Source organism: Ursus americanus, chromosome X (genome assembly GCF_024610735.1).
Source record: "Ursus americanus isolate L20-20 chromosome X, mUrsAme1.1.p, whole genome shotgun sequence".
Taxonomy (NCBI): Eukaryota; Metazoa; Chordata; class Mammalia; order Carnivora; family Ursidae; genus Ursus; species Ursus americanus.
The window spans coordinates 8,612,705-8,684,793 of NC_142164.1; positions in this window are offsets into that span (position 1 = coordinate 8,612,705).

The window sequence follows — 72,089 nt, forward strand, 5'->3', positions numbered from 1 at the left end:
GCAAAGGAGGGTCAGAGTGTCCTTCTTGCACTGGCTGTTTCTCAAGTAACTTTAATTTAAAATAATGAACATGCCAAAGTGAGTACATGCTGCTCCCCCTCAAAAGCATTGATTGTTTTAAAAGACCCCCCAAAATGAGGCCATGTGTCTCTGCCAAGGTGGATTATTCACTTGATGCCCCTCATTTAGGCTGGCTACATGTTTCAGCCTCTGAAGAGAGTCTTCCCAAGGATGTCAACTCAGCTAGTTGGAGGGCAGTTATGCATTTCTGCAATCCCAGGATCATCCACATTTGTCTTTGGAGAGGAAACCTGATGCGAGATACAGTTGGTAGTGTAGCCCTGCATTCATTCTCCATTCTTCCTACAAGCAACCTAGTTAGTCATAGCTTGGGAATCTAGGGGATATGAAAATAAAAAGGATGTGAATAACATTACCTATTCCCTAATGCCTTCCTCTATTTGGCCACCAGTGCTACTGTTATGAGGGTCCACAGACTGAAAAGGACCTGGTGGCAAAGGAAGGTATGTAAAACCTTTTTCTGCAGGTTGAGCCCACCCCAAAGAGAAAGGTGAGTTGCATATCAGACCTCTTTCAGACATCTTAAAAAACAAACTTGGTGTCAATTCTAATACTTCTCTGAGTGTGCATTATTTCTCTCCTATCTAATACTCATTGGAATATATTGCTGCTTGTTATATTCTTCCATGTAATTCTAGAATAAGTCCCTGCCACTTCATTTGACAGTTTCACCACTATGTTTTTTTCCTGTTTCACCAGTAATAGTTAGCTCTTTTGATGTTTTGTATGAGGAAAAAAAATGTACCATAAAACGATATCTATTAGAGGTAAGCTTCATAGAGCATGGATTTTTTTTTTTATCTATCCTGGTCACTGATATATCCACAGTATGTGGCCCTTAATACTTTGAATGAATAAATGAGAGAATAAGTGAAGGAATGAATGAGAAGTTATATGCTTAAAATATGAAAAAAATGACAAGTCATATAGAAATTACTGTTACTTTAACAACAAATTAGTTTCTCAAGCAAATCTTAGTGTTATCCACCAAGATCAATCATGGCACTTGGTGTAAGTTCTTCACAAATTAGCAGTAGCTCCTCATATCCTAAAGATTCTTCTTTCAGGAAATTGATCATGACTATGATTTCAATAGCTCACAGCAGAAATTCCAGTTTGCCACTTTTCTTCGCAGTGCCATATAACGGGATCTTTAGCCAGTGCATTTTAAAGTTTGAATACATCAGTATTCTCTTTTATTAAGCAAAGGGCGCTGCTTCAGGAATTCTCTGGTGGATCCACTCATTGTAGTCAGGGATGGCTATTCCACTGGGAGGTATTTTCTTATGTAAAAGTAGCCAACCATCTTTCTCATTAGTGTGAATTTTTACCTCTCTCACATTATTGAACAAACAGTACACCTTTTAACGTTTGGTACATATTGGTCATATTTCTTACCTAAAAGTCAAATTACATTTGATTGTGAATTCCTCAGATAAACAATGCTGCAACTACATAATGAAAAGAATTAAAACTGGAAAAGGTCTCAATGTATTACAGTGTTTCTCCTACTTCTTGGAACCTTTAACACATGGCTCACTTCTTTTGTTAAGTATTTTACTGCCAGTTTTAACAAAATGTCCTTCCTCCTTGTACATTTGAATTAAGAGTAAAATGACAAGCACCATGAAGAATGTATTGGAAATTGCTTTCATTCCATCATCTGATAAAGCCAAATCTACTTCTTGCCTTACACTCTATTACAGACACTAAAATATATACACTTTGAAAATTCTAACATGTCTCTATTACCATTCAAATTCTGTAGCTTATAACAACATATATAGAACTCAGTGCCCTATTCTTTAAGAACTAATGCTCACTAGAGGAGTAATAAATATTAAATTAAATATGTAACATGTAATTTAATATAAACCATATATATGAGTTGTGTACATAATTTCATAATTTGCTCCATTGCTATGGTCTCTTTCAATTTGCTCTTTCTTTTATTCCTCCATAATTCTTCAATATATATGATGGGGCTCAGGGCAGGCTGCCCCAAAATGTGTCACTTTGGCATGTGGATTATTTCAAGCTGAAGACTATCAAGGCCCAGAAGATTCAGGAAGAGCTTTTACCTCCCCCTTAACTGCCTCTAAGAATTTAGAGAGAGGGGGGCGCCTGGGTGGCGCAGTCGTTAAGCGTCTGCCTTCGGCTCAGGGCATGATCCCGGCGTTATGGGATCAAGCCCCACATCAGGCTCCTCCGCTAGGAGCCTGCTTCTTCCTCTCCCACTCCCCCTGCTTGTGTTCCCTCTCTCGCTGGCTGTCTCTATCTCTGTCAAATAAATAAATAAAATCTTAAAAAAAAAAGAATTTAGATAGAGGGCCTGGTCCAGGAAGACAGCTATATAAGTACAGAGAGTCCGGGCTAGGTGTGGTAAGCTGGAGGGAGCTCCACAGGGCCTGAAGATCGGATTCCTCTCTGTGTCCCATTGTCTGCATGGCTGACAAACATTTGTTTACCAAACATTTGCTTTCCCTATCTTCCTGTGAACAGTCTTCCTTCCCTTTGAAGCCCCAGACCCCCTACCCCTGTCTGCTTAGCTTAGGCTGGTATATAAGCCTCAATTGCCAGCCATTGAACCTCTTGTGTTTATATGAAGTTCCTATATGTATGAAATTAAATTTTTTCACCTGATAATCTGTCTTATGTCAATTTAATTATTACACCAGCCAAAGATCTAGAAAGGAAGAAGGGAAAAGTTTTCCCCCCTACATATATAATCTTTTCTACATTATCAACAATAATCTGTGTATACTTTCACCTTTGTATGCATTTGGCATATTCTTCACTCTTATCTCTGTCCTCAGGAAAATGATTTCAGGGATGGTGTGAATGTTGGAATAGAGATATTATTACCACTTGTAAAAAATAATTTCCCTTTCTCCAGTGGGACTTTCTCTAAGTATGAATAGTAAACAAAACCTCCCATTATTTGTTTTAAAATTCCATGTTGCTACTATTATACTTTTAAAAAATTATTATCTCCCCACTCCCTAAGAAAAACATACACAAAAATGCTCATTGCAGCAGTGTTTATAAATGGTTAAAAAATGGGACAAACATAAGTGTCCCGTTACAGAATCCCAAAGATAATGTTACATCTGTGCTATGGAATACACTGTAGCGATTAAAATGAAATTATGACTGTTACATAGTTGCCTGAAAAAAATATATATTAGGTAAGGTATAAAAAGCCGAATGCAAATTTATATCTGTACTATGATTACAGGTATGTCAAAACAATATATGTATATACATGGGAACTAGAAAGGAGCAAGAACAGTGATAACAGATAAGCTGTTTGAGGTGTGGAATAGGAATTTTTGTTTTAAAAACGTTTTTGCTGTTACTGTTGTGAAAGTGTTTTATTTTTTAATGTATTTTGAAGTTTCCATATAACCATGTTTCCGCTAACCAACTGCTGATGATAATAGACTGTAATTAATGCATTGTTTTATCCTATTTAGCCTTTGGCGTTGAACTCGGGCAGCATTCATGGGCTGTTAGGTTTTATGACTCAATAATGACAGAACAGTTTTTTAAAGTCTAAGTGACCTCCAAATAGCTAAAAGATATGTTTAGATTCTCTGCTATTAAAGAATAAATAATGCGGCCTATTCTTTCATCAGGGGAATTTATTTGGGTAACTGAAACATGTAAAAGAGAATTATCTACATGTCATTCATTGTTTTATATCCATGGATGGAATGGAAGCTAAACACCTTACGTGAGCTTGACAAAATAAGCATAAGATTAATTGAAATATGTATTACTTTTGTCAGAAATTCTAACTGGATTCAGCTTAGTCAGGTTTAATTCAATATAACTTAATGTTTTTGACTTTCTGTCCTCTGACATTGGCATTATTCTAAATCTAGCTCATAGACAAGTAATATCAATTGTTCAACGCTGTAGCTCCATGAGCAAGGACACAGAACTTTATGAATTAGTTTATTAGTATGCTTTTTCGAAATCACATAGAAAATAACATGCCACTGTGTGTGGTAGGCAGAATAACGGCCTTAGAAGGATGTCCACATCCTAATCCAAGAAACCTGTACCTATGTTACAATGGCACAAGGGACTTTGCCGATGTGATTAAGTTAAGGATCCTGATGTGGGGAGACTCTCCTGGATTATTTGAGTAGGATGAATATACACAAAAGTCCTTATAAAAGGAAGGCAAGAAGGTCTTAGAAGGAGATGTAAGGATATAAACATTGGTCAGAGGAGAGAGATTTGAAGATGCTGTGCTGCTGCCTTTGAAGATGGAAGAAGGGACCATGACAAAAGGAATGTAGATGACTTCTAGAAGGTGAATAAGGCAAGGAAATAGATTCTTCCCTAGCGGCTCCAGAAAGAATGCAGCCCTGCCCACAGGTTGATCTTAGCCCAGTGAGACCCATTTCCGGCTTCTGACCTCCAGAAAAGGAAGAGAATACATTTGTGGGTTTGAAGCCACTGAATTTGTGATCATTTGTTATGGCGGCAATAGAAATCTAATAACATGTGTTTCATAGTGTGTTCCTGAAGAGCTCATGCAGATCTAAGGTTTTTTTAAAAAAATGTTTAATTTGAGTCTACTTGACACACAAATGTTACATTAGTTTCAGGTGTACAACATAGTGATTCAACTTCTCTGTACCTTTCGCTGTGCCCCCACAAGTGTAGCTGCCGTCTGTCACTGTGCGTCGCTATTACGGCACCATCGACTGTATTCCCTGTGCTGTACCTCTCACCCCTGTGACTTATTTCTTCCATGACTGGAAGCCTGCATCTCCTGCTGCCTTTTGCCCATTTTGCCCATCCTCCCCCCCCCCCCGCCCCCCCGCAACCATCAGCTTGTTCTCTGTATTTATAGGTCTTGCAAATCTAAGTTTTGAAGCTCGTAAGATACCTACTTTTTTAAACACGGTGAGGAAATTCACTATCTTAAGGAAGCTCAAGGAATGAATCCAACTTTAAAGCAAAGACACCTTTTCCATTGTGAAAATCCACCCAATGCTGCTATGATTTGTATGCTTTCATTGTTCTTTGCCGTATTTTTCTAACACAGAAAATGTTAGAAAATACCCCCAGATAAAGCAACAAATGTTGCCTCGTCGAGTAGAAAAGTGTGAGATTCAGGACTTGTAAGCTTAGAATGTGGGTCGAAGGTTTCAGAACTTCAGGGGTCATTGGAATGTTGGTAGTGGTGGCTGTTGAGTGTTTCTTACGTTTCTCCTTCATAAGGAAACCTTATCCCCTGTGTACCACAGGACTTGCCTAGGTTTGCCTCCAGATCTTGAAGCTTGCCTCCGGCAGTGAATTTCCTAAGAACCGGGCAAATCACAGAATGAAATGGGGGCTCAGGTGTGAATCAATGCAGTTTAGGAACTCACTCCCTCACCGAACAAGAGGACCCGACCCCGGGTGGGAGCCCAAGTGCGGATAAGAAAGCACAGGCAGCTCTTTCTAGCAGAGTGGAAGTTTTTTCAGTGTAGCCCGGGGACATTTTCAACCGTGACCTCGCCCATTACTCTAAAGAAACAAAATAAAAATTTTTCCGTAGCTCTAGGCTGCTACCCCACAGTGTAGCAAAGGTCAGAGTTTGCTACTACTCTGACTAATTTTCATGAGAATAATCTCTGCTCATTGTATAGGAAGCTGTCTACAGTTTGGCTATTGCTGCACCTTGAAAGAAAATGCGTAAGACTCTTGGAGCATTCAGCAAGGACTTTTTGTAGATTCCATCTTATGAAAAAGTACCCAGCATGTGGAGTCAAAATAGGAATTAGGAAAAGTGTGAAATGAACCAAACCAAAGTGAAAAATGTTGGACTATGTAGCTATTTCAGTAGTTCTGTTTTCTCCCCCTGCAGTTCATTAATTGGTTTGTGAAACCCTTATCTGCCACTCCTCCTGAGCTCAAATTGCTCATTTACCCAACACTTTATTTTCTAGTATCTCAAAGGATACACAGCGTATCTCATGATTCTTCATAACTTCCTTGGAGTTAATTGGCAAGTGAGGAATTCTGGGCTGTTTGAGGACTGTGTTCTGGATGCCCGGCTGGGGATCTAGAGTAGGACAAGGATTGATGGACACTGACCTCGTGTTGATTTGAGTGTATAGAGCTTGTTAAGCAATTGGGGAGCATGACTTAGAGGTGGCATTATACACAGAAAGATTCGTCTGCTGCTCTATCACAGATTCAGCCTCTATAATAGAGTCCACCTGTTCATTTCTTCCCATAAATGAAGATTTGTTGACCCATTGTTTGCTGCTAGTAGAATATATCTCACACTAATTATGGTTATGGTCTTACATTCTTTCTTATTTTTAGGTTAATATTTTCTTACTTTAGTTTTTATGTCAAGTTTATTGCATTATTATCTACATAGAATAAAATGTGCGTGAGTTTCGCCAAACACATATGGACGTGTAAGCATGGTCATAATCAAGATATAAAATATTTCCATGACCCCAAAAGGTTTTATCCTGCCCCTTTGAAATCAGTTATTCCTCCCCAACAATGTTTGAGGCTTACCAATCTGCTTTTTGTCGTCATAGATTAAACTTTTCCAAAATGCCGTATAAATGAAATCAGACAGTATGGGCTACTTGTGTCTAATTTCTTTTGTTCATCTTTAAGATATATCCATGTTATGTGTGAACTGATGGTTCACTTCCCTTTTATTGCTTAGTCATAGTCCATTGTATGGTTGGACCACAGTTTGTCCATTGCCGGTTGAAGGATATTTGGGATCTTTCCAGATTGTGCCTATTGTGAATAATATTGCTATGAACATTCATGCACAGGTTTTCGTGTAGATGTGTTTTAATTTCTCTTGGGTACATGCTTGGGAGTGGAATCATTAGTCACATGGTAAGTGTATGTTTAACTTTGTAAGGAACTGCCAAATTGTTTTCCAAAGTGGATGTACCATTTTGCAATGCCACCAGCAATCACAGCAATTCCAAGTTGTTCCATATTCTCACCAATACTTGCTCTTATCACTTTTGTTGATTTTAGCCATTTTAGTGTAAATGTACTGGTGTCTTTTATGGATTTAATTGGCATTCCCTTTTGACAATGTTGTTGAATATTGTTTCATGTTCTCTTTGGCCATTTGTATATCTTTTCTGTGAAGAGTGTACAAATTTTTGTGTGGCTTTTAATTTAGTTGTTTACCTTCTTATTATTCTGTTGTAGATGTAATTTATATATTCTAGATAATAATCTTTAGTAGATATATAGGTATCGTAAATACTTTTTCCCAGTCCTTTTCATTTGCTTAATGATGAGGAATAACTGATTCACTTAGGTATTTGTCAGCTACAAACATGTCTAAGTGAAGTGATCAATGATGCTTTTCAACTTGGCTATGTGACAAAATACTCAAAAAGTTTAAGACTTTTTTTTTAAGATGTTATTTATTTATCTGACAGAGAGAGAGAAGGAACACAAGCAGGAGGAATGGGAGAAAGAGAAACAGGCTCCCCACTGAGCAGGGAGTCTGATGCAGGGCTCTATCCCAAGACCCTGGGATCATGACCTGAGCTGAAGACAGACACTTAACTGACTGAGCCACCCAGGCGCCCCAAGTTTAAGACTTTTAAATTTTAGAACAATTAATTCTAATCGCGTGACATTTTCAGGGACTCATGAAAATAGAAGCACAAAGGTAATATTAATATTCTATTTTTTTACATTTTATTTTATTTATTATTTTTTTAATGTTTTTTTATTATATTATGTTAGTCACCATACAGTACATCCCCGGTTTCTGATGTAAAGTTCGATGATTCATTAGTTGCGTATAACACCCAGTGCACCATGCAATACGTAATATTCTTGACTTGACATAATGAACAAAATCTTCCTTGTTAAAATTCTCCTTGCAAGAATATAGAATCAAGAATCTATACGTTGAGTACCCTCCTCATGTAATTATTTATTATACTGTTTGTTTAGATTTTTTAAATTAAAAAGTTATGTTGATTTTGTATTTTAAGTATAGAAGAATTTTTGTGTTCAGGGAGTCAGAATTCTACACATTCACACAATTCAAAAATACAGATTATCAAAGAGCTATTTCAGTTACTTAACATTTGAAATATTACATTTTGTTAATAATGGGTTTTTTAACATGTGGTTTATGGATACATATATAAGGAAGGAAGTATTGCACATTAAATACATTTCTACCAATAAATCCATGCAGGTCTAAGAAAAAAATAACTCATAACAGACAGCAACTACAGGACCTATGGAACTCATGGAAAGGATCAGTCAGTCAGACAAAATAATAAAAAATAGCCTCATTAAGACGCATCATGTTAAAAATTTAGTTATAAAGGTGAATTTAAAAAAATATTAAAAAGACAATCACTGACTACAAATGTCAGGCTGCCCTCAGACTTTTCCTCTGTAATACTAAGTACAGGAAAACAACTGTTTGATAGATACATACTTTTTTAAAGATTTTTATCTATTTTAGAGAGAGAGACAGTGGGAGCCCGGGCTGGGGAAAGGACAGAGGGAGAGGGAGAAAGGGAATCTCAAGGTGAATTTAATAAATTTCAGGAGTTTAATTTATAAATTAAATTTAATAAATCTCAGAAAGCAATCAGATAAATTCAGAATGTAGGAGATTATACAAAATAAATGGCCTGATTTCTTTAAATGTCAATACCATGAAAAAGTCAATATTGTAGATGAAATGAGACTAACAACCAAATGCAATGAGGAAAGCTTGGCAGAATTCTGGTTTGGAAAAAACATAAAAGATACTTAGGGTACAGTAGTGAAATTTTTAAAAGGAATTATATGTTAGAAGAGATTCAGAAATTGTTAATTTTCCTAGGATGGTGATAGTTTTGTGTTATGTTGAAAAATGTTTTTAATTTTGGAAGAGGCATGCTGAAGTTTTAGGGCTGAAGAGTCGTGATTCTTGGGACTTAATTCCAAATGGTTCAAGAAAAAAAATACACATACACACAAGCATGTACTCATATATATACATATCTAGATAAATGTGGCAAAAATGTTACCAAGGGTCAGACATGTATGGTGAGTTATGGGACTCATTATTCCAGCACTGGCTGCCTAGTTAACAATGTGGGCTTTGCTGTGAAATCCACTGCTTGTTTTGTAATACTCCAGCATCATGACATTCTGGAATGATAAGTTTAAAAGAATTCAGTGTTATTTTGAAGGGAAAAAAGCAACTAAGTTGTATAGCACTTGATTGAAGAGTAGGGTGAACATCACTGGGTAAGGAAAGCAAAGGACTGGAGAGTTAAAACCAGGGTCTAGAATGTCACAAACATGGCTTCCATCACCCATACCCCTTTGGTTATAAAAGTGAGCCAAGTTTATGTTTTTATTTTTATTTCATGTTGATTTTGTTTTTGTTAACATTCATCTGCTTTCCTTATTCGTTTTTAATTCCAGGAAATGGACACCTGAATATCTCATAGCCATTGTACTTATATTCTAAAGGATATGGACCTGTTCCCAAACTGGCAATGGTTAGTACAACTCTCCCTGGTCTGCTAGACAGTGCACACAGTTAATAGAGCCTGTTCCTTGTTTATTGCACAGAAGGGCTATCCATCACCCAAAGCACATCCAAACATACAACTGGAACTTGAAAAAAGAGATGTTTGGCTAACTGCATCTTATACCTATAATTTCCATGCAAGTGAAATACCCTGTTTCCTGGATGGGTATGAATTTATTTTACTACTACTAAAGTGACTGATATATGGATGACTTTTAAGGAGTATGTTTTAGTGCCTGTCTATAAAATATATCTTCTGAAAATACAAATTTATTATCACAGGCCCTGATCTCCATTCTGTTATAGCTAAAAGTAGAACCTGCTATTCTCCAATTTTGATGTTCCTTTTAAAGTATATTCAACCTCAATCAAGTTTCACTTTCCAGTTTGAAAATTTCTGTACAGTCTTCTTTTTTCTTATGTTCTTTATAATTAAAAGTCACTCGTGTATGTGTATGTGTGTGCGTGTCCGCACGTGTGAATGTTTGAGTGAGTTGGGGGAAAGAGAGAAAAGGAAAGAGCAAGGGAGGAGTGCACAGAGAATTTTTATGTTTGATTGGCATTCATTGAGACACAGTTTATCAAAGACGTTGGGAGACCCAGGTTAGTTTGTCTGGTCATTCATTTGTTCACCCTTTTGTTTATTTATTAAACATTCATTGCATTCATTAAATATTTCTTGAGTATCCATTCTGCGGAAGGCCCACCTTGGGGACACAGAAATGAATAAGACAAGCTTCCTCATTTTAAGTTTTTCCTAATCTAGTAGAGAAGATAGCAAAGTCCAGAGATTTCCATGGGGTGCTGAGGTAGAAGAGAGTTATGGTGCCTAATCCATCCTTGGAGGCCAGAAGGTTGAGTTGTATATGGCCATTTTCTTTTCTTTTCTTTTCTTTTAAGATTTTATTTATTTATTTGACAGAGAGAGAGAGAGCCAGTGAGAGAGGGAACAAGCAGGGGGAGTGGGAGAGGAAGAAGCAGACTCCCAGTGGAGCAGGGAGCCCGATGCGGGGCTCGACCCGAGGACCCTGGGATTGTGAACTGAGCCGAAGGCGATGCTTAAGGACTGAGCCACCCAGACGCCCCTATATGGCCATTTTCTGAATCTCACTCAGGCTTTCAGCAAGTCACTTCCCTTCCTGGGGTCTCAGTTCCTGTATATCTACAATGGGGGAAATGTTTTAATCTTGGGGGACTGTGATGAAAATTTAGAGATAACAAGTGCAAGTAATCTCAAATTTCTAAAGGCCCAGACAGGTGGAGAATTTTTTTGCTATCATCATGGTTGCATCCTTGTGAACAGAAAGGTTAGGGGGAAAGTTCCAAGTAGTATCAACCACTCCCCTAACGTGACTTGAAACCAAAGAATTAGGGTCAAAAGTAGAATATCTGGATGGATAAGTTACAAATAATGTGCTTCCTACAGGATGGGTTTCAGAGCAGCCTGCCCCAAAATGTGCCTCTTTGGCCTGCAGGTTATTTTGAGTTGAAGACAATAAAAAAGTCCCAATGACTCAAGAAGACCTTTTTACCTCCCGTTTAACTACCTAAAAGAATTTAGATGGAGAGCCTGTTCCAAGAAGAGAGCCATTACCAAAGATAATTTCATTTTACATCAGAAAGTCTTCTCCATTTAGCCAGGCAAACATTCGTTTACCAAATATTTGTTCTTCCTATCTTCCTGTGAATTGACTTCCTCCCCTCTGAAGTCCCATATCAATAGCTTCTCAGCTTAGTACTATACATGTACACCTCAAATGCCTGACTGTCAGAGGATCTCATATCTTTAGGCCCTATGAAAATTAAGTATGTTTTTTCCTGTAAATTTCTTTCATTACAGGGGATGTCTAGCCAAGAACTTTCAAATTAGAGGGAAATTTATTTTTTCACCTCCAGTTTTGTGAGCTAGCCAAGAGATACTGAGACACCATACTCACTCTGGAGCCTGCAGACGAGATCCTAGAGAACTGACAGAAGACCGCAGAAGGTAAGAATTCTTATCAAAGTCAGCTCTCCTGGATCTCTTTGTATGCCTAGTAGAGAGAGGAAGGTAAAAATTTTTCGTCGCTTCCTTTTCTAAATTTAGATTAGCAGGAGAAAGTATTTGTGGAATTACTTCATTGGGTATATTGACTTTGGTAAAGATTTGTTAATGAGCACTCTTGTTTTCTATTGATCTTCTTACTCCCAGAGATGGACATTGTTTTCTTTTTCTGTCTTTTGTGTTTGCCATAAGAAGGAAAACCATGAGGTTTTCCTTTTGTCTTGTTCTGTGTTCTGAGAGCTTGACTTTGTGAACAGTAAGAATATTCTCTCTACCTCTATCATCCAGAAAGGGCGTATACCCGAGCACCTCTGGTGGCCGGTCAAATAGACTGGGATTCTGATACATGATGTCACAAGCAGCGTCCTTTTTGCCCACTTATGCCAGCTCTTAGGGCAGTTTTCATACGGGGACTTTGTCATCTCAACCTTTGTTGTCTTGTTAGTGCTGGAAAAGTTCCATTCTAATAGTGCCTGTCTGGTGTCATGGATTGGCAGGTTCATGACAGGAAGTGTCTCATATTCCCGTAAGAAATGGGAGACATCATTTCATGACACAGTTCTTACCACCTGTGTCAATGAAGGCCTTTACTTTCTGAAGCTAACTGTGGAGTAAACTTTCTGGATCTTGTGACGGCTGCATTTTTTGCACTCTTCTGTGGGATGCTTCTTGTGTCCCTGGGTAAGCCATAAAAAGGCTTATTGTTTGAGGGGCTGTTGAGAAGGAACAGATCTGACTCATCACTGGCCAGATGATGGATCCTTTGAATTGGAAAAGCTTCTATGTTTAAAAAAAAAAAGTTTGAGAGCTCTCATCCTAAACAATCGTCTTATTGATACCTATAGAAAGATCAAATTAAAACGTAGATACAAGGGGCGCCTGGGCGGCACAGCAGTTAAGCGTCTGCCTTCAGCTCAGGGCGTGATCCCGGCGTTGTGGGATCGAGCCCCACATCAGGCTCCTCTGCTGGGAGCCTGCTTCTTCCTCTCCCACTCCCCCTGCTTGTGTTCCCTCTCTCGCTGGCTGTCTCTATATCTGTCAAATAAATAAATAAAATCTTTAAAAACAAAAACCAAAAAAAAGGTAGATACAAAAAAAAAAAGGTGGATACAAGGAAGTATAATGGCTAGCCTTAGGGACTCCCTTAATAAAATGAAAGAACAGAAATTAAACTTAGAACAAAAGTAAAGTTTACATCCAACATAAATTCCCTTTCTTCAAATCTGGCCCCTACTCCTCAGCAGATTCCCTTAACTCCCAAAACTCCTCCACCTTCCCCAGAAAATCCCTTAAACACCCTGCTGCCTATTTTAACTTCCCTTTTCCTACAAGATTTACAGAGATCACTCACATCTAATCTCTAGGCCTGGGATATACAGATTACTTGTGTAAATGCTAAAAGCCAGGAAATAAATTTAGCAGAAGCACCTGGGATGGACAGTAAGTCTCATTTTGCTGGGCTCTATAATCAGACTTTGCCAGCTTTAGGTCTTCCTATGCTATGTCCTTTGCAAATATATCCTAGACCTCCACCTAAAGAATTCATGTCCCCTGGACAGCAGAAGATAGAAATCTTTTGATTTCCATCTTAGTTGGAAGTTTTCTCCCTGATATAATAAAAGGCAAATTCAAAATAGTGTGGTTGAACGGGCAAATTGATCTCTAAACATAATAATGGAACAAACAGGCTCCCTAATTCTTTGAAGATAGGTTGCAGGAATACAGATGAAAAAGTCTTAAAATCAACAATTCTTTCTTTTTTTGGTTTTGTTTTAATTCCAGTAGAGTTAACATAGTTATATTAGTTTCAGGTGTACAATTAAAATAATTCTTAATTTACAACTTGACTCTTTAGAAAAACAAAAGCATAACTCTGAAAGCAACTCAAAACCCACTCAGACCCTTTCCTATTTGCTTTCAGATATTTGCAGATAATGTAAAACATAAGGATATTGGAGACAAAATTGTCTTATACTTAAGAAAAAGAAGGAAAACTTTAAATAGTAATTACCCTAAACTTTTGATAATAGACAAATATACCCCAAAACTCTGAGGAAAAAAACTTACATTCTCTTTCTGTCTCTTGAACCTGTAAATTATCATGTCTTTGAAATGAAAAGACAGCCCACGGTCTTCTGAGACTGAAGGGAGAAAAAGATAAAGAGGCCTTAAAAAAAAAAAAAACACAGTGGCACCTGGATGGCTCAGTTGGTTAAGCATCCGAATCTTCATCTGCTCAGGCCATGATCTCAAGGTCGTGAGATGGAGCTCCCTGTCAGGCTCAGAGCTCAGGAGGGAGTCTGCTCCAAATTCTCTCTCTCCCTCTGCCCGCCCCCCAATGCTGCACTCTCACGGGCTTTCTCTCTCTCTAAAATAAAAGAATAAATCTTAAAAAAAAAAAAAATAGAAACTACTAAAAGGGATTTCTTGCCCAAACTCTAGACCACAAAGTTTTAAGAATACTTCCAGGGACAAACACAAACCTTAAGTCTTCTGCACAAATAGTAAAATGCTTCAGTTAATCTGAACAGATAAACTTAACTTCTTCCAGCTGTTATTTATTAACCAGTGAGTTTTATGTTATTTTAAAACAGCAGCTCTAAGAACGGGTTTTTATGTATGTCTATGCATGTCTGTTATAGATATGGTATTGCCAAAATTAATTTGTAAAAGAGCTCCATTTAATTGACTTAACAGAAAGCATTCACAAATTATTTCTAAATCTCAGAAATAGAAACTAAACCAAATGTTTTTCAAGTTCATATAATCTAGAGTAATTTTTGGTAAATAAAAGTTTAAGACTGTTGGTTTGATTAGAACAAGAATGTCTTTAGGATTATCAGCATCAAATATAAAATTTTTATTCTACATGGGTTTACTAATCAAACAAGTTTATGAAATCTCCATTACAAAATTTGTCAGCCAGAAAAATAACTTGGAGTGATGACTGACATTGTCAATGTCTAATGAAGTTTTTTGTAGGTTATCTAAACATGATTGTTAAGAACACACAAATTGAATAGATATAAATGAGAGAAGAGTTTTTAGGTGAACTTTTTAGCAATGATTGTTTTATGGTGCATTTACTTAAAAATAGTTACCCAAATCTCCCTGGTGACTTCCACTGTTGAGTTTTATTAACTTAAATCAAATGATGGAATTGCGTTTATGTCTAGATCATTTCTAAATAAGATAAAATACTAAAAACTTAATTGCTGAGAATTCTAAGCTTACCTACTTTTGACCTCTTTTTTACAAAGGAATTAAAGATATTTGGGTTTATTAGTAAACACGCCTTATGCCACATTTTAAAAAATGGGCTATGAGAAAATTAATGTTTCTAGAAATTATGAAATGTATTCATAAAATTTGCCAATCTATAGAATACTGGCCCAACAGTTCACAATTCCTTACTTCTTGTTTTCACTAGAAATTAAAGTTTCCAAGCATTAAAAATTCATTTTTTAAAGATTTTATTTTTAAGTAATCTCTACTCCCAATGTGGAGCTCGAACTCACAATCTCAAGATCAAGAGTCATATGCTCCACTGACTGAGCCATCTAGATGTCCCTTTAAAGGCTAAAAATTCTGGGGCGCCTGGGTGGCTCAGTCGTTAAGCGTCTGCCTTCGGCTCAGGGCGTGATCCTGGCGTTCTGGGATCGAGCCCCACATCAGACTCCTCCGCTAGGAGCCTGCTTCTTCCTCTCCCACTTCCCCTGCTTGTGTTCTCTCTCTCACTGGCTGTTTCTCTCTCTGTCAAATAAATAAATAAAATCTTTAAAAATAAATAAATAAAAAATAAAGGTTAAAAATTCTAATTAATATATCTAAAGCTACTAGAAATAATAAGAGGAACAACTCTGTACATAAGGTAAGTGGGATATATGTTTTTGGTAAGAAAAATTGTGAGGAATAAGATACATTTTTGTTGAGGGAAAAGAAAGTAATTTTCTAAAGTAAAGCTGATTATTTCTGAATAGGAAAGAAAACAAGGGATAAATTAGAATAGACATAAGAAGTTATAGAAGGTTTTTGAAAAAGGAATCTTGGGAAAGAAATTTTATGTGTGATTAAGCTGGATGAGATTGAATGAATTTGTTGTAAGGGTTTTAAAAATCAGCTTTAATATCAATAGTGTACTTATGTAAAACTGGTACTTAATTTTCTTTCATCTGCTAAAAGGACAAAGTTGTTTGGACTATTGGTCTGCCTCTGATAAGAGATTATGAAAGGTTTTCCTTTACCTTTTATAGCAATCTGCCTAGAAAACAAAGATTCTGTATTTTGCCAAAATAATTTCCTGTGTTTATCAGTTCTTTGAATACTAAAGTAAACCTAGTCCTCTCAATATTAAAAGAGCTAAGTTTTGCTTAGAATTATGTGGTCTTCTATATTGCCTGTGACGTCTGTGTCACTTTGGTTAAATAAATAACTAAGTATTGTTTTACAGTGACCTATGAACCTATTTAACCAAGTGTTTTAAAAACTTTTTGGTATTTTTGACAAACTTCCCCCAAATCAAATTCAGCATCTTTTTTACCTCAAACTAACTTTGGGAATTATCAGAGGGTCCCTAGGACGTCTCAAAGAATTCTTCTCTGTCCTTATAAAAAGACCTTACACTAGTTAGACTTATTGTCATATTAAATTACATGGGAAGCATTGTCAAATAAGTGGTGATAAACCCTCCTAGATTATTTGGTATGGGTGAATGTTACTAATAGTGTTCTAAAAATTCTATAAAATTCCTAAAATTCTGATATGTCCTGGTATATTGTTATTAGTCATAATTCTAGTTATTTTCTTAAAATGCATGTCACAGAAATAACCAAATTTCCTTGTCAATTGCATTTGTAATGAACTCTCATCAGATCTTTAATCATGGCCATTTTAAGATTTTGTCATTTAAGATAGTTACTGTTTTACTCAAATGCTTTTACAAAAGCTTCCTGCAAATGTGTTTTGCTTTCAGAGAAATTCATGTAAAGGAATCTGACAAGTAATTTCTGATAACTTTTAGATCATACCATTGAAATGAGTAAGAATTTACAGAACCCTAAAGGAGAAACTGATGCCTCCATAAAACTTCTAACAGAGGATCAAGAACAACCAGGATTAATTACATGGAACTGAGGAGGATAAGTTTATTTTTTTATATAGATTTTATTTATTTGACAGAGAGAGAGAGAGCAAGAGGGAGAGCGAAAGAGCGCATACAAGCAGGCAGAGCGGAGTGGCAGGGAGAGGGAGACGCAGACTCCCTGCTGAGCAGGGAGCCCCAGATGGGGCTCAAACCCAGGACCCTGGGATCATGACCTGAGCTGAAGGTATATGCTTAACCAACTGAGCCACCCAGGTGCCCTAATAATTTTAATTTTATGACTTTTTATTTTAAACATTGTTGAGCTTTTTAATGTTTTGCTTTACAGATTTAAGGAAAACTTTTTTCTCTTTTCTCTTAAGCTACCTATGACTTAAAGCAAAGATAAAACAGTTATCTTTTTCTCTCTACCTGATCCCTCCAGAATTTGGAAACTCTCAATGAGTATTTTTATATTTTCATAGCAATACAGTTAGTTGCATAAATTCAGTAAGAATCTCTTCTGTAACAGGGCACAACTGGAAACATCGGGTATATTATGAAAACTTTGACTGGAATATCATATTTGAGAGAGGCATGCATAGATTTAGATATGCCAGACAGTTTTAAGGACCTAAAGCTGACTTTATAAATAAAGTCGTAATAAATAAATAATAAATAAATAATAATGAATAAATAAAGTCCCTTGGAAATATTGGCCCAATACCTTGCTTACAGAGTTCCCAGCAGCCTTACCAAGTGATTAAGGAAGCATGCCTTAGAATTATGTGGTCTTCTATATTTGCCTAAGGAAGGCATTAAGGCATGCCCAGAAACTGTAGGACATTTTGGGGAACTTGAGGAGAGAGGAATGTACCCAAACCTATAGATATTACAGGCAAAGTCTTATGGCAAGTCATTGGCTAGGCTTCTTAGCCTTAGGAAGCTGTTAAAAGTTCAATCTAAAACTTCTTCTGAAAAGTTTCAGCAAAGCAGATTTAAAGAAACCTATATGGCCAGCCACTGTTCTTGCTAAAAACTTGTAAAACGAGCCAAAACCAAGAGTCAGACATTTAATTGACCGAGCCACCCAGGAGCCCCATCAATTGCTGTTCTTGCTGTAATTATATAAACAATCAAGCCGAGTTTATAAAACTAGACTTATTTTGCAAACAAATTAGTCTTACTGTGGTTATCATTGATAAGAAATGTGGATGATTGTAGAGAGAAATTATATTTCATAGAAAATATAATACGTACCTGTGGATATTAGCTTCTAGTTCTGTTAATTGTCTTTGAGGTTTTGTTTTCTATCTGCAAATTGGACTAGATCCTGAATTCTTTTAGTTTATTCCGATATCTGGCTACAACTCTCCAAACTAACATATCCAAATTTTCTCCCACCTTTCTGACTTGAAATTTTTGTGAACTACACTTTTTCCAAAGCTAAAGTTGGACCACTTGATGTAAACATCAGAGAAATCACCACAACAGCTCATGTATAGACAGTCTTTATGCCTGTTGCTGTGTGGGCCACTCAGAAAGATCACCAGAGACATGCAAACTATAAACCAGGAACATCTGTCAGATTGCCACTGCTTGCCCTCACTCCATATGAAAATGCTTTGCACTAGACATCTGCAACTCTTCTCAACTGGCTGCCTTCAAAACTCAGAAACTGAGATTATATAGTCTGCCCCAATCGTTAACCATTGTTTTCGTTGCCAGAAAAATGCCTCTTACTAAATGCCTGGTTGCTTGTGCAATAGAGACCTAACTTGGGGAGCTCAACTGCATTCCTGCTGCCTGAAATGAGGCACAACTGTTCTCGGGACTAAAAGACTGGTTCCATGAGATCTAGAGCAATCCAATGCTTAGCTACTAACCCAGTTCTGCTCTCCACAGCCATCAGCTCAGCTTTTAATATTAAAAATCCCAGGGAACTGATGGGTTTCAGGCCAGTTTACCCCAAAATGTGCCACTTTGGCATGTGGATTATTTAGAGCTGAAGACAATAAAGGCCCCACAGACTCAAGAAGAGCTTTTTACCTCCCCCTTAACTACCTAAAAGAATTTAGATAGGGAGCCTGTACCAGAAAGAGAGCTATTACCAAAGATAGGGTTTTTTTTTTAACATAAGAAAGACATTTTCTCTTCCCATCTCCCTGTGCATTGTCTTCCTCCTTTGTCCCAAACCCCTACCCTCATTTCCTTAGTTCAGGACTGTATATAAACCTCAATTGCCTGACTGACTGGGTCTCATACCTTTATGGTCCCTGTATGTATAAAATTAAATTAAATGTGTTATTCTCCTATTAATCGCTCTTCTTTTACGGGGGGGGGGGCGTCCAGAAGGTAGAGGGAAATTTGTTTTTCTTCCTCTACACAAGCCTAAGGAATCCTTCACTTTGTCCAATAAATCCCTCCTCTAGATGAATCCTTTTATTTGTCCCTACTGCTCCATCCTCATGTCAGTCTGCTGATTTTTACAAGGTCAGCTGTCCGCCTGGATTATCACGTTGTACCATCTATTTTGGTTAGTCCTCAATCACTTTGCAGTTTTTACCATGTATAAGCACTTGGTACAGAATATATAATATGGTTGGCTTTTATTTGCAACATATGCCTTTCTGTCTTCCAAACTAGATGTCACTCCTCAAAAGTACCCTCTTAGTCCTCTCAACATTATCTAGTTCTCACAAATGCATTCATTTATTCATCCAATTAGCATTTACTAAGCACTCATTTTAGCTAAGGCATAAAACTAAATGCTTAATTTTCTCATTTAATACATATAACATCGATTTTAACAGGCACTTTCATTATCCCTATTTTACACTTTTTAAAAAGTTTTTTACATAGGGAGGTGGGAGGGGCAGAGGGAGAGGGAGCAAGAAAATCTTAAGCAGGCTCCCTACCCAGCACAGAGCCCAACTCGGTGCTGGATCTCACAATGCTGAGATAATGACCTGAGCTGAAATCAACAGTGGAACGCTTAACAGAGTGAGCCACCCAGGCACTCTTCATTTTACACTTTTAAAAGTGAGGCTGTGTAGTGGAGGAAAAATAATCTCCCCTCTATCCTTCTAGGTTCTTGACTGAGACACCCCTGTAATAAAAAGATAAAGGAACAGGAGGAATAAATAAGAAAATAACAAGTTCAAAAACGTGTATACCTCCTGTATACATGGAGGATACCCAGGAAAACTGAACGACTCTCTGAAATGGCCCATGCCACTAATCTTAAAAAGTAACATCCCATAACTGGCTCAGATTTAAGCTGGGGGCCTTCTCCATTGATAAGAGTTTCTTTTCCTAAGTCTGCTGTTTCTTAAAAATAACCAACTCAAAATAATTGTCTGGGAGCAAAAATGTCCTGTTCCCTTCAGGGTCCTTCTAGCCAGAGGAGGAATCAAATTGACATGGGACAGATTAACAGGAGAAAATGAAATTTAATTTCATACATATGGGGAATCCACACAGACATGGAAATTCCAAGGATAGTCAGGCAAAAGGTGGTATATGTGTCATCCTGAACTAAGGAGAACTTGATAGTGGTCTGGGACTTCAAAGGGAAAGATTGCAATTTACAGGAAGACGAGGAAAATTAAATACTGGTACACAAGTGTTTGCTGGGCCATTCAGAAACAATGGGACAGGGGCGCCTGGGTGGCTCTGTGAGGCGCCTGGGTGGCTCAGTCATTAAGTGTCTGCCTTTAGCTCAGGGCGTGATCCCAGCGTTATGGGATCGAGCCCTGCATCAGGGTCTTCCACTAAGAGCCTGCTTCTTCCTCTCCCACTCCCCCTGCTTGTGTTCCCTCTCTCGCTGGCTGTCTCTATCTCTGTCGAATAAATAAATAAAATCTTTTAAAAAAAAAGAAAAGAAAAGAAAACAATGGGACATAGAGGATCTTGATCAAATAAGCTTTGCTAGGTTCCTCCCCGTCTACCATACCTAGTCCGTATCATAATGTAGTTATCTAAGGCGATAGCTCTTTTCCTGGAGCAGATCCTCTAACTCTTTTAGGCAGTTGTGGGGAAGGTAAAAAGCTTTTCTTTGGGGGCTAGCAGCACAGGGGGTGAAAGAATTCATCCAAGGCATAACAAAAGAGTTGGAAGTTTATTGAATACACCGTGTGAGGGAGCACTGGGCAGGACAGCAAAGGAGAAACTGTCTGCCAGGAGGAGATGGTGAGGGGCCACAGTTATAGGACAGAACAAGGAAGTATGGGGATGGCTGGAATTTTCCTTTTTTTAAAAAATCTGTGCCTTGTTGTATTTGGTCAGTTAGGGCCTATGGCTGTTTCAAGGCGGGCTGCTTAATGAGCCTGTTTGCATTCACTTAGTGGTCACTGTGCGCCCTTGTGCCTTGCTCAAGTTTCCATTGCTCAAGCCTAGTGCCTAAAAGTGTCATCTACATTTTCCTCAATTGGGTTTTGGTTGCTTTTAACTCAAAATAATCTTAATGACAAAGTGGCATATTGGGGGGGTGGCTGCCTTTGGCCCCTACATAATATGTCAAATAGGTATATTTGGGGGTGACAAATTCTGCTCCCCTTCAACTCCCTTCATCCAGAACAGTTCTGTTAGATTTTGGAAAGACAGAACAAATAAAATTTTAACACTCAGTAACTTGAAGTAACATTTTTGTCATTCAACACATCATTTTGTGAGTTGCCCATTACATGTTACATACATTTTTCTTATCCCATAGAAATTAATAACCATGTTATAACTATTTTTGAGGGATAGAAAAATTAATATTATAAAGTTTTAAGTTTGAGATAAGTGTTTCAATTACAACACTGAATGTTACATTTTTGATACAGATGATCTATGTGCTATAAAAATCCAAAGGCTCTGGATGGACAGATGTGTTTCCATTTCCTCCCTTATTGCCTTATCTTTCATTTCATGGTCATGAGAAAGAGAATTGAAAAAGGAAAAATGATCACCAACAAGTATAACTATATTTCCCTCATAATTTATTTTCTTTTTTTTTTTTAAAGATTTTTTATTTATTTATTCGACAGAGATAGAGACAGCCAGCGAGAGAGGGAACACAAGGAGGGGGAGTGGGAGAGGAAGAAGCAGGCTTCCAGCGGAGGAGCCTGATGTGGGGCTCGATCCCATAACGCCGGGATCACGCCCTGAGCCGAAGGCAGACGCTTAACCGCTGTGCCACCCAGGCGCCCCCCCTCATAATTTATTTTCATGGCTGATGTTGGAGAAAAAGTTAAATGAAAATTAAGACTCTTTATTCTTTAAAATATATTAATAAAACAGTATTCCCATGTCATAAGATAAAAAAAGAAAAATTTAATATCAACTTGTTTTCTGCATTATTTTGAGTAAAGATGAAATATTGCTTAGAGAGTTGAAATTCTCAACATTGCAGTATTCATAGATCTGATCATTAATTTCTGAAGCAGAGCATGCATAATTTGTGGTACATTTTGCCTAAAGAAGTTTCCCCAAAACCCCATAGAGAAAACCCAAAATATAGCCAGATTCATCAAATAGAACTACTGTTTTCCATTCAGACCTTTCCATGTTTTATTTCTATGATTCCTGAAGCAGTCTCTCGAATTCCAAAGCAGGCTTATTGAATTCTTTGAATATTGGCACAAATTAATATTATAGTAATGAGTTCATTTGTGTTTCAGTAGTAGATGACTTCTTTTCAGTTATTAAAGATGCCCAGTACCATTCTGATGGTAAGAGAAATACATAAAGCATCTACTATATGCCAGGCATTGTGGATAAAAAGGTAAGACAGACAACCTTTGCTCTTCTGGAGCTCACAGCCTCAGGAGGAGTACAGACATATGAATCATCAATTACACAAGTGTGGTAAGCATTGGATAGGCAGGCCTGGGGCCTGGGCAAGTGCAGAGAAGAAGTTAGCATGGCCTTGCATGGGGATAGGATGGTAAGAAAAGGCTCCCTGGAGCAGAGACTTGAAAGATGTGTTAGTTCTCCTTGTGAAAAATAAGGAAGTGGATGGTCTACCCCAGGCATTGGAACAACATGAACAAAGGTGGGACAGGTAAAAGAGAAGAGAGCTTGTTTGGGAAACTGCAGGTATGACTGGAAACTTAATATAAGGGCCATTGTAAGGGCAAAGACTTACAGGTGCCTGATCATGAAGGGGAATGTTTGGTGCACTAAGAAGCTGGGGCTTTATCTTGAGGTTAATGGGGAATTGTTAGAGTGTTTCAAGCAGAGGAATTAGCTGGTCAGGTTTGTGTAGCAAGTATAAATGTGCTCCACAGCTCTTGTTGAAAGAAACAGCACAAAACTTACTTTTAACTATAACCAAACTAAATCTGGCTTCGAGTACCCTCTCTCCCTTGCCAGGATGGCAAGAATTTAATGTTCTTACTCTTTCTTCCTAACTTGTATAGATTCTTTGTTCTTTAAGTTATTGTTTCAGGATGAATTCAGGGTGATTTTTTTTACCCTTGGTTTATATTATGCTTACAAGATTAAATTGTGCTTCACTAATTAATACTGAAGTAAGTTTTAATAGGAAACAGTAGACCAGCTATGGTTCAAAAGCTATTTGAAAAACAACTCTAAAGTTTCTGAAAAAATAATTTCCCCCAGGGGGACTGTGTGGTTCAGTTGGTTAAGTGTCTGACTCTTGATTTTGGCTCCGGTCGTGATCTCAGGGTTGTGAGATCGAGCCCCTTAAAGTTCTCTCTCTCCTTCTCTCTCTCTGCCCCTCCCCCTCCCTCTCTAAAAAAAAAAAAAAAGAAAAGAAAAAATTTCACCTGTAGTTGATTTTAGCTCTCCATGTGTATGGACTGTAGCTTATTTAATATCCTCTATAATGTACTGTGGAGTATGCTATACAAGAGGAAATGGAAAGGGTAATGTGCTTATCTCCTTCTTTCTGAAAAGCCCACCCTCTCTCTTCCAGGTCAGAGGGTTTTGGTCTTAACACTAGTCTCTCACAGTGGGTACAAACTCCAAAACGAAAGTTTGTGTATGTGAGTATCTTCCAGATTTTCTATAATTTTGGATTTTGAATCTGCTGGAAATAGGAACAAGATTGTCACCTCCTTAGACAAAGAAGCTGTAGAGGAGAGAAACTGATTTTCTTTTTACCCTTCTTGGTTCTTGGCTGTAATAAAAATGCAGATTAGCAGGAGAAAAACAAACAGAAGTTGAATAACATAGATACCCCCATATCCATGGGAGAGACCCAGGAAAACTGAGCAGCTCCCTGAAATGGCCCAAACCACCACCTTAAATACCATCTCCAGCTAAAGGCACAAGAAAGATGTTTGGGGCTTGGGGAGTCCAGCTATGGGAGGTGACTGGGCAAAACACAATAAACAAGGGGGTGGTTGTTATGCAGCTTTAGGTTGCTGCCTTCTCCATTGATGTGTTTCTAGAGATTTACAATCATCTTCCTCTTCCTATTACACATAGGAAGACAACCTTATTTATAAATGGACATTTCCCTTATAAATGTAAATGTCCTTTATAAATGGATAAATTCTACTTGGTTTTCAGAGCTTCTCCTGTTCTGCAGTTTGTGAAAATAACTAGCCCCAAATAATCCTTATGTCAAAGGGGCATATTTTGGGGTGGCAAATTCTGCTTCCCTTCAAAGCAAACACCCCAAACACAAAGACTGACTGTTTCCTTGAGAGAGCGAAGTATATATTTGCCCCTGAGGAGGAGCAGAATACACCATCCCAAAACGGGCCACTTGGCATGTGGATTGTTTTGAGCTGAAGGCAGTTAAGATGCAGCAGACTCAGGAAACGCTTTTTTTTTAATTAATTAATTAATTTATTTATTTATTTATTTGAGAGAGATTGAGAGAGGGAGAGCATGAGCTGGAGGGACAGAGAGAGAGGGAGAATCTCAAGCAGTCTTCCCACTGAGCACAGAGCCCAACGCAGGGCTCCATCTCATGACACCGAGATCATGACCCGAAACAAAACCAAGAGTTGGACGCTTAACCAACTGAGCCACCCAGGCGCCCCTGCATGATCTCACTTATATGTGCAATCTACAATAGTCAAACTCACAGAAGCTTTTCTTTGGGGGCTGGCAGCATAGGCAGTGAAAGAATTCACTCCAGGCAGAACAAAAGAGATAGAAGTTTATTGAATACACCATAAGGGAGCAGTGGGCATGACAGCAAAGGAGGGACTCTGCCACAAGGAGGTGGTGAGGGGCCACCTACACCACCAGGTGACTCAGGAAAAGCTTCTTACCTTCCCTTTAACTGCCTAAAAGAATTTAGTTAGATAGCAGGCCTGCACGAAGAAGAGAGCTATTGCCAGAGCTAACTTTTTGTATCAGAAAAACGTATGTGCATAGCATGGCAAACATTTGTTCAGCAAATATTTTCTCTTCCCGTCTTCCTATAAATTGTCTTCCTCCCTTTGAAGCCCAGACTCCTACCCCCTTCTCCTTGGTTCAGGATTGCATATAAGCCTCAATTGCCTGACTACCTTTCAGTCTTCACATCTTTGTGGTGTTCCCATGTGGGCATAATAAAATTTGTTTTTATCCTGTTGATCTGTGTTATGTCAATTTGATTATTAGACCAGCCAAAGAACCTAGAAGGGAAGAAGGGACAAGTTTTTTGCCCCTATACCCCACTATTCCGAAAGTACTTCAGCAATAATAACAAAACACTAAAGCAATATCCTAATAAGTTACCTAGGCACAGTTGCTCTGAAGAAAGTTCAGTATTATATCAAGAACAGGTTTGGGGGAGTGTGGTTTGAGACAGACTGGAAGCTTTATAAACTAGTCAGGAAATTCACCCAATCATTCATCCATTACCTTAATAGATATTTGCTACTCTGTACCAAGCACTATTCTAGGCACTGAAAACACAGCAGGGAGTAAGAGAGATACAGATCCTTGCCTTGGTGGAGTTCACATCATTTTGAGGATGAAAGCAAATAAACAAAACAAATTGGTAAAACACATATTATTGCAGATTGTGATAAGTGATGCAGACAAAATGAAGCAGAGGAGGAAAAAGAGAGATAATGGGAAAAGGTGAATTTTATATAAGGTAGTTGGTAAAGGCCTTACTGAGAAAGTGACATGTGAGTAAAAACCCAAAGATGATGAGAGAACAAGATGTCAAAGTGAAGAAATTCTCCCAGGCAGAGGGAAAAGTATGTACAAAAGTTGTGAGATGAGGGGCGCCTGGGTGGCTCAGTCGTTAAGCGTCTGCCTTTGCCTCAGGGCGTGATCCAGGAGTTCTGGGATTGAGCCCCACATCAGGCTCCTCCCCTGGGAGGCTGCCTCTTTCTCTCCCACTCCCCCTGCTTGTGTTCCCTCTCTTGCTGGCTGTCTCTCTCTCTGTCAAATAAATAAATAAAATCTTTAAAAAAAAAAAGACAAAACAGTTGTGAGATGAGGTGGGAGCTGGGTCTCCTGGGCTTTTGCTTTCTCTTCCATGAGTCAGTCTCTCTCTTTCCATCTCTTTCTCCCAACACCACACTGCTTTAGTAGCTATAGCTTGACCAGTAAAGTGTGTACACCTACCTTATTTTGCTTCTTCACTAGGGTCTTGAATATTCTTTGTCCTTTGTACTTTCATACAAATTTTAGAACCAGATTGCGAATTTTCCTGAAAAGCTTTGTTGAAATTGTAATTGGTTTTTAATAGACTTTATAGATCATTTTGGGGAGAATATCCTTATGATATTGAATCATTTTGTCCATGAACATGGTACATGTCTCTAATTATTTAGCTCTTATTAATGTATTTCAATGCCATTTTATAATTTTCTCTATACAAGTCTTGGCCATCTTTTCTCTTAAGTTTTTATTTAAATTTCAGTATAGTTTAACGTACAGTGTTATATGAATTTCAGGTGTACAATATAGTGATTCAACACTTCCATACATTACTCAGTACTCATCACGATAAGTGCACTCTTTAATCCCCATCACCTATTTCACCCATCCCCACAACCCCTTCTCCTCTGGTAACCATCAGTTTGTTCCCTATAGTTAAGAGTCTATTTCTTGGTTTACCTCCCTCTCTCTCTTATTTACCCATTTGCTCATTTGTTTTGTTTCTTAAATTCCACATATGAGTGAAATCATATGGTATTAGATTTATTCTGAAGATATGTCTACTTTTTTGATATTATAGAACACATCTTCTAAAAACATATTTGTAAATTCTGCTTCAAGGATATAGTAGTGTTAATTGAATATAGCAGAGTGACTACGAGCTTGGTTATTGTATGTAGCCTACCTGGGTTTGAATCCTGGCTCTGCAACTATTATTGTGTAAATTTCTTTAAATTACTAAAATTTTCTGTACCTCAGCTTCTTAAAGTATAAAATAGGAATAATGTATTGTTGGGTTGTTGTAATTATTGAAGTTAGTTAAGATAATTAAGGTGCTCATGATAGCACCTGATTCAGAATAAGTGCTATGTAAATGCGTATGCTTTTTCTTGTTAATATTATATATTGATTTTATGCACAGTCTCCATACTAAATTTTCATTATTTCTCATAATTTGAGCTAAGTTTTGCTTTTCTTTGTAGACTGTAAGCTAAATCATCTGTAAATAATGACAGTTTTGTTTCTTCCTTTCCAATTCTTACACCTTTGGTCATTTTGTCTATTGTCTAACTGTATTTGCTAGAATATTTCACGTTACATCATTAATAATGATGTTTAGTATAGATTTTTAATAAATAGCCTTTTTTTCAGATTAGATCAGTTCTTTTCTATCTGAATGGATGCTATGGAACACCCCGCTTCTCTCGGTGGAAAATTGGAATAGTCCAACTTTAAGAGTTTGTTATTCAGTGTTTTTATGCACCGTGGTGAACTGCTTAGATAATTTTTGAATTATTAATCTAGCTCTGTAATAGCTAGTTAAACCTCAGAGCTTCAAAATAACAAAATCAGGGTAAGAAAATTCTTAGACCTGTACAAGGAGGTTCCGTTAGTGGAGGCAGCAGAAGGTTTTCATTATATCCCATGTTTTAGCAAGGCTCCTGTGTGGTGTTTAAATATGAGAATCCACTTGGAGCTGCTCAGTGAGGTTGTATTATGAATTAATAATGTTCTCTGGTGACCAGGCTTTTCACTACATTTCTGTGTAAACTAACAACTCATAATAGTGTCTCTGCCTAGAACTAAATGCCATGAACAGTAAAAATAAGATTGGGGAGTATCATTTTTAAAGACAGTTTATACAAAGGAAATTGTTGTCATGCTTTCTCAAATTTTAATTATCCAATTAGGTTCTGAATTTTAACAACTATTTACCTTTAAGAAAATCATGCAATTATGTTCAGAGCAGTTATTTTACCAGACAATAAAACTATAGGAGACTAGAAACTTCTCTCTTGTGGTTTGCAGAAAATAAGGATAAGAACATATACTAAAGGGGAAATGAAAGAAGATAGAAAGAAGTTAATGTGTTAGAGACTGCCAAGGGAGTTAAAACAGCATTAAATATCAGTGGGGAATGGACTTGACTTGTTTTCTTTCCAAATTGCTTTTCAATTCCCATCCCAAATGTTGCATGTCAATATTTTAGCTGGTGCCATTTTAAAATTCATCAAAGTACATACATAAGGCACAGACCCAGTTCATCTGGAATTCACAAAGTTCAAAGGCTTGGTATTATTATCTTCAGAATGCTGGGGTGAAGAGAGCAAAAAAAAAATTGTCTTTTGAAAATGCAGTCCTTTATATCAAGCACCCTAGGCTCACTCAACAATATTCGGGGGGTTGTTTTGGGTTGTTTGCATACAAGTCTGCAAAATTTATTTTCATATGGATTGCAATGGAGGACTAGGTTTTTTCGGAGACCCTTCTTTGATGAACAAGCGTTTATTGAGTAGCTATGTGTCAGGATCTGTGGTGAATCAGTCGAAGTTGCTCTTCAGTGGAACTCACAGTGGGCTACAAATGACAAATAAACAGAGAATTACAATGTTGTATGATAAGTGCTCATAAAAGTAAGCATTGAGGATTGTGAAAATATTGAAGAAGACTTTACTACCTCTGCCTGTAGCATTCGGGATGGGGCAAGAAAAGCTTCAGAGAAGCACTGGCTTGTGAACAGGAAATTGAAGGCGAGAGCTCCTTTGCTTACCAGCAGAGCAGGACCACTTTCTGGGCATGTCACCTATGGAGACACATACGGCCCTAGGCATTGAAGAAACCTATGCTTGGTTTAAGTTCTGCTGTTTCCATCTTGAATTTCTTTTCTTTTCTTTTTTTTAAGATTTTATTTATTTGACAGAGAGAGATGCAACGAGAGAGGGAACACAAGCAGGGGGAGTGGGAGAGGGAGAAGCAGGCTTCCTGCTGAGCAGGGAGCTAGATGTGGAGCTCGATCCGAGGACCCTGGGGTCATGACCTGAGCCGAAGACAGGTGCTTAATGACTGAGCCACCCAGGCGCCCCTCCATCTTGAATTTCTTAAGGTGCCCTACATTTTTACATTTTCATTTTATATGGGGGCTTGCAAATTTTGTAGCCAGTCCTGCAGAGGAAATAGGGGACTATAAAAAAGTCTATATCTTCTCTGTCCCTTTTAGTGGCTACTAGACTAGGAATGGAGTAAGTGGCTTATATTGAAAAAGGAAAAAAAATGGTACAATGCAATGGACTGAGTATGGTAAAGACATGGATGAAATATCAAGACAAGTCAGAGAAAAGAACAATTAATTTTTTCTGAGATGTAGTGTGATAGAGGTGTTCCTGATGAACCTTATATAGAAGAAGAAACAATTGGGTTAGATTTTGAGAAATGCTTTGCTGGATTTCACAAAAGGTGAAGAAAGGCATTTTGGTCTGAGAAAACAACATATACAAAGAAAGGAAAGCATTCATTCACTGAAAAAAATATTTATCGATTGCCTTGCCTGCTGTGTTCTAGGCACTATTTCAGGTGCTTGGGGATAGAGCAGTGAGTAAAGCAAAGTCCCTTCCCTGGTAGAGCTTGAATTTTAGTGAGAGTTCTGGACAATGAACAAATAAGTGAATAAACTTACAATGTCAGATGATAGTAAGTACTATGAAGAAAAATAAAGCAATGCAAGAGGTTAGAGAATGGGGAGAAAGCTGTTAGAATGCGGTTTCTAAGGTAATGACGTTTGAGTAGAAATTTGAATGAAGAGAACATGCAGTGTGGAGGGAACAGCCAGCAAGTTTAACGTCCTGATGCAGGAATAGCACTAAGATCTAGGTAAATGTGGATGCCAGGGTGATTGGAGCTCAGTTAGGAAGGGAAAGAGTTGCAAGCATTGACAGTGGAGATCTAGACAGGAATCTGGCTATGGAGAGCCTTGTAGACCATGGTAAGGACTTGGATTTTATTCAAAGTGAGATAGTTGGTGTTAGAGAGTTAAGAGCAAGGGAAGAGCTTGTCTGACTTGTATTCAGAAAGGTTACCTCAGGGGCGCCTGGGTGGCACAGCGGTTGGGCGTCTGCCTTCGGCTCAGGGCGTGATCCCGGCGTTCCGGGATCGAGTCCCACATCAGGCTCCTCCGCTATGAGCCTGCTTCTTCCTCTCCCACTCCCCCTGCTTGTGTTCCCTCTCTCGCTGGCTGTCTCTATCTCTGTCAAATAAATAAATAAAATCTTTAAAAAAAAAAAAAAGAAAAGAAAGGTTACCTCAGCCACTGTGTGGGTAACAGACTGTAGAAGGGCAAGAGGAGTGGAAGCAGATAAGAGGTGATGGCAATGACGTCATCTAGAATGGCCGAGGTGGAAGCATTGAGATATGCTTATATTTGAGTCTGTGTTGAAGGCATAGGCAACAAGATTTGCTGATGGATTAGGTGTGGGGTGTGCGAAAGGATGCTTCCAAGGTTTATGGATAGCCTAAGAAAATGGAAGAACGAAATTGCCTTTAGTTTGGGAAAGTCCTGTATACAATAGCTTAAGGGGGCTGGCTGAGGCCATGAGAAATGGAGTTTAAAATTTGTGTAAGTAAGGGAAGAGAAATGTAGCTGAAGAGAGAGGTAGAAAGTATCTCAAGTTGGGTCTTACAGATTAGGAGTTTGGACATTACCCAAAAAATCATGAGTCACAGAATAGCATAATAAATCCTTCATTTCAGAATGATTGTTTTGAATGTCATGTAGGAACTCCTTTGGAGAGATGGGAGAGGGATCAACGAGGAGGCCATCGTAACAGTCAATGAGAAAGATGGACAAAGTGCTGGCAGCTGACTTAGAGAAGAGGGGGTGAATTTGAGAGAAGGTCCTGGATTCTTTTATACACTGAGTATTTTTTTTAGCATCTGTTTCCTGGGCATCGTTTTTGGAGCTTGATGATACCCTAGTGAATAAAACTGATAATAACTTATGCCATCGTGAGATTTACATTCTAATGACAGGAGAAAGACAATAAAATAAATAAGTAATGTATGCATGAGTTAAGATAGTGATCAATTTTATGAAGAAAAATATAACGGAGGAGGAGGATAGGGTAAGAGAGGGGGTGCAATTCTAAGTATGGAAATCACACCAGGCCTCACTGAGAAAGTGACATTTGACTAAAGAGGCAAAGGCTTTGATTTTGAATGTGTATAAATCCATTCATTCATTCCACAAATATTTATTGAATGTATACTGTGTCCCTGGACACTTTGTTAGGTACTGTCATTCAGTAGAGCTTAATTTTATTTTCCCCTAACATCTGGAAGCTCAAACAATGCAAATTATGTTCTTAAAAGGCCTTGGCAATGTTTGCACTGCAACTGCCATGGCCCTTTGGGATCCCAGATATCCTTTATCGAATGCCCCCACAGACCAAATGCCGCTACTGAAATAGCAGTTATAGGGACTCAAGGGAAGAATTAAAATATTTGGCCGCTGCAGTGAAGGACTCTAGTGAACTAAATGAGGATATAAACTGAGGCTTAATCTGATAATAGTGCTCTTTGAAAATGCCTGTATAGCTGAAATAATGTAGGAAAAGATTTTGTAAATTATAAAGCCACATCTCATCGGAGAGACTTTCCCTGATGACTCCATCTAAAATAGCAGTGTTGGCTCAAACACCACTCCTTCCCCCACTTCCTGCTTCATTTTTCTCCAGAACACTTACCACCAGCTGATATATTCTCTGTTTCACTAAGTGATGTGGGGTTTTTGCCTGTCTCTTTGAACAAAATGTAAGCCCCATGAGGTCAGGGATTTTCTGTTTTGTTCACTGCTGAATTCTCAACATTTAGTATAATGCCTGGCACATACTATGAATTCTTATTCCTTTAAAAAACCTTTAAATTGTTAAATATATATAGATTTTAGGCAGGAGGAAGAAGAGGAGGAAGACTAGGAGGATGATGTTATGAGCTCCTGACCCAGTAGAAGTTGGCACCAATAATAAATTTTGTCAGGTTTATCTGTACAGTTTGAGCCAATCCTCTCTGTCTTTTGGCAGGTATTTTTGGTATAGCCAGTCAGGTTGGGTGGCCAACCATTCTGGTTTCCCTGGAACCGAGGCTTTTCTCAAGATGGGATTTTTGATGCCATGACTGAGAAAGCATCAGGCAGATCAGGATGGTTGGTCACCCTCTGTTCAGGGGTGTGGGTGGCATTCGAGAATGCAACGTGCAGCCACGTTAGCACAGCGTGGAGTTCATATTCTACTCCTTCTACTCAGTCATTCTATGAATTTGGCAATTCCCTTCCCACCATGAGGTCTCTATTTTCAACATCTAGAAAATAAGGATTTGAGCTAGCTCGTTTCTAATAGTCCTTCCAGCTCCAACAGTCTGCAGTTCTTATTGCCATACATAGGAATTGAGCCCATTACATTGATCTACCACAGTGACCTTCTCAGCAACAACTGACGATCTAGCCAACTGAATCCAACCACTTAAATTAATAATTGGGAAATGACACCTACATTTGTTTTAAAATTTTATTCCAGGGCGCCTGGGTGGCTCAGTGAGTTGAGCAACTGCCTTCGGCTCAGGTCATGATCCTGGAGTCCCAGGATCAAGTCCCATGTCGGACTCCCTGCTCAGTGGGGGTCTGCTTCTCCCTCTGACCCTCCCTCCTCTTGTGCTGTCTCTCTCACTCTCTCTCAAATAAATAAATAAAATCTTTTTTAAAAAATAAAATTTTATTCCAATATTAGTATTGGGTGTTATTTTCCAAATTCAAGTGATTTATATTGGAGCTGACTCCAACAAGATTTCTCCAGTGCTTTTGATGGCGTCCTTGTTGCCCTTAGGCTGATTAGAGAAGTGGAGGAAAGGCTGATTTTTAGTGACCCTGAGGAAAGACCTCTGTCTGCCTCAAATTGCTCACACATTTGCTCCTGAGGCCTTAAAGTCTATTCATGATGGCATAAAATTTATGAGGAAAATACGTGTATTTATCATGTGTATCATAACATAGTCATATTCCCTTATTCAAAATGGAGTATAAGGGCCTGATATTACAATACTTTTCTCAACATAGATCATCAAGGAGGAACAGGAACACCCACAGGTCTAAAAGGCCAAGATTGGGAAGAGGGCAAAGAGCTTACCTTTGAACTGGAAAAGGCTGTGGGATCAGACATCACCATTTTGCCCAAGGCACCATTATGGATCATGTATCCCCAGGTCCTTGTAATCCTCTGCGGGCTGGGTCCCCAGATTAGTCAAGTAGTATTTTTATAGTGACAACCTTCTGTCTCATGCTCGTTATTATTTTGTTTCTTTTTTCCCCCTCAGACTGATTTACTACTTCAGCACTGATGACACAGACATTTATCTGACCTACAATCCTCATGAGTTCTCTTAACTCTAATCAATTCCCAGATCGTTGACATCAAATTTGGGCTCATACATAACTGCAGTTAATATTACATGTCAGAATAGAGATAAAATATTTGCTGTGGGTGGTAAATTTCCATGGAATGAGTACATTTTTACCTGTCTTGCTTTCTTGCCTGCATTTAGTCCAATATCTATATGTACTGTGACACATTCACTTTTACTTTTCCCTTTCCCTTCTGTCTTGTAGTCTGAGTTTTGCCTTAGTACCTCTTATTGAATCAATTTCCCCACTTCAGTTTCAAATTGTATTGAGTATAGACTTTTTAAAAAATAACTCTAGTCTCATATTTTCAACCATGATTTAGAGATACCATTTTGGATACCATCTTATAGTTTGTCCTTATTTTTCCAAATGCAGTAATTTCATATTGGCCAGACTGTATAACCAAAGGCGACTATATTTACATACTCATAGAATTTCTCAGTCTTGAAGATCCCTCAGAGACCATTTATTTCAAATTCCATATATGGTACTCGAACACCTTTTGGTCTGTGTTTAAGTATCTCAAGTGATGGGAGGGAGCTCAGTATTTTGGAAAGCAGTTCAGTGTAAAACAGGGCAGCTCCACCAGCTAGAAGTGCCTGTCTTACTTCAGACTGAAGTCTGTCTCCTTAGATGTCTGGCCATGAATTCTAGCTCTACTCCTTGATACTACCTAGAATAAATCCCCTTTGTCCAACCAATAGCCCTTTAGAGATTTGAAGAGAACAATGTCCTTATGTCCTACCTACATCTTACCCTCTCCAAATTACGTGGTCCTGTTCCTTCACAAGTTCCTTGTATGGCATGGTCACAGGTCCCTTCATTCTCTTCTCTGGTCATACTCCTGGGTATGGCACTCATTCTGTAGACGCCTATTAGAACTAGTGGAGAATACTTACATTATTACCTATTTCATTTGCACAAGTTTTGCTTCTGCTGCCTAAATTGTTTCAGTAACCTTTTTTTAACACTCATACTACACTAGTGATTCTCAAATGGTTGTCCCTGGACCAGCAGCATCGGGATCAACTTCACTAGGGAATTTGTTAGAAATGCAAATTCTTGGATTGGATCCCAGACCTGTTGAATTAGAAACTCTAGCAGGTGAAGCCCAGCAAACTGTTTTAATAAGCCCTCCTGGTGACTGTAATTCATGCTTGAGTTTGAAAACTCGTATTCTTGACTGATATTCAACCCCCTAAATATTTCTTCCACATGCTGCTTCTATGCCAAACTTCCTGTCCCAAAGTACTTAGATATGTTGCTTATGTTCGCTAATTCAGTACTGCATTTCATCAGATTCATTCCACTGCCTCATTTTGTCAAATGCTTCTTGGATTTTAATTCTCAGAGTTAGGTCACCAAGATGGTGACATAAGTGGTTCCTGACTTCACTTCCCCTTACAAGAACAGCTCACAACTCTTCATGGACAAGATACCACTGAGAGAATTCTAGAACATGGGGGCAAGGCTAAGGTAGCCTGCCGCACCACAGAGGTCAAGACAGACTAGTTAGAAGGGTAAGAGAAGTGACTACACACTGACCTGACCTCATTGCCGCTCCCCGCAGGCCGGCGCAGCACCTTGCCGAGGGTTCTTTTTTTTTATGAAGTGTTAGTCACCATACAGTATTGCAGAGGGTTCTGGTTCCGTTCTACAGTGTATTTGCTAACCCTCACAAATTTGGCTTTGTGTCAACTGCAGTTTCGATAAACTTGAATCAAATATTTGTTTTAAAAAGGTGTCATTTTTAGGGGTGCCTGGGTGGTTCAGTCAGTTAAGCATCTGCTTTCAAGCTCCATGTTGGGCTCCCTGCTCAGCAGGGAGTCTGCTTCTCCCTCTGCCTCTCCCCACCCCCACCCCTGACTTGTGCTCACTCTCTCTCTCTCAAATAAATAAATAAAATCTCAAAAAAAAAAAGGTTTCCTTTTTCTGTGATAAAGCTATGTTTGTAATTTTCCTCAGAGAAAAACTTAGGTTTCTAAACCACTGAAACTGACAGCTTCTGAGGGGCACTGTGTTCAAAGTAAGCTCTTGTGTATTGATTTACTTGTCCAAAGAAGCTAGAGCTGGAGGCAAGTACTGGAGAAAGATGTTAATGGTTCAGAAAAGAGGCAACCCTTAGTCTAGAATGGACCTCCAGTCCACAAAGTGAAGAGGAAGCAGTTAATCAACTCTTCTTGCTTCTTTAGCTCAGATTGGCTCTTAGGTTCTCAATGACATCACTTTGGAATCACTTTGGAATCACCTGGGGAGGTCGAGAAACTAGCACCCCTAAGGACTCAATTCACTTGGTCTGGAGTGAGGCTTGGGCATGGATTTTTTTAAAAATAGTTTCTGACATGAATCTAATGTGTAGCTGGGGTTGATTGAGAAACACTGGAATAGGGATTGTTAGGGATTTTTGGCGTTTATCTGAGTAAGATGGCAGACACCCCAGAGTTTTGAGCAATGGAGTGGTGTGATCTGACTTAGGGGTTAATAGGAAAACTGGCTTCCCTGCTGAGAAGAGGCGAAGATATGTGACACAAAAGAGATCCAGACAAAGTGCTGTGGGAATTCAAGGAAATGGGAGCTCACTGCTCAGGGATGAGTAGGGAGTCTTCAGAGAGGTGTAGGCTGCATGGGAAGCAGATTTTGCTATAAGCAAAGTAGTCACGTGAGCAGAATTCCAAGCACAGGAAATGACATGAACAATGGCAGAGAATATTTGTGGAATGTAGTAACATTTAAGTCAGAAACAAGAGAAGACAAGTAGGTTGAGGCTCTAACTTTGCAGGTCCTGAGTGCCACAGTCAGCATTTTAAACTTATTACTACAATCTAGGAAAAGCAGTTGAGAGCTTTCAAGCTGGAAAATGACATTACTGAAGCTATGTTTTACTGTTTCTTCTCAACCATCTCCCCCACATCCAGTTGCTCATTAAAAATCACCCTTCTGGGGGCGCCTGGGTGGCACAGAGGTTAAGCGTGTGCCTTCGGCTCAGGGCGTGATCCCAGCGTTCTGGGATCAAGCCCCACATCAGGCTTCTCTGCTATGAGCCTGCTTCTTCCTCTCCCACTCTCCCTGTGTTCCCTCTCTCGCTGGCTGTCTCTCTCTGTCAAATAGATAAATAAAATCTTTAAAAAAATAAATAAATAAATAAATAAAATAAAAATCACCCTTCTGTCTCTGATGTTTCTCCCAAGTTTATCCTTTCTCCTTCACAACTTCTATCACTCCCTCTTAGCTGAAGTCCCCATTCTCTAAATGCACAGTACCTCCTCTCCTCCCTGGCATCCCCACTTGCGCTATCTGGAAGATGGAGCAGACTCCTGCTTTAGCTTCAAATGTACGACTGTACTGTTTTCCTTTTGCATCCTATTGCATTCAAGACCCTTTTTAACTGTTCCTAAGATACTTCACCAGCTTTTCTCCTGCTCCCAACATAAAGACACACAGACACAAACCCTAACCTTCCTTTTCTCTTTACCTTACCAGCCACACCGAAATTCTTAGTTGTGTTGTATCGCAAGAATTCCCTCATGTTGCTGTACTTTTCAAAACCATAATTGTCAGTGGTTACAGAATCTTTCATTGACCATCCTCTTCTGTTGAACATTAAGATCCTTATAATTTTGAGAGGTTGTGAATTATCTTTGTGTGCATATTTTTTTTTATTTCCCCAAGATAGAGTTGCAGAAATGGAACCAGCTCAAAATGGATTACCAGCTCAAAAGCAATGAAGAACTCTGATTCTTCATACATATTTCCAAATTGTTTTCCAAAAGTAATGTAAAAGAGTACTGGCTTCTCTGCCCTTTACCATTTTCAAAGCTCTTACCAGTACTGGGGTAATCCCCGCATTTAAATTAATGGATCATAACTTGTATCTCATCTTTGTTTTAATGTATTTTGATGATTCTTTGGGTCATGATATATGTTTGGTATTTCTTGTTTGTTTTGTGAGATTGTCTAATTTCCTTTGTCCACTTATCTACTTGTGTCTTTACTGATTTCGATAATCTCTAAATATACTTAAGATATTAATCCTTTGCTCTTTGATAGACTTGTATATTTGGCCAAAAGAAGTAGCACAGCTCTAGAGTATACTTAGAAATGCCAAACATTATAGTTTCCTAAGGAAGGAACTTCTGGGAGAATGGTACTGGTGGGCAATGTGAGGTATATTCGTATAGCTGGTATATTTTCAGAAACCAAAATGCAATTGGCAATGTGAGGTATATTCGTATAGCTGGTATATTTTCAGAAACCAAAATGCAATTTCACACAAAAAGTATATTTCTCACTTGCAGGTAATATCAAAATCTGAGGTTGTGATACCAAAATCTGAGCTTACCTTATGTTTATCGTTATTCCTCTACTTTTCCCTGTGCAATGCAAATTTACTCATAATCTTGTTCTAGTGACTTTGCTTTTAGTTCAGCTGCTTTTGCCAAATAACTAGCTGTAGCTCATCCAAACTTTTCAGGTACTTGTGAACATAGAGCATATGACAGAATTACTCATATGTGTTTTCCTTCCGTTCATTAGAATGATGATTATGAGGGATGTTTTTCCTTAAAACAGGGTTTTATAAAAATTCTCAGAAAGTCATCTTCCATAATTATTTCATAGCTCAATTTAGCTAAAAAGTATAATTATAATACCTTTGATTACAAAGTCACAAAAATATTCCCTTTGGAACAGACATCACAGCATTACAAGACCTGTCGATGACCTTTCTAGAGCCCTTGTGAAGATCTTGTCTCTAGGGAGCAGAGGCATGGAGGTAGAAGATATTCGCATTTTTTCTGTAGTTGTGCATGCTCTTTTGCTTTGTAGTTCTCTGATGCACAGTTAAATCTGAAGCCCCCGACACCCCCCATCCCAACGTAGACAGAGTTGGAAATAGTGGTGGCTGTGGTTGCAATGGTGATGGTTAGACATAAAAGGGGCTTGTTCTCTCAGAGAGAATCATGATGATGGATGCTGGCATTTTCATAGACTCTATTATTTTATTTTATTTACTTTTTTAGATTTATTTATTTAATCGAGAGAAAGAGCAAGCAGCGGGGAGGGGCAGAGGGAGAGGGAGCGAGAGAATCTCCAGCAGACTCCCCACTAAGTGCAGAGCCTAACACGGGGCTCAATCACATGACCCTGAGACCATGACCCCAGCTGAAACCAAGAATCAGATGAGCAACTGACTGAGTCACCCAGGCACCCCATAGACTCTGTATTATTTTAGAACAGAATCTGGGGCTTTTCCTCTTGATATCCCTCAAATCCACTAAGGCTGTACTTCGCACAATATAGGTGTTCAATAAAGGTCTGTAGGATGGAAGCATGAAGCTGATGAATGTAAACCATCATGAAATGTAAATGTTATGAATTTAAAGGTGAACCTGAAACTCTTCAGTAAAGCATACTTATGGAGCAAGCTGAAAAACAGTTGTAAAGACTGTGGCAAATTTAATGTCAATTTTTGATCGGGCAGGTTTGTCAATTGTGTGTGCCTCATCCATAGGCTGGGCGAAATGGTTGAGACTCAGCTTCCAGCATGGAGGAATTTCATAGTGGTGTTGGTTTGGAGGGGATATAGTCTTTCTCTGGGTAGCATATTGATTCTACATTGAGAGGAGAGGGGTGGGAAGGGAAGTGATTGGCGGTGGTGGGGGCGGGGAGAGAGAGAGAATATAATATTTTAAATTTACCCATCCCCAGTATAAGTGTGTGGATGGGCATTATATACAAAGCTTTCAGTCTCAGTGTGCCTTTGCCTTGTAGCTTAAGATTCCCCATTTGGTTCAACTTTTAGAAAGAAGGATGACAGTAGGGTACCTGGCTTACTTAGTCGTTGGAGCACACGACTCTTGATCTTGGGGTTGTGAGTTCAAGCCCCACATTGGGCATAGAGCTTACTTAAAATCAAAAAAAAAAAGAAAAGAAAGAAGGATGACAGTTTCTACTGTAAAAGCCTCACCACCATTCCCATACTTTGCTAAGAGTTCTAGCTTTGCATTGATGTTTCTTCTCTGAAATCAGGATTAAGTGGATGCCCTCCCAGAGTAATTTCAGGAAAATCAGGTTGTTATGTCACATTGCTCTACCTGGTCTTCTGTTTCAGATCAATTATTAAGAAGCAAAGTAGTGTGGAGGTGGTACTGTCTCCCTCTGATGGGGCTTGGTATGCCATCTAAATTATAGATATAATCATTTTGTTTCTGTTAAGTGATGGCTGTACCATCTGTCCACTTTGCCTCTCCTATTCAGAATCTCAGATGATTTTTAATATTAAAAATCATTATGCCAAGAGAATATTTTGTGTCATTTTCAAAATTGCTTTTTATACAGTGGGAAGTGCTCTGAATCACTGCAAGTCGAAGCTTTTTGTCAAGATGAGACCGAAGGGTGAATTCAGATTGGAACTGAGGTTAAGGTGAAAAGAGAAAGTTTGGAAAGTTCAGAGAAAGGCCCCCACTCCATAAAATGAAGACCCTTCCAAGAACTGTGTTCCCTACTCCGCAGGCATCTTAGCAAAGGTCCTTCCTATAGGTCAGGGGCAATCAAAGGATGGAGTGGAGTGCTTGGGCTAGTTTCCACAAAACTCTTGACAGGGCTCTTGTAAATAAGATAATACATAGAAATTGGTTACTATATTAGCTGGTATATAATAAACAACATAAACAGCAGCTATTATATAATATAGCATATTATAGTAGAAAAACAGATTTGGGATCAATTACCAGTTTCACCATTTCTTAACTGTATGGCCTTAGGCAAGTAAGCTAATCTATCTGAGCCTCAGCTGTTTTTGGAAAATGGAGGCAATAGAGGCCCACATTGCACTGGGCTCCACGCTCCTTTCCCTCTGTCCCTCCCTCCCTTTCTCTCTCTCTCTCAAATAAATAAATAAGTCTTTAAACTAATAAATAAATAGTTCAACCCCATTCATTTTGCATGAGAAGAAACAGGGTCCAAAGAAGAAACGGATTGCCCAGCTCATGCATTTTGCTATTGGCAGGACTGAACTGGGACCCAGCTCTGTTGACTCCTTGTCTGGGGTTCTTTTTTTTTTTTTTTTTTAAGATTTATTTATTTATTTATTTGAGAGAGAGAGAGAGAGAGAGAGAGAGAGAGCACGCACAAGTAGGCAGAGCGGCAGGCAGAGGGAGAGAGAGAAGCAGGCTCCCCACTGAGCAGGAAGCCCGACATGGGGCTTGATCCCAGGACCCTGAGATCATGACCTGAGCTGAAGGCAGCTGCTTAATGGACTGAGCCACCCAGGCACCTCTGGGGTTCTTTCCTCAATGCCATCATGGTCCCTCTTAAGGGTCTGCCTTTTTTAGCACCCAAATCATTCCCAGAGCATATCCAGCCTTATGAGAAGCCTCCCTACTCACTCATTGCAAGTCGAGACGTTATTTTCCTAGTTTTGCTTTTGTTTTGTATTCATGGCATGAGATTGAATTAAAATTTAAAAATTCAGTTCCTCAATCACACTAGACACATTTCAAGTGGTCAATAGCAACATGTGACTAAGGGCTACCATACGTGTAGCATGGATATAGAACATTGCGCTCATTGCAGAGAGTTCTTTAAGTTAACAAGGGTCTATAGCCTTCTCCCACTAGGGAGAAACTTCAGGAAATCAGGCCCCCACATGGATCAGGTCTTACCTTAGCTGCCTGCCCACTAGAATCACTGAACAGTTTGCCCTCTTCTCTCTACAGTGGCCAGAAGGGAGAGACATTTTATTTTTATGATTGTTTATATCTATATCTATGTATTATATATCTGCATATATAATATAATTTATATTAATCTCCTGATTTTTTTTAGATGAGAAAGCTTAATTTCCTGTGCACTGTATGTTAGAGGACCAGTCTCATAGGAAAAGAACAAAAGAGCTGTATTCTGTCTATGGTTATGATACTGTCTACTGCTTATCCGTAAGAGTCCTTGGCTATCAGGAAGAAAGGGACCCATCAGCTTGCGGCACTGACTTATAGAGCAACTATGCTGCTTTAATGCAAATGGGTGTAAAGGATTGTAAAACATATATTTCATCAGTATCTCAAAGTGGTATCTGTTCATCGCAGCATTATTTACAACAGTCAAGATGTAGAAACAACCAAAGTGTCCATCAAAGCGTGAATGAATAAAAAAGACAGGATATTAATCTCCCATGAGGAAGAAGGAAATCGTGCCATTTGTGGCAACATGGATGGACCTTAAGAGAATTATGCTAAGTGAGATGAGCCAACAGAGAAAGACAAATACTGTATGGTGTCATTCATATGGGGAATCTAAAACATCTAAAAACAAACTCAGAGAAACTGAGAATAAAATGGTGGTTACCAGGGGTTGCAGAGTGGAGGAGTTGGGGAGATGTTGTTTAAGGGTACAAACTTATAACTAGTAGTTAAATCAGTTCTGGAGATCTAATGCATAGCATATTGATTAGAGTCCACAAGACTGTGTTATAAACCTCGAAGTCGTTAAGAGACTAGATCTTAATTGTTTTCACCACAAAAGCAAAATTGTGTGATGTGATAGAAATGTTAGCTAACGCTATGGCATAATCATATTGCAATATATAAATGTATCAAACCAACACATTTTACACCTTAAACCTACACTATGTTATAGGACAATTATATCTCATTAAGAAAGATTTTAAATTTACTTTTCACACTACCTTTCACATATTTGTGCATATATAGTTCCTATGCTTCTGATTTATGTTTTGGAAATTTGATTACTACTCTTTTTTCTGAAAATAATAGAGAAAAGGAGATTAATTAGGAAACTTATTCTGTGCTAGGAACTACATCCTTAGCACCGGGCTAAAAGGATGGGAAGTGAGAGGGAGGGACTTGAGGTCTTGAGCAAGGGGATGTGGGCAATCACTGAAATTTGGAAAACTGGGGAAGGGACAGAGTAGTTTCCAACTTCAGTATAAATTCCCCCACCCTATTTTTATATGCCTTAGATCATTCTACTGAAATCCAGTAGGGACTGGACGGTATTAAATTATCATCACAGGGGCGCCTGGGTGGCACAGCAGTTAAGCATCTGCCTTCGGCTCAGGGCGTGATCCCGGCGTTATGGGATCGAGCCCCACATCAGGCTCTTCTGCTATGAGCCTGCTTCTTCCTCTCCCACTCCCCCTGCTTGTGTTCCCTCTCTCGCTGGCTGTCTCTATCTCTGTTGAATGAATAAATAAATAAAATCTTAAAAAAAAATTATCATCACAAATCCTCATAGAATTTTCATTTTAGGAGGATGTTTAATTTCCATGACATTTAGGTGAGCAGAAACTGCCACAACCCAATAGATTCTATTTCTGAGGACAATTTCCACCGGATTTTTTCTAGTCTAAAACATTAGAATGGTGTTACTTTTTAAATTATGGAAATGTTAAATGCATATAGCAATTTTAGAAAATACTAACAGGTATAAAAAGGTATTTTAAAAGATCATTCAAAACCTTATGCTCCAAGAGAACATTGTTAGCATCTTGGTAAATTTGATTTGTGCTGCATATATTCACTGGAGCATCTGCCATGTGCCAAGAACTGATGGGGCAATAGAAGTATATCGAGGAATAAAACAGGAGAGCCCATGCCTTCATGAGGCTTACATTTTAGAAGGGGGAAAAAACCCAATAAATTATTAAATAAAATAAATCAATAAATAAAATAATGTCAAATACTAAATACTGTAAAGAAAAATGTAGCCATGTAAGGCTGATAGAGTGATAGAGATACAATTATAAATAAACAGGAAGTCCAAGGACATGGTATTTGGTATTAGAGCTGGATGAAAAAAGGATCCAGTTATGTGAAGATTAGAGGGAAAAGCATTTCAGGTTAAGTGGAGATAGATTGCAAAAGGAAACCATTTGATGTATCCAAGGAACTAACAAAAGGTCAATGTGGCTGCAGTATTAACAGGAAGAAGGAGGTAGGGGCGCCTGGGTGGCACAGCGGTTAAGCGTCTGCCTTCGGCTCAGGGCGTGATCCTGGCGTTCTGGGATCGAGCCCCACATCAGGCTCCTCCTCTATGAGCCTGCTTCTTCCTCTCCCACTCCCCCTGCTTGTGTTCCCTCTCTCGCTGGCTGTCTCTATCTCTGTCGAATAAATAAATAAAATCTTAAAAAAAAAAAACAGGAAGAAGGAGGTAAATTAAGTTTAAGTTGGAGAAACAGCCCCCCCCCAAAAAAAGAGTTCTTATCTTGTTGTACGTGTGATAGGAAGACATTACAGTATGTTAATCAGGGGAGAAAAGTGACCCAATTTATATTTAAGGAAATTGCTTTGACCAACCTACGAGGTGCCATCATGCTGGAATTTTCCTGTGTTGGAACTCTTATTTGCTGAATTCCCTCTTTTTCTGGGTTTCCTTCCTTATTTTGATGTTACAAATTTTCCATAGTTTTCTTTTTAAAAGTGCAAGGGAGATTATTTTGTAGACAGTACTTATCTGAAAATATATTTTCCTTGTACTGTTGATTGACATTTTTTTCTTGATACAGAATTCTAAGTTGAACATCGTTTTCTCTCATTTTGAAGACATTGCTTCATTATCAAATTAGCTTCCAGTAATGCTGTCGAGAAGTTTGATGGCACTGTAATTCCAGATTCTTTGTATGTGACCTATTCTAACCTCCCTGTAAACTTTTACTAACTTTTCTCTTTATCCCCGGAGTTCTGAAATTTCACGATATGCCTTGGTATGGTGCCTTTATCATGCACTGTGCTGGGGAAATGCAGAACTTTACAAATTATGACCTCTTGTCCTTCAGTTCTAGGAATTGTTCTTGGGTTTTAAATATATGTTTGCTCTGTTCTTTCTTTCTCCCTCCTTCCCTTTCCTTCCCTTCCTCCCTACCTGTCTCCCTCTCCTTCTCTCTTGTTCTCTCTCTATTATCTCCTTATAATTCAGACATCTTAAATTGATTCTTTAATTTGCTAATCTTCTTTTTTCTACTGTGTTTCTGATCTTTGTTTTAAGTTCCACTTTTTCATGATATCCTGGTGTTTATTGCCCAGTTTCTACTGAGATTTTTAAAAAATATGTGACCATATTTTTATTTTCTAAGACCATTTTCTTGTTTGGGGATTTTTAAAAATATCATCTTTTCCTATTTCATGGAGTTAATATATATCTTCTTTATCTGAGATAGTTAATGATTACTAATAAGATTATTGATAATATGTTTTGCTCCTTACATTATTTGTCTCAGTTTTTTTCTTATGTTTGTCTATAAAGGTTTCTATCCTTCCTTTGGAGAGCTTTCTCAAATGTCTGTTGTCCCTTGGATGTTTGCATATTTAAGAGTGAGACAGTAAAAATGCATTTGGAAATTCTGAGCTAATACATTGTACCATTGACTAGTGGACTTCGGTGTAGTAGAGGCCCATGTGTCAGTACCTTGAAGTCATTTATCCAGAAATGGATATTCTAATCTTCCCCCTTGGGATCTAGCCTAGATTCTGAGAATTGTGCTGGTGAAGGGAGATCAGAAATCTATATTTACCTATGTTTTCTTATGTTCTTTAATGACTTGATGCTCTACATGTAACTCCTTAATTCACTTAGGATGTATGATAATATATTACAGCCTGAAACATACATATCATAAGATAGGATAATGTAACATAATATAACATCAGCAGTTTTTATATATATAGTCCAATGGTCTCAGACAGAGCCTGAGTTTGAATCTTGACTTTGCCAGTCACTAATTGCATGACCTTTGGTAGGTTACTTATTGTGTCTGTGTGTTAGAATCTACTACATAGGGTTGTTGTATTACAACATGTTAATATATGTAAAACTCTTAGACTAGTTACTGGCATACAGTGAGTGCTATGTAATGATTAGTTATCATTATTAATTACTCTGTATCAGTACCAGAGTGTTGTAATATTACAATTACAGTGTTTTAAGACCTGTGGAAGAAGAATTAGAATTTTTTTCTGTGGCCTCATCTGATAAAACTAGGACTAATTAAAGGAAGCCTTGAGGAGATGAATTTGATCAAAATAAAGAGGGGCTTTTCTAACTATTCATAAGTTCCCGAAGATGGAATAGCCTACCTCAGGATTTAATGAGTTTTCTGTCAATGGAAATGTTCAAGAGAATGTTCCTGAGCCATTTTGTGGTATAGTTAGCAGGTGTTCCTTCTAGCAAAAGACTATCTGCATTGAATGAACATCGAAGCACTTTTAAAATCTGATATTTTACAATCTCAATACTGTAACCCGAGAACATGAACGGGTCAGAAAGGCAGAAAAAGCAGTGTCGGCTTGGCCCTAGTTTTTAATGGCTCTGCAATTTTGACTAGGCAAAAATAAAAGAAGGTCTTTGTTAAACTATAATGGGCTATCATATACAACAGAACTGAAATCACATGTATATAAAGTATGAATTATGGGAAAACAAGTTCAAGTATAGAGAAAATATAAAAATTTAGCTAAGCTTTGGAATGTCTAGGCAAAACTGCTTCATGACCAAAGGAAATTAATCCATATTCCTCCTCCTCAGTGGCATTTATAATTCAATAAAATGAACAATCAGTGTCATTATACTTGATATTAAATATAATGTTATGAGTGGGTGGCCAGTGGTTGTGAAGAAGATAGAAAACATTTAAGCTGTAAAGCAAAACACCTTTCCTGGCTTAATAGGAACAAATGTGTTTGTTAATACTCTGGAATTCAGAATTTCTTCTCAATCCTTCAAGTTATACTATATAAAGACAATATCTCCCATTTTATCAATCTTAAATTTCACTTCCCTTTCAAATAATTACCGAGTTCTGCTCACAATAACACTCACTGTGACAGTCCTGTGTATTTAAATATACTAAGTAAGTACCGAGGAGATTGAAAGCAAATGACCCCTGAGTGCCCATAACAAAGCTTACTCAATGGAAGTGAGTCATAAGCTTTGAGTTGCTTTTCCAATGGGGAGAGCATGTGTGGATTTAGCCCCAACTTTTTCTGTGTGCACAAAGGCACATTTATGAAGTGCTTGGGTTAGGTACCAGCTGGAATCACAGAATCAGAATGTCTTGAGATGAGACCTGTGACCTAGGTTGGGAATGAAGGCAGTGGGTAGAAGTTAAGAGCACAGCTTTTGGAATCTCACATCTTGACTGTACAATCTTGAGTGTGTCCTTGACCTTGCCAAGCATCAGTTATCTTTATCTGTAATATGGGGATAAAACTATGTCATAGAGTTGATGTGAGAATGACAAGAGATGATGTATATAAGATTATCTGCATGCAGCCTAGCCCTTGTAGGCTCTTAAATACTGAATTATGAAAAGTGATGGTCAGTCACTTTAACACCTGGGGAAGGGCACAAGGGATAGGAAGTCAATGAGGATAAAAGAAAGTACAAATTATGTCTCCCTGCCCGACAAAATTACTCTGGCCTTCAAGGTATAACAATCTTAATCCCAACCATTCCTTCTACTCTTCCCCCAACTCTCAAAATCCCTGCATCTTCCCAGGCCTGCTGGAGGTAACTAAGCCACTCAGTAGCAACCACCTCATGTCACTTTACTTGCCCCTTGGGTGTCCCACACCTTGTCTGGTTCTCATCAGGAACTGGATTGGTCTTTATTTCCCAGGGAAGCATTTCAGGTTGTCACTCTATAAACCTTTCCCCACTTGCCACACATCTTTCCCCATCCCACTCTCTGGCTTTTGACAAACATGTGCTGCATAGCACTGGGCCATATGTAACTGAGCTATTAGATAAGGTGGCAAAGCCACCTTAACACATAGTCTAAACATCAGTACTTCAATATTCTGTTAAGCATGGGTATATGGAGGCATACATTTCCCAGTCTTTGAAAATAGGTTCTTCAACTTCCGCCCGGTATTGAATTGACCTTGAAGGGTGCCTTTCATTGTATTCTAAGTCAGTGCTGTAAAAAGTAATTTACAAATGGCCCGATTGCATAACATCAAGGGAATGGTAAAGTAAATTATGGTACATCCACATGATGGACCATTATGTAGCTATTAAAATGATGTTTACAAGGAGTTTTTAATGACATAGGAAAATGCTAATGATATAATGCCTAGTGAATAAAGATAGGCTACAGAAATGTTGCATGTAAGATGATTTAAACCATCTAAGAAAATATGGTGTATACATATTACTGTATATAAAATTGTATAATTTATAATATTTGGAGCGCATAGACCAAATGTTTAATGTATTTATTTAAGCATGTGTGTGTGTGTGTGTGTGTGTGTGTGTGTGTAGTAGTAGTACTAGAAATAAACATGATGCCAACAGTGATTATCTATAGGTGAAAGAATTACAGGTGATTTTTATTTTTGGTTTATATTTTTCTCTTCTTTTTCTCCTTTACAATATGCAAGCAATGCTTTTCTAATCAGTGGAAAATAAGGATTCTTTATTCCAAACAATTACCAAAACCAAAGTTAATTGTGTTTGAGCGCTGAAATCAGTTCATCACCTAGGTAGCTGAGATCCGAATCTCTGCTTCTTATCTTGAGTGCAAATGGTTTCCCTAGATGGGCAAGGCCAAATGGAGAAGCTTGATCTTGTAAACTGTGGTAAAAAAAAATATGCTAAGTAGTCAAAGAAGCATATGAATACAGACTCTTTGGGCTATAAGCCAGATCCTGTTCTGTGAAGTGGGGGTTGCAGGAAACCGAATAATGACCACCCCTGCCCAAAGATATTTCCCATGTCCTAATCCCTGGAACCTGTGAGTGTCACTGTATATGGGGAAAAAAGACCTTGTAGATGTGATTAAGTTGAGTGTGTTGAGATGGAGTCTCACATGTAGGCTGTACGCAAGAGGTGGAGGAAAATTCGAGCTAAATGCAGGAGGAGAGCACAGTGTGACTACAGTGGCAGAGAGTAGAGCGATGGGAACACAAGCCGAGTGATGCCAGCAGCCTTCAGAAGCTGGAAGGGGCAAGGAATACATTCTCTGCTAGAGCCTTGGAAGGAGTAGGGCCTGGCCAACACCTGAACTGTGGCCCAGTTAAAATGAGTTCAGATTTTAGTCCTCCAATGTGCGAGAGAATAAAATTCTGTTGTTTTAAGCCCCCAGGTTGGTGGTAATATATTACGGCTTCCAGAGGAATCTAATACATGGTTGTTGTGACATGCATGGAACATGGTCGCTGGCTATGAATCTTCAAAGACTAGGGGGTAGAGGAAGGCATAAAGAGGGAAAATGACAATATGTTGTTAAATGTGACTAAATCCCCCTGTGCGGTCTGAAGAAGTAATTTTCGAGGAGAGATGATACTGGAGCTAGGTCTTAGAGAATTAGTACAAGCAACAGGATTTGCCAACCAATCTTATGGGATGGGGGTACTAGCCCCTTACGGGAAATGATTCGTGGTTTCGGTCCCATTTGGGTGGCATGGTGCTTAGTTGGTAGCAGTAGAGAGTAGGGCACAATGGAGAGACTACTGGACTGTCAGGAGATAGATGTTCTGTCATTGCTATGCCACTAACTGTGTGATGTTGGGCAAGTCACTTCTTAGATCTGTGGCTCAGTTTCCATATACAGCTTTCTCTTGCTATCTATGAATAAAGATAGGCTTCCTATGAAAGCTTTCCTACTCCAAAATGGCATAAAGCAAAGAAGCAATTACCACTGACTTATATGGAAAAATTTGTAAGCATTCCCAGTCCCAAAAAATAACCTCGCATGGGCTTTTCTGATACCTTAGGATATATCTTACTAACAGATGCACAGAATAAATCGAGATAAAGCATAGATACTCACAGACACAGTTCAAAGCTCTGGTGGCTTGATGCTGAGATGCTGAGTGCAGTGAGCGCTCTTTTCACTTTTTGCCTTTTTTCATAAAAGTGAAAATCCTCTTTGGATTTCTTTTGGTTAGTGAAAATGGATACTAACATAGGTCTTTCATAAAAGCAAAGTGGCATAACACAAACCTTTGAGAAGCAGGGGACAGACGTATATAAAATGCAAAGTTTGGACCAGATTTCTAAGGGTCTCTTGCCGTTCCAAATTTCCTTAAGTCTACGTTTTGACAACATTAAGGGAGTGAAAATTGAGAACCAGTACGTATGGACTGGTACATTGCATGTATTTATAAGACTAAAGTAAGTGTTCATAAAAATTCAAACTACAGATTAAAAATAAAGTGCATAATATTTTGCTATGAGAATGGGTTTATATGAATGTAAGTCCATGTAAATATTTGCACATTTATGCAACAGACACTCAGAAGGCATACAAGCATTTATTGCATAGTATTGTGTTTACCAAATTTTCTACTATTAAAATGTTTATGTTAAATTAAAGTAAATTCCTGGCCCATATTTAAATAATATGGCAATAGACACTGAATTGAAATCCAAGGGAGAAAAGATAAATGAGAGCAAAAAAGGTTAGCACTGGGTGAAAAATGCTTTTTAGTCTTCACGGTATGTCACAGTGATGGAGTATAAGGTGCAGAGGCTGGAATGGTTTAATCAACCCAGCTTCCTAAAAAAAAAAAACTTGCTCTGATCCTTTGCTGAAGCCTTAGTAAGAAGGTTAAGGCTGTCCCCTAGGGTAGTAGGTGAGATGAGGCAACCTTTACTCATGACAGAACTACAGATCATTGGCAGGATTGACTCGGTGACTCAAAGGAACTGGTGAGCAGAAAGAAATTCAGAGGTTATTAACCAATTTCTCTTTCCTGCTAAGCTAAGGAGGAGCCAAGCTCATAGTCTGTTTTCTTCATGGCTTAGGCCCAGTCTTCTTCTATCAGACCATAGGTAACATTGCATCGGTGGTGCGTATCTGTATGAATCTGAAATCCTCTGTGGAGGAGACTTCCCCGAGGAAGTGGCCCAAGAGGAGGCGCAGTGAGGCAGGTGAAGGAAGAATTGGGTGTTGCACAGTGCAAGCCAACTGGCAAAAACAACAATAAGGAGAACGGGCCAGGTGAGAAACAGCTTGTTGTGAGCAGAGAACCCCACCTGCTCTGGCATCGCTGGAACATACACTGTGGGGTAGAGAGCCTGGTGAGAGTTGAGCCTAGAAAGTTCACCATGGGCCAGGTCACAGAGCCTTTTGTCTTTGTAGCCAAGAGGCTTGGATTTGAACTTACGTATGCCAGGGGAGAACCTTTGCAAGTAATACCAACAGTACAGCCAGGTGGACCGATAGCTGGAGGAATACACACAGAAGGAAACCATTTCGAATTCCATACGTAAATAATGCCGAGCATTTTACAAAGCTTACTGGAGACTCAGTATAACTGAGAAGGGAAATTATGAAAGTACACATCAAGCAATCATATAAACTCAGAGTTACAACAATGGCTCTGACTTAAGGCAATGAGTTGAGGTTAGATTCAAGGGCCAGGATTTCTTTTGGGTAAGTTATCTGCCCGCAGTTCCAGCAACTTCAGAGTTGCCTGAAGACATATCCTATTTGTCTTAAAGGATCATGTCCTGAATTAAGGTGAAGTTCCCTAGCTGGACTTTTTAAAGTCTCTTTACTTATCTTTTTGCCTTTGGTCTTTCTTCCCTTTATTCCATTTTACACGCTGTGATCTGATTTATCTATCAAAGCATGGCTGTGATCATGCCCTTGTTACAAAACCACCATTGACTCACATCCCCATTTAACCACTGCCTAAAAATACAAATCTAGATTTCTCTGTCCTCAGCTCTCTGGTTCCGAGCTAAGGTTTTTCCATTATCTCTTATTATTCCTTTTCATATACCAGATATTACATCCAAACTAAACAACTGTTTGCTTCTCTTAGCATCGTGTGTGCTTCTGACCGTGCTTGTCCCTCGTGTCCTTCTCATCTGTGCCCATTTGCCTTCTATCATCGCCTAGGGCTCAGCTCAGGTGTTTGGTCTGCCATTATGCTTTTCCTGATCCACCTTGTAAAATTCAAGCTGGATGTCTTCTTTTCCCCCACCCTCTTCCTGGGATTTTGTCTATACCTGTCTTATAGTTCCTCTACCTTGTGTTGCGTATCGATGTCCCTCAACTAAGCTCACTGAAAGGAAAAGGGATCCACTATTGCTCATCATTGAAACTCCGTTTTTTATGTGTCACCTTTGCCTGGAATCTTCTTTCATCTGGGAGAAGGCCTGTATACCTTTTAAGGCCTATTTCATTTATTATGCCTCCAGTGTCTTTCCCAACTTCCTTTCCCCAGTGTAGAAGAAATTTTCACCCACACTTCGTACCCCAGTAACCTTTTGTTCATTCCTTTATGACCACTAAAATGTAAGTATTAATTGAGTACTGGAGTTCAGTTCATGCAAATGTCACTTTTTTTTCCTTCAAGTCAAATTCTGACAATAAAGAACAACGGCATGAAATCTGAAAGCATGGGACCTTTCCAGACATGCAAACATAGCACAATTGATGTCTTTCGTGAAAGCGAAATCAAATCCATGGGTGATACCAACATGTGGGTGCGTTAAGCCTTGTCCAGGTGTGTTATCCCACATCTCTTTCTTCTGCCTGGCCCTGCGGAAGCTACCTCATCGATGCTCCTCAATCTCACAATTATCCTCCAAAACACAAAGATTTCAAATACATATAGAGTATTTCCAATTCGTTTTCACTTGACTGATCAAAATATTATTCTTTAGGAGTAATTTATTTCTCAGAATCTCTGCAAGTGTTGAAAAAAAACATTGTTGCAAACTGACTCTATAGCAATTTGAATGAAATTAGGATTAAACTAATTCTTGTAGAGTATGTAGACTCATTTATCAAGAGGGATTTTTAATGAGCATATTATGCAGGTGCCACCGCTACACAGGTTAGTATCAGATGAGGAGGAGAGTCTTGAGCAATTGCCTCAAACTTCAGCCAGCATTAGAGACTCACTTTTCAGGCATGATTTCAGGGCTAGAACCTGGCTGAGGTGAGTGAGACACTCCACTGGGATGCAAAATTGAGGATGGTGCCAGATTGAGTGGCATCCATATTTAAAAGCTTGGATTTTTTAAATCACGTTTTAAAAGTATTTTTGATTTTTTTATATATTTCATTAAAATATTATCTTGCTTACTGAGTTTTGTGGCATTCCCCTTAATTTTGCATTTAAGGCAGGAGCCCCACTCGCCTCACACTAACCTGGCCTTTCCTGGTATATAGCGTAGACATATTAAGGATTCTCCTCATGCTGTCTGCCTCCCCCCTGGACCTTCAAAACCAAGATCAATGAATTCCATGTATACTGTCACTCATTTGAGAGAGAGAGCGAGCACGAGCAAGGGGAGGGCAGAAGGAGAGGGACAAGCAGACTCCCCACTGAGCGCAAAGTGGACATGGGGCTCGATCCCAGGACCCTGAGGACCATGACCTGAGCTGAAGGCAGAAGCTTAACCAACTGAGTCACCCAGGAGCCCCTCACGAGTAACTCTTGATGGACACTGTCTCGTCATGGGTCTCGGGTACCGTATTAACTTTACTGAGAGGCTCAAAGAGTCCAAATTGGTAGACTGCTTTGTTTGTGATATCCAAAGTGTATTTCAGCAGTTAGTGGGATTGGTATATTAATATGTGAGAATTTTGTAGTTCTTCAGGATAAAGGGAGCTGACTGTAAGAAAGCAAAATAATCTCTACTGTTGGCATAGTAGTCTGTAAGACATTTGATTTCTTGATTCACATGTGTCCAATGGTATTAGGTAAGGAGCATTTTTAATCTCTAAAGACTGCAACACATGGTGGTCGGTCTTTTCAGTGACCTCTGCTATACAGCACTGTACCTAGCTACTTAGGAATAAAAATTAATATTAAGTACATGAATTCAAGGGCATCTGTCCAAATTCTCAGGTGGATTTCCCCATTGCCTTTAAAATCTAATAATAGTTCACACAGTACAAGCTCTCACAGAGCTTTCCACTCCAGCTTATTAATCATCAGTGTCCTATGATTTTTCTTACAGAGCTTATAACCTAACTCTAATAATGCTGGGAAATGTCATAGCAGCTAGTGTTTAATCTTCAAGTACTTTTTTTATTTGAATCAGATAAAGATTGTAGTTTGCATTTTTGGGACTTTGAACATAACCAGGAATTTGTATTGTTATGTACAGCATACGTCAGTAAAACAAGTGAGAATCAGAAATTGTAAGGATCATTGACAATCATACTTTGCAGTGCCTTAATTTCACAAATGGGGAAACTGAGACCACAAAGGTAATACTGTATTGTGACCCATGTTTCCTCTCCTTAGATATACAGTTGAGCCTTGAACATGTTTTTGAGCTGTGCAGGTTGACATATATGCAGATATTTTTCAATAAATACAGTAAAGTACTGTAAATGTGTTTTCTCTTATGATTTCCTTCATAGAATTTCCTTTTCTCTAGCTTACCTTTTTGTAAGAATACAGTATAGAATACATATAGCATACAAAATATGTGTCATTTGACTATGTTATCAGTAGTGTTTCTGGTCAACAGTAGCTTAACGATAGTGTTTAAATTTGGGGGGAGTCAAAAGTAATACATGGAGTTTTGACTGTGTGGGGGGTGCTGGCACACCTACCCCCGTATTATTCAAGGGTCAGCTGTATTTATGGGCATCCTGTGGCTTTATTTAATGAAAAAGTATATGAATGTGAACATGTATGTGTCCATACTCATATACCTGATTTTGGGGGACACATTTTATCTCTCTTCTCTACTAAAAAATAGTAAGTGCCCTCATGTGGTATTGGGCTAAATACTATATACAATGAGTGAAATAGACGAGGTTTCTCTGAGCCTTTTTCCCCCTGCACTTTTAAATCACTTTTCAAGTCTTCTTTAGTAATTTATTTTTCATTTCTTCTTCCACGTCTAAATATTTCCCCTAACAATTGGCATAATTTCAGTTTTATGAGCAAAATATAGGTATTGCAAAAGGAGAAAGGAGTTAAAGACAACAGACTTTTTTTCAGTTAGGCTTTGGGGGACATATTAAGACGTTTGAGTTAAAAACATCACATCTTACGAAACTTAATTTTATTCCATTTCTATCTGGTATACTGGGGAGCACTAAGATGTGGGTGAAGGGTTTGTAATCAGATCAGACTATCATTCCAGAGTCTGCTATCTTCTAGCTTGAGTTTGTCTTGGTTGAGACTTCCTTATGCAAAAACCTCATGCCTTTGGAAGGGAGCTTATAGAATATTCCTCCTTTTTATGGAGGATTTTCCATTAGTTATTCTAAAAGAAAATTAATTCACTTAATAATATTCACTTGGGATTTGAGGCCCTGGATATATGATAATGTACGCAACTCTTAAGGAATTGCATCCCTATGGAATAAGAAAACACTCCCTAATAGTCAAATTCTACCCCTGACTCTTGGCTTATGGATAGTATATTGGCTATTATACTAACAAGGAACTATAACTAAATTCTTCTCATATCAGACACCATGCAAAGGATTTCATGGTCTGAAAGTATAGGAGCAGAGGTGAGCTAACAGAAACACTTCTACTAGCATCGGTATAAACTATGGGGAGTGTCCAAACTAGAATGCAAAATGAAAACTTGGTCATGTCTCCTCCAGACAGATAGGAAAATCTGTTCGAGCTAAAACTTGATTTTTACTTAGGACATATCCTTCAAACACCTATTTTATCGACAGTTGAAGCCACAGTAAATGAAGGGAGTGATAAGTGTGGCTTGTGTAAGTGTAGCCTAAAGGTACATGAAATCATTAATATCATCACGTGAAATTCTCCTTCGTGAACACTTTAAAAAGGTTTTGCTTCATAAAAACCGTGATAGAGAGATATAAACAAAGGCAGTAAAGTGTTTTTGAGTAGTTCCCTTGTGAACACACTTGACATGTGAATTAGAGCACAATAGATGCGTGCAGCAACTTTTGTTTTTTCCAGGCACTGAGTATGCAGATGCATGTGACATGAGACTCTATTTTTTTTTCTTTTAACATCCTTTCATTTGGTTTGGTGAGACCTCCATGAGCATATTATTAACAACTTAATGTTCAGTTCCCTAGGAACTTAGTTGTCAGGAGAGTAAAAATGCACTTATAAAATCCAAGAAACTTGACAAGATGAAGAACTAGCAAAGGCTTCTGGCTCACTGCTATAAAATGCACCTCAGAGAATTCATGGAGGGGAAATATGTATTTCAACCATGGTTGATGAACTTTTTTTTCTTTTCATACTCATGAACAGAATTTTGAAATACGATATACCCTCTCATGTATTTTAAGTTGATGGTTTAAATTTATCTTTATGAGTTTACACAGTTTGTAATGGTTTAATTTTTAATATACTGTGAATATTTGCAGTCAAACTATTATCATGGTTTTAATGGAATTCAGTGGAATCTAAATACCATTTATGTGGGAGCTCAATATGCAATAAAAGGGAGACAAGGAGGACGCCTGGATGGCTCAGTCGGTTAGGCACCTGCCTTCGGCTCAGGGCATGATCCCAGAGTCCTGGGATGGAGTTCTTAATTACGCTCCTTGCTCAGAGCGGAAGCCTGCTTCTCCCTCTGCCCCTCCCTCTGCACACGTGTGCATGTGTGCTCTCTCTCTCTAACAAATAAATAAATAAAATCTTTAAAACAAAAAAGGGACAGTGAATTATGGGTAAAGAAAGATTATTTAATAAATGATATTAGGAAAATATGCTCATTATATAGAGGAGAAAAATAGAGCTGATTCCCTCTCTACCCACCATATATAATGCGGGACTCTGGATGAATTAATGACCTAAATGTGAAAGAAATACTATAAAGTGACTAGAAGAGCTGATAGATTATTTTTATTATCTAGGTTTGGAGAAGGAATTTGCTATGGACTGAATATTGGTGTCCCCTTAAAATTTATTTGTTGAAGCATAATCACCAAAGTGATGGTATTTGGTGGTGGGATCTTTTGGAGGTAGTTAGGTCATGACGATGGAACCCTCAAGAAAGGACTTAGTGCCCATATCAAAGAGACCTTAGAGAGCTAGCTCACTTTCTACTATATGAGGCTACAAGGAGAAGTCAGCAGTCTGCGACCCTGATTTCAGACTTCCCATCTCCAGAACTGTGAGAAACAAATGTCTCTTGTTTATATTTTGTTATAATAGCCCAAGTTGACTAAGACAGAGTTTTTAAACAAAACTCCAAAAGTGCCAAATACAAGGCAAAAATCTTATGAATTTAATTATACTTACTAAAATTAAAGATTTCTCTTTAACAGAACAGACCATGGACAATATTAATAGAAATGTGATAGAGAGAAGATACTTGCATGTCTAAAACAAAGATGAATATATAGATTATTCAAGGAAATCTTCCAAATGAATAAAAATGTAAAACAGTAACCTCGAATGAAAGGTTGGCAAAGGGCATGAACTGCCATTCTATAGAAGTAGAAACCCAAAAGGCTAACAAGACTATGAATCAGAGAAATGAAAATTAAGAAACAATGACAGGTTTTTAATCCATTAGACTGATGAATTATATAAAGCTTGATCATACCAAGTGTTTGTGGGAATGTGGGGGGAAGGGAACCCTCATGCCCTGCTGGTGGTGTCCACACTGGTGAGTCATTTTCCGGAAAGCATACTGCTGGCATTTAGTCAAAGTACAATAGAGATACACATACTTGTGGACCCAGTCGTTTTGCTGAGTATCCCAAAAAGAATGACACAAAGGTCCAGGCATGGACATATACAAAGATATTTGTTGCAGTTTTTATTTTATTTTTGGCTGTGGGAGGGATTTGGATGCAATCTTGTCTATTACTAGGGGAGTGGTTGGGTAAATGCAGTGGGTGTGGCAGATAGAACGGACTAAATCCACATATAGCAAAATGCTGAGGGAAAATAGCAAGAAAGAGGATGAAATCATAACCCAAAACCACTTACATCAGTTTAAAAATACATATACACAAAACAGGTAGACAGTTTATAAGACATACAATTAAAGGGGTGTGTGTTAAATCCGTTATCTTGGGTGGGAGAAGAATGGGAAAGCAGGTACGGGCTAAACAAGAATAAATAAGTATATGTAAAATGAAAAACGGCTTTACAAAGACTAATACTTACAATGTGCCGCAAATTGAAAAATAGGATTAATGCCACACTTTCCACTTGAGATTCCACTAACAGGAATGGAGGAGGAAGTTCTGAGGAATTTTGGACTCAAGTCTTGCCAATATGTTCTTTTTCCATTTTGTTGGCCCAGTCGCCTGTGTTACTGAGCCACTAGGTCAATGTCTCGCTGCAGACAGTCGTGTATTGGGTCTTTAAAGAGAGCATAAAAAGTTAGACTTATCAACTAATTTGAATACAACTGTAATTCTGGTACTGCCATTAGTTCTCCTACCTTGAACTCTTTTAGGTAGAAAATATGGCAGCATGGGAAGAGAATGGCCTTCAAAATGAGATACCCTTAGGTTGGAGCACCACTCCGCCATTTATACCAGTGTGGCCGTGGGAAAGGCATTTAATCTGTCTGCATCTAATTTTTTCATCTATAATATAAGGCTAATGATGCCTATCTTGTTGAATTGTGGGGATCAGTGATAATGTTTATAAATTATTTGGCCATCAGTGAATGGGGGACAATATTATTGCTGTTGCTGCTGTTATGGTTAGCACAGATTATTCTATGAGACTCAGAAATGTGTCAGCAGTACACTGGCCTGCTTTGTTACATTTATTATGTTTTTTAAACCGTAATTAAAATATTAGAAAATAAAATATTTGAACCCGATAAAAGGGAAGTTCCCCTTAATTCAATATGACATGCTTTTATGGTGCACCTACTGTGGACTAAGCACAATGTTAGGGACTGGAGTGGGGCTAGGGGCTAGGTGAAGAGGGAAGTAACAGGAAATAACCATAGTCTGGGTTTATTTTTGCCTCAGCCTCAGGGCAGTGACAGACACACAGCGTAATGAATGTGATGCAAAATGGACTCAATTATAAACATTTATAGCTCTTCTTTCTTTTGCTGTTTCTGTGATTTTCCCCAAATTGCTTTGCTATGAATGGTGGTAAGGCTGCTGGAGGCATCTAATTCCTTCTCTAAATAAATATTCTATTAGTGCCTATTCTGTGCTAGTTACTGAGGTGGATTTAGTGGTGAACAACAATACAGTTGACCAGAAACAAATATGAAATATATTGTTCAAAACTCACACTTGGTGATTTTGGCATCATACCCTGAACTAATTGAAGAAACTTGCATGTATCTTGAGTATTGAGAGTTGAATGAAATATGTTCCTTTATGGCCTTGCTGCATTTTGGGTGGAATCCTGTCTAGTATTCTGTATGTGAATTTAGAGAGGAAGTACCCATTTCTTTGATAATTTATGGCAGCTGGAATCCTGCCTGCTTGGCATTAAAGTTGGTAGTCTTGGCTGGTTTTCTGAGGCTCAGCCTCTTTTTGTCTTTCTTTCTATCTCAACTTCTATCTTTTAATCTTTCTTTTCTTATCTTTATATGACTTCCTCTTGCTTAAAGGCACTTATTGAAGTTTTAAATAGCTTCAGGAAAAAGTGCGGTTAAGAAAAATAACTAATATCTACCACTGTAATTTACAAAGCATAAACGTGTTTGTTATCTCATTTGGACCTCGAAACAGTCTTTTATTTTTTTTTTATTTTTTTTTTAAAGATTTTATTTATTTATTTAACAGAGATAGAGACAGCCAGCAAGAGAGGGAACACAAGCAGGGGGAGTGGGAGAGGAAGAAGCAGGCTCATAGCAGAGGAGCCTGATGTGGGGCTCGATCCCACAACACCGGGATCACACCCTGAGCCGAAGGCAGACGCTTAACCGCTGTGCCACCCAGGCGCCCCTTGAAACAGTCTTTTAGGTAGGTAGTAGCATCATGTTGTAGGAGTCAAGCCATGCATCAGAATTTGGACTTGAACTCCAAATCCACTCTTGTGGTTATTTCTACTCTTCCATAATGACTCTTAAGATGGGGAATGTCCACTTTACATTTTTACTTATGCATATTCATGAAGTTATTAAAGTAAAAATAGGTAGAGTAAAATATTGAAAACTCCAGCAACTATTAAAGTGGAAATTTTCTTTTGTCTTTTTCATTTCTCCTTTCTTTCTATTCTGTGGTAGCTACTCCTAGGTTAAATCCACAACAACATGCATTCCATCCACCCTCTTCTGCCTGCTTTGGGCCTTACTCCATTAAGAATGTTTTCTTTCTCTCTCGTACACTCAGTCTTCTCCACTAGCTACTTCTTTTTTGTCATCAAGCACAGTCAAACACTTCCTTTCCTAAGCAGAAAAGATGCTTTGCCCTATATGCATCCTCATCTATGTCCTTTATTCTTCGAATAGTTTAAGCTTCTTGAAATAAATAGCTCAAGCTTCTCAAAATTATCTAGTCCTGTTTTCTGAGCTCTTGTCCTTCTTTTCTCTTCAATTCTTTGCAAACTGATTTCTTTTCTTACCGGTCTACTGAAACCACTCTATAAGGTTGTTAGCCTGTAACTCTGGTTGGTCCAAGTTTAGCTGCCTTAGGCATGGTCTATCGCATCGGGCGATGGTGATCATTACTGCTCTTATGACTTGCCTGTGTAGAGGATATAGTGGGTAGGTTGACAGGGTCTAAACATTGCATTTGTTTTAGCATCTCCTACTTTGGTGCCCTAATTCAGCAGGTAGTTTTCCAAATGAAATGAAATAGTCCCCCTAACAAGGGCGAACCGACGCAATAATGAGACATGCAGAGGAAAGATTCTACTTGCCTAATGTTATCCAGCTGTCTAGGTGACCTTGATCAAATAACATTTCCTCTCTGAATTTGTGTTTCCTTCATTGCAAAACCTAGTCTCCTTCGCAGGGTTGTTGTGAAGACAGAATGTGTGTGAAAATATTTTGTAACCTCTCATGTATGGCTTGTACTTGGATTCCCAGCCTGTATAGCCTAAAGCAGTGTCCATCAGTGGTTTGAGTAGTTCTCTAAACCTGTTTGATGGACTGTGGCAACGACCATTAGAAGACTGCATGTTCACTGAGGGCCTCCTGAGCAAAAACACATGGAAATGGAGGAAAGAAACGGGTATAACAAGCTTGACCCACTGCCTTAGCCTTAGTTGTTGGAGGAGAGGAGTGGTTTTAAGGACAGTTTGGAAGCTGTTACTCAGGAGTTCCCTTGTTCAGTTCCCTTTGTGTGGATGTCAGAGTCCTCAGCAGAGAGATTACTGTAGATGACCATGCAAAGGGTTGTTGCACTGTTCAGATGTGTGTCCTCTCTGACAGAATATAATACAGAGAAGTTGAACACTCTCTCCCATTCACCATAGACAAATCTGATCATTTAAGAGTTCTAGCACAGCAGCGGCAGAGCGCGGCAGGAGACGGCGGGAGTGTTTGTGAGAGACTAGTTCCTGGCACAAGACTGAGAGCTCTGGCGGAAGCCTGCCATGTCCAGCAGGAGAGAGCGGCAGGGCCTGTCAGAGGCAGCAGTACTCAGTGAACGTGGCAAATTTAAGAACAAACGGAGGTGGTGTACAGAGCTGCCTGGACTTGTTCATGAGAAAATTCGAGATCCCCTTTGGGAATTTGCAGAAATACTTGAATGTGTGGGGATCTGAACCAGAGGCTGAGGTCCTTCTGGAGTGGGTAGGGTGAGAGGATAACACATTTGGGTCGGTATTGTTAATCCCACTCAGCTGGTCCTGGCGATCTCTTGAAGCCCGGAGAAGATTGACTTATAGACGCAAGCTTCCGTTTTATTATCAATCAGCCCATTTATATTTCTGCACATATATTTTTACTTACTGCACAAACACAAGGAACATTGTTCATATCATAATCTCTGGTAATGACATCCCGTTGAGTTAGCCCTGGAAGTAGCCTATTCTCATTGGGTAATTGGATTTTTCTCTAGTCCCTTGTTGCTCCCTAGACCTCACCTTCTTTTGGACATGCGCTATAATCGTGAATATTTACTGTAAAATTCATCTCCAAAGAGGAATATCTTGGGAGAAGTGTATTTAAAATTATGTAATAAACATTCAGACTGACATAGTCACATTTATAGCTCAAATGAAAGACAAACCTCCTGAGGTTTAGAATGTCAATAAATGACAATTAGGCTCCCTGGCCCCTTATTCTTCAGTGCTTTATCACCAGGCAAAATTAAGAAGGCAGTTCATGGTGGTATTTTAGGGCCTGTGCGGAGTCCTCACCCTCTGCCCAAGTAAATCAAGTGAACAGGATGCAATCACTTCTTTTTTAGTATCTTGATTTAGCCATATTAAAGACACCACTGTCAACTAGAGTCGGAAGGTCTCATTGAATGCAATTCCCTAGCTATGAACACGATGCAGTCTTCCTTCTGATTCATACTATAACTAAGTAATTGGTATGACAAAACACTTGGGATTGCAAGTTAATAAAATTCAAATGAATCTAGGATATATTTCAAGAAGCAAGTCAGTCTTATACAGAAATTAAGCAGCCTACATGTAGTGGTACAGAAATTGATCTTATAAATGACTATCATACCATATTGTGAAGTCATACGGCAGGCCACTTTCTACCAACTAAAATGAAAAAAAAAAAATAACCGTCTGTGGCACAGTGATTCCTGTTGAATTCCTCAGTTTGTGTGTTGATCATAATACAACTTGGAATTGTGTTCCAGTTTAAGAGAAACATCTTTTGTTGCGGCAGCCTTTGAGAAAATGTATATCTACCTAGATGTGTGTGTAGCCAGACTTGACAAAAAAATTGTTAAAAATGAATTTACATGCAAATTTAGAACCTTGAATAAATATTTCAAAAAGCCATCTGGGTTTATTTGTGAGAGAAAATTTGAAAACGAGGACATTTGAATTACATGTTGGAATGGTTCTGATAAATATATAACCTCTTTCAATAGCTAATTATCCCAGAATTACTGAAGAAAATGTAAGTGCTATCTTTTCATCTGTGGTAAATAGTCACTTACTGAGTATGTGCAGCATCCCGTTGTCAAGTCTTTCTAGAATAATATTTTTAGAAAGACGTGAGTGCCACAGTTAGCTAATTTTTATTAATAAAACATGAACCAAGTGGAAATTTTACCACACAAAATAGAACATTTTTTCTGTTTTGCATATCTTCTGGAAGAATATCATCATTCTTAATTTAATATTTCAGAACCTGCTCAGGATATGTGATGGTAATATTAAAACAGCACATCATTTATTACCAATTACCTTTACTAATTGGTAACTTTACTGAGTTTCTAGGAACTGAAGTCAGTCCCTCAAATTCCCTAATATATTGCAGTAAATTGAGAATTTAACATGAAGGAGATTCTGTGCTCAGTGTAACACATATGTTCAGTTTCTGCTACTTCCTTTGTCTTGAGAATGCTTCATGCAAATTAATGAATACAGGATTTTTCGCTTGTCTAGTCAGAAGATGGATGTTTTTAGTACCTCTTCTGTAATTTACTAGCTAGATGACAACTTTTCTGGGACACGGTTTTTCATTCTGTAAACTGGGACTGATACTAGCTGCCTAACTTAGAACTTTTTTTAGGGGTCTCACAATCAATGCAGGTGAAAGTATAGTACTGATAAAACAAAGCGTAACGGAGCTTTGTATTTATAACACAATTGTTATTATTAGTATATTAGCCAGTAAGTGAAGTGAACAGATCACTCTCATTTAGAGCATCTTATTTTTTTAAGCCGTACTAAATAGATCTCAACAGGAGCCACATAGATCTACATTCCTACCCCAGCCATCTCACAAGGTCACAGGGAGGGTTGCATGAGAAAATACTGTGCTGTACACATAATGCATTATCGGTATTGTCCTGCGCCATAATATATTTTACGAACCCTTTGTTTACAGCTTCAAAGAAGATGTTTTACTCCTTTTTCTGTTAACAAAATTGCTACAAAATCTATTTATGGAAAATGCCAGAAGTTTTCTGTTCCTTCACTTTTCTGAGAACAGTGACCTTTGAACGCAAACCTACATCACCCCTCTTTCCTCCCTTCTTCCTATGCCAGGGGCCGACTGTTGAGTGATTTACACATTGTCCTCTATTGATTAAGCTACTGTCATGAATCAGTCCATTTCAGGTGGATTTCACAGGTAAGTTATCTTTGGGCTCAAAACCAAAACACATATGATTCTGAAACCAAAAGTCACAAGATCAAGTGTTGTGGGAAAGAGAAAGGACGTGCAAGATTTCATTGTTTTATATTTTCAAGATCCTGTGTCTGTCAAGAATACAGTATTCTTGTATTTTAAAAGATGTATAGAGATGGTATTATGATAGGTATTGTGGCTTCTGATGTTTTCACTCAGTGCTGTTTCTAAGATCTACCCAAGGGGCTCTAAGGCAATCTAATTTATTGCTTCTACTGCTGCAGAGTATTCCATAGTACATATCCACAATTTTTTTTAATCCACGCCCTTGGTTATGAACACCTTGGTTGCCTCCAACTTAATTTCACTAAGTACTGCCAGATTTCTCCCCAGAATGACTACACTATAGTACACTTCAATGTGCATGAGAGGAAATGGTACGTCCCAACATTTGGTATCAGATTTTCACATTTTTTACAGGAGTATGGAGGTCAGATGTTAGTTCATTGTTTCATTTGCATTTCTTTGATTACTGGTGTTGTATATTCAGTTTTCCATTTCTGCGAATTGACTATTCATATTTTTGTTCATTTTTCCTATCAGTATCTCAGAGTTTGTTTTGCTGTTAATTTGAATATCTTATATAGTCTAGATAGTAAACCTTTATCAGATTTTGACAATGAACATTTCATCGCCCAATCTGTTACTTGTTTGTTAATTTTACGTGATTTTGCTGAAAAGAAATCCTTGTTTTTAGCCATTTTATCGAACAAGTGCATCACTAGATAATATTCAAAACACACAAAATAATTTGTTATGCTTATGTAAATCATGAAACGTGATGATAAAATAACACCCATGAATCCACCACCCAGTTTAAGATCAGGAAATTACCAATAGTGTTTAGTGTGTCTTTGTCCTCCGTATAGCAATTCCACCCAATAGCAACCCCCTCCCAGAAGTAACTGTTATTTAAAAAAAAAAAAGTTTGTATTCTCATGTGTGCTCAATTTTAACCAGTTTTTATATACATCCTTAAACAACGTATTGTTAATTTTTTCCTGTTTTAAAACTTAATAAAATGGTATCAATCTCTGTATATTCTTCTCACTTTCCTTTTCATTCAATACCGTGTTTCTAAGTTTCATCCCTGTCAATGTGTGAAGTTATAGCTCATTTATTTTCACTGCCATATAGTATGTCATTCTGAAAATTTACAAGAATTTATATACGTATTTTCCTGTTAATGGATATTCGAGTTGCTTCTAGTTTCCTGGTTTTATTGTTGGGGAGGAAGGTAGGGAATGATGCACAAATATTTTACATATGTAAGACTTTCTTTAGACTACATCCTTTGAGCTGAATTACTAGATTGTTGGATATGAGCCATATATTTTTTTATTTTTTTAAAGATTTATTTACATGTTTGAAAGAGAGAGGGAGGGGCAGAGAATCTGCTGAGCGTGGTATGCTACGCAGGGCTTCATATCAGGACTCTGAGATCAAGACCTGAACTGAAACCAAGTCTGAGCCACTCAGGCACCCCTGAGCCGTACAGTTTTCAAGATAATTCCAGGTTGCTTTGTAACGTGCTTATACCAATGTTGTCTTGCATCAGCCGTTATGAGAGTTGACTCACAATCCTCACTAGAACCTGGAACTGTCTAAACGTTTTCTCAATCTGCATATAAAATGGTGTCTTGTAGTTTTTATATTTACATGTCCATAATTCCTAATTATGTTGAGTATAACTAAATATGTCACAAGCAATTCAAGTATTCTCTTATGTAAAGTGTCTAGTTACATTTTTGTCATTTTTATTAATTGTCACAACTTTAAAACATATTCTGGAAACTAACTTTATGGGGGTTTTATGTGTAGTGAATATATTATTCCAATTGTAATTGTTCTTTTCAGTTGTTTCATGGGTTTTCTTTTTTGGGAAAACATAAATTCTAAGTTTTGATGTAATTTAATTTAGTAAACTCCCCCCTTATGAATACTGTTTTTTGCCTGGTTTTAGAAAAATTTCCCTACCCAAGTTATAAAATGAATTACGTATTTACTTCAAAGATATTTAGAGTTTTACATTTCCCATTTAGGTATTTCATATAGCTTAAGTGGATTTTTATGTGTGATTTGAGGTAGAGATCCATTTACGTTTCTTCCATATGGATAAACACTTGTTCCAGCAAACTGAATTGTGTTCATTTTTGTGGTTTTCCCACTGATCTGCAATGTCACCTGTCATCTATCAAATTTTTATGTATCTATGGGATCTATGTTTGGGCTTTTAATCTCCCCCACCCCCACCCTGTGCCACTGTGTCTCATGGCACTAGGCTTTATCTTTTGTATTGCTGTTAAGTATTATAACTGCACCAATATCATTCATCTACTCTTTCATCCCTTCAACCAATGCTAAGCATCCGCTATGGGCCAAGCACTTTTCTAGATTATTAGATTCTATCAGTGAACACAAGAGAAAAATACCTGCCCTTCTAGAACTTCCAGTCTAGTGGAGGAGAGCATCAATAAAGTTATAAATAATTAAAATGTATAAAACATCAAATGTTGACAACTGCCGTGAAGGAAAATAAAGCAGGATAGGAAGTGTCCGATGGGTTGAGACTTGCTATTTAAATACAATGGTCAAGGAAGACCTCGCTGATCTTAGTGGAGATCTAAAAAAGATAACAAGGTGAGTCACACAGATATCCGAGGATACAACCCAGCAGGTAGATGGAACAGCAAGTACAAACGTCTGAAGAGGATAGCTATGCAAAGAGGCCAGTATAGCTGGGAGTGGAATGAACAAAGGGAAGATGAATTCAGAGAGATTGCACGGGGCAAGAACAATTGTTACACCACACTGTTTTAATTACTAAAGTTTCATAAAAATTGTGGTATTTTGTAGATCAAATCTACCCATCTTTTCTTTCTACAGGAATATCTGGGTGACTTGGCCATCCTTTTTCACTGTTTCTCTAAATACAATTTACAATCAGCTTATCAAATTCCTATAAAAGTCTGTAGAAATTTGATTGACATTAAACTGAAAGTACATATCAATTTGGGAAACTGTGATATTGTTCTATCCTTCTGATGGCGAGTTTCCTGATGTAGAAACATGATATCCCTTTCATGTACTTACGTCTTCTTTTGTGTGTGTTTGGGAATGCTTTACTACTTTTTCCATGAAAGCCTTGTACATACATTATCAGCGTAAAAACCTGCATATGGGGTCTGTTTGCCACTTCCCTCACCCCCTGGTCTACACTGTTTTCACTATACTGCTCTCCTTTCTGTCCCTCAAGCACTTAGAGCACACTTTGTACCTCAGGATGTTTGCCCTTGCTGTCTCCTCTTCCACGGCATGCCCTTCTTCCAGATAACTGTGTAGACTACCCGCCCCACCTTCAGATTTCTGATCAAATGTGACTGTATTAGTGGGGCTTCCCTGACCATCCAGTTGCAAATAATGCTCTCCCAGCACCTGCTCTCTCCTTTTTCTTTAGTTTTATTTTCATGGTACTTTTTTACTCATCAATATCTATTCAAAGTTTATGTTTCCCCCCATAATTATTAAGTTTATGAAATAGATGTAAAGATACCTAGAAATTTTGCGAGATCCTCTGTGGGATAAAGCCAGAGGAGTGAATAAATACAGTCTGCAAAACCAAGTGGCTTCTAAATCACTGCTCCCCAAGAGAGCAAATGTAACAAGTTCTTCCTTCTCTCAGTCCAGTCTGGAGAAACAAGCAGATGCTGAGTCTGAAAATGCAAATTTCCACTACTGCACACTGGGTGTTCTTTATGGTTGACCCAAGTTCACAGGATATCGCAGATATCTGGCCAGCGTTTTCATCACTATGTTTGGAGTGCTGGGTCATCTAGTAAAAGGACAAGGTAACATTAGTGGAGGATGTTACTACATTGTTATTCAAATATCTATGTCATTTAGGGGTTGTTTGGAAACTTTACCCTTTAACATAGTGTTCTCTCTCTCTCTGAATAGATACGTGAATATATATATATTATATATATTCACTAGTTATATATACATATATATGTGTATATATAGATATATACATATACATATATGTTCACTAGTAATATATATTCACTTGTATGACATCTATTTGTAATATTGATCGCGGAGATGTGAAAACATTCCCTATTATAAGTGGCAGTCTAAGAAGAAAGGATCTGAAGCAGAAAAATCCCCACCAGGTGTAGAAAGTGTGAATTCTGCAGTATTCTTTGATATATATTAATATCAAAACAGATCTTTGAGCAGATTCACCTTAGATTGTATTGAGCAGTATTCATCATGAAAACATCCCAGGCATAAATGCCCAGCACTTGAATTTTGCCATTTAGAGCAGGAAACATAATTGCCAAGTAAGGGTAATAAATATCAGTATTGATAACATTACTACCTTTTGCTGAGTGCCTACTATGGGCCAAGAATGATGCTAGAAATCAAGAAGCATTATGTCATGCAATCGTCAAACAAGTCTGGCAAGTAAGTACCAACCTTATCATCATACTAATAAGTTACTTGAAGCTCAGAAGATGAAACGACATGTCTGTGGTCACAATCACATGACAGAAAGAGAAGTAGCTGGGATTCCAACCCAGGGGTCTGGATCCAAAAACTATGCTTTTGTCTACGTCATGTTATAGGCTACATTGAAGGGGGATGAAACTGAGACCATTTGTAACCATTAAAAACTACAGAATCACAGTTTTATGTCTAGACCACCACGTCTGCCTTGTAGGGCTTACCCCCTAGTCAGCTCCCCGAAGGGCATGTGGAGAGGGTAGCTCGGGAGGTTAAGTAATTTTATTATTTGTATTTATCTCTACAATTTACAAAGCATTTTTCCCCATTATCTCATTGTACTCATTATAACGCCAGATATAACTTCCCTTTTCTCATTGGTGAGGTGCAGAAAGATTCTTACTTGCCTGGAGTCATCTAGAAGCCAGGACTGAAACCCAAATCTTCTGGCTCTAATAGATGTATATGTTCCTGGGGTGCCTGGCTGGCTCTGTTGGTGGAGGCTGTGACTCTTGGTCTAGGGGTCGTGGGTTTGAGCCCCACGTTGAGTGTAGAGATTACTCAAGTTAAGAAAAGATGTAGATGTTCCTACTATCTGTTGTTCACTTCTTCTTTCTCCTCTGATAGGCACATGGTATGGAAAAAAGATTTTAAACCTTATTCTGAATTATTTAAATGGTTAGGTAATTTAAAAATATGAAATTGATTTGTGTGTCTTAAATTAATTGCTGTTTGCCTTTTTCCATTGAATCTCATGTGTATGTGTTTGTGTGTAGTGTGTATGGGTTTATTTATATGTATGTATATATCTATTTACCAAAAGTTCTTTAATCAAAGGGAAAGCATAGTTTTCTTGTTAAGTTATAGTAGCAGTGGTAGGAGGGGGCATCAGAGTGAAAATATAACATGCTGTCTATTTTGGTATTCTGAAACACATGTCCTTATTTTTAAAATGTAGTTATGAAAAGCATAGTTCTAAATCTGCAACATATGGCACACATTAGGGATAATACATGTCTGATGGTTAAAATGCTACATTTTATTATTCCGTTGTGATTTCTTTTTTATTATTTATTGTCTGCAGTTAGCAAAATGCTATTATCTTATCTCTAGGCAATTGTTCTTTGCTTTAAGGAGATGAGGTTGCTTTTTGCCAACTCCATACATCTTTGGAATAGCTATTCTATATTCGTTCAATCTTGACATCTAGATCACAGTATGTATAATGTAGTGTAATATCATTAGAAGCTCTAGAAATAAATGGTTTCTAAGAATATGAAAATATAAAACAAATAGAACAGGCAAAAGAGCATACTTGTGGCAGATTTCAATGACATACTGCTTTTATCATACCTTTTTCTGCATTGCCTGTTATAAAAAGATGTGTTATAAAAAGAATTTCTTGGATTCTTGTTTTCCACTGCAATAGGCATAGCAAACAATATGTTTAATCACTGTTAATGTTTCCTTTTAGATTTGATTACTTTCTACCTAATTCATCATCTCATCTTGCCCGTTACTGCTTTCTGTTTACTTCAGTTTGCTGATGTAGAAAGTGTGAATTCTGCAGTGTGCTCTGATAAATATTAATAGCAAAACAGATTCTTCTGAGCAGATTCACCTTAGGTTATATTGAGCAGTATTCATTATGAAAAACTATCTTGTTAAAATGATAGTAACAACAAATTTTTCTCTGATTGTGTTATATTGTGACTAATTAAAACCAAAAACATAACTCTGACCTCAGCATAATTTAGTATTCTCCTGCTATTTCCCTGGACTTATAACCATTTTCTCTAATGTAATTTTCTGTGTTGGGAAAAAAGTAATATTTTTTCTCTTGTGGATGTATTTGTTCCAAGATAGATTGACTTTACAATTTCAGAGATAATTGAAATAAAATATATAATAAAAGTTAAATATAACTGTATAGCCAAGCTAAAGTACCTTTCTTATCAAAAGGATGGCCATTCTCCGGGCACCTGGCTGGCTCAGTCCATAGAGTATGCGATTGATTTCAGGGTTGTGAGTTCAAGCCCCATGTTGGGTGTAGGGATTACTTAAAAATAAAATTAAAAAGTCTTTAAAAAAATCTTTTAAAAAAAGGATATCCATTCTCAGTAACCATAATAGTTTTTCAGAAGTATAATCAACTGTGAGTGTGTGTGTGTGAGAGAGAGAGAGAGAGAGAGAGAGAGTGTGTGTGTGTGTGTGTGTGTGTGTGTGTGTGTGTTTAAGGATTAAGATTATGTAGAATTCAGTTCTTGTTCTGCTACTAGTGAGTTGGGAGGCTCTGGGCATGTCGCTTCACTGTTCAAGCCTCCTTTTTGTCATCTGTGATGTAAGGAATTTGGCCTTCTTAATCACTAATGCCGTTTCTGTGTGTGCATTTTCTTTCACAGCCTGTCAATTTCCACAGGGGACTAGAACAGAAAAACAAGTAAGACACAGCTTTGACATAGAATAGGTTCCCAAAATATTTGTTGAATGAAATAGAAGTAAATGCTGAAAAGGGAGTGATTCAGCCTAAATTCTCTGCTCAGAACTGATTTGCCATTGGAAGCTTCCAGGTAGAGAGACTAGTGTTAATGAACTGGTGACTAAGTGCTCGTGATTGACCATTATTTACCCTCTGATTGGCCTGACTGAACCTTAGTCAGTTCTCCCCATAGGCCCCTGAAATTTGACTCATCTGAAGCTTAAGCAAGCACCAAGTTGCAAAGTATCCCCTCTTAGCAGCTCATTCTGAGAACTGAGAATTGGTTGACCACAGAGAGAAATATTTCCTGATTTTACCAACCTGCTCATTCCCACCCCTTGCCCTTCTCCTCCACGAAGTTCCTGCTAGCCCTGCCTCCTCCTCCTTACGTAAGAGAAACCTTTCTCTGGTTTTGACGCTCTTGTAGATCCTGAGGTTGAAGTGTTCTCCCTACTGTAATAGTCTTTTTGAAAAAAGTCACTCCTTATTTAGATCCAGGTTTGTTTCCGTTTTACACCGGACAGGTTCACTGATCTTCATAGTTATATTTAGCCTGATTCGTACAATTCAGCATAAAGATGAAGCTATGTAGGGTCTATGCCTCTATTTGAATTTCTCTCTTGTGGCCTCTATCCTCTGGCCTCACTGAAACCCTGCTTTGAGTATTTTGTCTTCGTTGTGGTCAGACATGGAATTGAGGCTACACTGTATTTTCTCTTCAGTATCTATACAACTTCGACACTTCTGAAACATTCTTCTCACGTGATCCTTTAACTTGTATTTTCAGGATCTTTTTGCTCATTCCTTCCCTGTCATCTGATTCCTGTAATTTGAATATATGTATCTAAGGACTTTGTTTAAACTTTCCTTTTTTAACTATTATAGTTTCTTTTTAAGTTACTCCTGTGGCTTAAGGATGCTTGCAATGATAGATTTCCCTTCCCTAAGCACTGTATTTATTTGTTTTTCCATCTTCTGGATTTTTTAACTGGACATATAGGGAAAGGGTTGGGTCCCTTCCTGGCCTATCTGGGGTCTGTAGGACAATGAGAAGCCTCAGTGAGATTAGCCATCTTGTGAGGAAACTATGTGCCTAAAGTGGGATTGGTTGAGAACTTCAAATTGAGAACTCCCCCAGCTCCTCAGTGTTTCCAAAAATTTCTGTAACTAAGTAGTGTGATTGTTCACAGCTAATGAGAGGCTTTTAGTAGGCCACACCCCATTATAAAACACAGTCACTGTCCGTCAGTGGGCTTGTTTTTGCCCTCATTTCATCTGGGCTTGAACAGCCTTGGCTTCACCATTCCCATGCATTGACCACTAACCAGTCAGTTCATTAACCAGTGGGCATCTGAGCACTAGAATAAACTTTTTCTTACTTCATTCTGTTAGACCTAAAATTGTTTT